The sequence below is a fragment of the Myiozetetes cayanensis genome, unplaced genomic scaffold (assembly GCF_022539395.1).
Source record: "Myiozetetes cayanensis isolate MyiCay16 unplaced genomic scaffold, myiCay2020 scf30, whole genome shotgun sequence".
NCBI lineage: Eukaryota > Metazoa > Chordata > Aves > Passeriformes > Tyrannidae > Myiozetetes > Myiozetetes cayanensis.
Window position 1 is genome coordinate 6160345 of NW_026087522.1, and position 72089 is coordinate 6232433.

The 72089-nt window shown below is 42.6% G+C and overlaps 1 long non-coding RNA gene across 1 annotated transcript; it reads right to left on the minus strand.

The window, feature by feature from the left end:
* Positions 1-19411: 19411 nt before the first annotated feature.
* LOC126645523 (uncharacterized) lies at positions 19412-37368 on the minus strand. Its single transcript, XR_007630133.1, has 3 exons — positions 37260-37368; positions 31329-31481; positions 19412-19667 (listed from the first exon to the last, which is right to left on the minus strand). It is a non-coding gene; the product is annotated as an uncharacterized LOC126645523 (long non-coding RNA).
* Between the last annotated feature and the right edge of the window lie 34721 nt (positions 37369-72089).

Sequence of the window (72089 nt, forward strand, 5' to 3'; positions counted from 1 at the left end):
AATCTTAAGCCATCTCCACTGTTCCTTTTTCCTATTAAAAGCTCTATATTCAGGTTTATTTTTCTCTATCAGTTTGAGAACATTTAACTGTCTGATACTGGGACAGTTCCAAAGCAGTTTCATAAATATGAATTAGTGCTTTGCTTAAAGGAAAACACAGTGTGACCTTGCCCCAGGTGGATGTGTCCTTTGAACTGGGACCCCAGTTGCCCAGGGGTAGGAGCAGGGGTGTAGATGCTCTGAGGAGCCTCCCTCGCTGGGGGAGCTGGAGCTGAGCATGGAGGAGCAGGAAAACACCATTTCCAGCTTCTTGTTTTTATCTTTCAGCATACACAGATTGACATGTGATGGAACAGAGGCATTTCACAGTTAGCTTTTCAAAGGCTGTTACTTCAGAATCATTAACCTGGCTGAGATCTTTGCGTTCTTCTCTCTGCTTTGTTGAATGTTTTCATAGCAGCAATTGGTGTTGGTTCACATATCCTTAAAGCTGCAAAGCTAGCATTTTAATTTATCCTAATTCAGAACTAAATTGTCTTGCACTGTTGGCTAATTAAATGTTCAAAGAAGTGATAAATTAAGTAGGTTGATCATTACAACACAAGCAGTTAGTCAGTCCAGTTGAATCTGAATCTTGAAATCCACATTCCCTGAGATGACAGAAATTTTGGGGATGTGCAAGAATGCACGTCCCCAAAAATGTGAGTCAAAGTTGAAGAGGAAAAAACTTCCTTTAATATTTCATGTTCACATCAGTTTGGGAATTTCAGGCAGTTTATTTTGTCCATAGGGAGTTCTTTTCTGGTGCCTTAAAGATGAAGTTCCAAGACAGCACCTTGAGATGCCGAGACTTGCAGCTAGCTTCCTACAGGATCTGATATCTCCCTGTGTCAGACACACAGGAACACACCTGTTTGTGAAAACAGGTATGAGTGGGACAAACAAATGCACAAAACCTCCAACCTTCTCAACAGTAGTTAATCCCTAAAGGGCAGTTATAAATGTGATGTTCCCTGGCAGGGAGCTTCCATTCATAAAGGTTTTCATACGGTCTTTTACTAAAAGTTCTCCCTGGGGTCAAATTTTCTAAGATCTAAAGACCAAAATGTTTGTTCTGAAAATTTCAGCCTCTCTGTGCACCTGCTCAAATTCTCAAGACAACTTTCAGAAAAAAAATAAAACCTGTACAAGGAATCATCACAGCAGCTTCCTGCTCATTCTTCCTGCTGATACATCCAAGTGCTCCTGTGTCCTCCCACATGGCCATCCTGAGCAAGGTGTGTCTGGGGAAGGGCCCTGCTGGCACATTATACAATATCACATGCCCTGCTGGCACATTATCCAGTATCCCCACACTGTTGTGGACTGTCTGGAATGTGAACCTGGGGATGGTGTGCCTGAGACAGGACATGCCATCTTGTATCTGAAATAGGAATGAAAACCAGTCAGGAGAGATACTGAGATTGTTTAATTCAAGCACACTGGGGACTTTTCCTGTCTGTGTAATCATATCACTCTCTGTTCAGTCTGGTAGTAGAGTGCTCTTCTCTCTTCCTCTGTGTTTAGGATAGTTAGATTTCAGATTTACAGTCTTCTGCAGTGGAAACAACAAATAAAAATTGCTAACAGTGTCTCTTAAAGGTAAATTTCCAGTACAGGCTTCCCACAGGTTGTTTTTCTCACCTACCCACCATGACTCTGGTCAAGCATTTAGACCATTCTCTCAGTGCTGCTGCACTAGATAGACTACTCTGTCTTCAGTCCACCTCTTCTAGAGGTGATAAAAAGTGTTAAAGGTCTTCTTCTTGTCTGCCATGATGACAATATCTTGTCATGGCTTTTCAGTTTATCTACTATTTCCTTGTTCGTGGGTTATAACTTGTTTCCTGAACTCCTACTTGCTTTGCTGAATCAGCTGGTATTTCATATTGCAAATGATGCTCTTCAAATTAAAGCTTCTACAATGTTCTAATTTTTTTTTCTCTTCTGTGCTCTAATTGGTCTAGCTGGATTATGTTAATTATTTCTGATCAAAACTGCTTAATTAGCATGTCAGGTCAATTAGCAAGGGTCTCTGGGGCTTGAGATAGTTTTTTTTGTTGTTTTTTTTTTTAGTTATAGCGTAGGCAATCCATTGTTACCCATTTTATGTTTCTAGAGCTATCCCTGAATTAATGAAAAGTTAACAGACTAGGATGTAAGTAAATGCTTCATAAACATCCGCCAATATCTTGCACTGGGGATCACTGGTACTGAAAATGCTGCTTTAATGCTTCAGCACGGAAATCAGCCTTGAAAGCAGAGTTCATGGCCTCACAGTGGCCCATGAGGGGACAAACACCAGGAGAACCATGTACTGCCCTGAGCCTGAGGGACAGGTTGGAGCAGGGAAAGCTGCAGCCATGAGTGTTGTCCCTTACTGTCCATAAAAAGGAGGGATAACAGTAATTTCCCATCTGTGAGATTCCTTTGAGTAACTCTTCATAAAATACTGAAAGGCTGCTAAATGTTGTTAAATTTATTTCTTGCAGATAACTTTTTGTGATACCCATTCATAATCACAGAAGCCTTTAGGTTACACTGGCATAGAGGATGTCAGAGAAAAGCTGTCCACAGATTTAAGATTTTTTTTTTAATATTCTAAATACTTTATTTCTGTGAGCGTAGGTTTTCATCAAACCATCTTTCTCCTTAATTGAGCTAATAACTTTACTCATGTCCTCCTCTTTGTTCAGTCTGGCAAGCAATTTCCCAGTCTCATCTCCCGTCTCGTATATCCACGTTTGATCTGATTATAAGCATTTAATCTTCTACAGTATTCAGTGCATGATATTCAAGCCCAACCTTATTTAAGGAAGTAATACCTTTTGGTGTATGCTGGGTGTCATGCATCTCCTTTGTAAGGCAACAATTTTATCTTCTGTTATTGCATGTTGTTTGTTCTCCATTTCCCTTCTCCTCCTCCCCTTTTCTAACTGGCATATGACTCTTCAGAAGAAGGTGTAAATGAGAATGGTTCCGGACTTCTGGGGTGGGTGACCTCGGAGCCACATGCACACACCAGTGGCAGATATTTAGCAATTTCCCTGTCATGGCTGGCCCTGCAGCACAGGCAGGATGTAGAACAGGGGTGTTGCTGGCAGAGCAATCACAGCAAACTGCAAAGGTGGAATTTCTGGGTCAGCACAGACACTTATACATACCAGTAATCTTTTGCTAGAGATAAACCTGACTGGGATTGCAGATCACAAAGACAGGCTATTCAGATTTTAAAAACATTTAAGTTTGGGGGGGGAGGGGAAATTATCAAGAAATGGCAAGTGGTTGCCAAGAAGTTGTCTCCAGTGTGGGGTCACAGTGCACCCTGTTAGCAGTGGGCTGCTCGACTGAGAGAACAGATCAGCTGGTGTTACCACAGCTGCTGCTTCAGTTCTGCAGATCTTTCCTCCAGATAAATTTCCAGGGATCTGTTCTAAGCTTTCCCCAGGTGCAATTTGGCATTACATCTTTTTGCAGCTGTAAACCGAGAGCTGGTGATGCCCAGCAGGGACACAGTCACACTGCACTGGCTGTTGCATTGCTCACCCAGGCTCAGGGCAGGACTTTGCTGCTGTCCCAGTGGCACACCTGCACCTCACCCATGCCCCACTTGGGGAATCAAGGAACCAGATTATCAGGAACAACCCCTTTTTTCAGCAGTTAACAGCCTGGAGTAAGTATTCCTTTTTCTGATGAATCAAGTCTTAAAACCTGCTAGAAAGCAGTTTTCAGAAGGAATGCTTTGCTGCTGTGGCTTTCACTAGTGCCCTTATCTGTGAAGCCACTGAATGGTCTTCTTTTTGTTTTTAACTACAATCCTATCCCTATCCTCTGTTGACACAGTGGGTGTCAAACACTAAATTATTTGTCATTAGTCCTAGGTGCTTCATGTATGTCACATAATTCACTTACCAAATTAACAGGGAAGAGAAGTTGAAAAGACATGACATTCTGAGCCTAAAGTCTTCTCTGTATAGCATGAAAATGGAACACAATTGAATTTACCATTTAGGTCTTCTTAGCTCAAACATTTTCTGCAGTTTGTTAAGAAAATATGTTTCCTTTGGGTATCATTTATGGCAATATTTAAATACAAGATTTTTCTGTTCTATGCAAACATATTTAAGGGACATCAATGATGAAACTTAAAACAGAGTACTGCTCATTATCTTCACTCTGCCTGAGTTTGAGAGTGTGGGGTGTTTTTGTTACTCTTCTGGCAAATAGTGGTTTTAGTCTTGTTTCTGAGGGATGGGATGTTGGGAGGGGTGTTTAACTTCAGAACTGATTAGAATTGTGAACTCTTAATTTTGGGACTTGGTTGCTAGTAGCTGAGGGACATTGTGGGACATTCTGCAATGGAACATTTTCAAGTGGCTTAGAGAAAACTGCTCCTAGTGATTAGTAACACCTTTGTTCTATCCCTCCTCTAGGTAACATGTTCTGAAAGTATTGTGGAGGCTTGGGCTGTGCGGTCAGATTCAGCTGAGTGCAGGGGGTTGTTTGCTCCTCAGGGACCTACAGAACTGGGAGGAAAATCCTTGCTGAAGGTGTAGGAGATGCACCTTTCCTTACTAACAAGGAATGGTATGGCTTTACAGCTTGCATTCCACTGTAGTGCTTATCCTTGTACTCACAAATTCCAGTCACTCTCTTGCAAGTGACCTCTTTGGGTGACCAGCTCCACAGCAGATCTTGGGAGAAGATCAGGTTTGTGTGAGTATTAATTTTTAATTTTTTTTTTTTTTTTTAATGCAAGGAACCAAACTAGATACTTTCCCAGAAAAGCTTCAGTTATTCTGAGGGCAATGCAGGAGAATGCAGTCATCAACCTGGGTGCATTTGACTCTCACACGTGGTGGTGCAAGTGTAGTGTCTGGGCTTTTTCCTGTGTATCACAGTGTCATGGTGTATGTTTGAGAGTGATTCCAACTCCTCATGGGTGCTGAGGAAAGAGAGGTAACTCCCCTTTATCTTTCAGCAAATTCTGTTGCTGTAGTTCCCCACCACAGATCAACACAGCCCAGCTGGCTCTGGCTTATCATCAATCAATCTACAAACCTGAGCCCAAACCTGTCCTGAAATGCTTTGGCAGTTTCTTTCTAATGGTCCTTGAACTCCAGTCAGACTGAAACCAGTCATGGCAAAAGCAGCAGACTTATCCCAGAAATAAGTGAATCTGAAACTGTTAAGAATGAAATGCTTACCAAGGAAACATCCTGCCACTGTGCTGGACCCCCTGGGATCCCCCACTGCTGGTGTGCACTGGAACCACTCTCTTTCCAAGTACAAACCAGCTCTCAGCCAGAGGTGACCCCAAACCCTCTTGTGTGAGGGTTGAGAGAGCTTCAGGTCTTGTTACTGTCCCATGTTCATTGCTGCAAGGTATCGGTGAAGAACGAGTGATGGCAACTGGTGAGGAAATGACCAAAGGATCATCTAAAGCCTAGTTCTGCCCTCAGTTAAAACCATGTAGAGCAAATTCCAGCCCTTCTACCAGCTGAGAAGAATCTTCTATTGTAAAAAACCTAACTAGAGCAGGATCCACACATAGCTGGAGATGGGGCTGAGCGGAAGCCTAGGCAATCCCTCAGGAAATGGAGGTCTTCCTAATTACAGAGCTGGGTGTAACCATCTGCTCGATGGAGCAGGGAGAGGAGAGTTCAGAAACACTAAAGTATTAAGCTTTGCAAAAGTAAGGATCTGCCAGGCCTGAGGAGTGCTCACCATGTCTGAGGCTTTGCACACAAACAAAGCTGTGTTCAAGCATAAGTAAAACATCTTTTCTTGCCCTTCTTAAAAGAAAACATAATGTGGTATGAAAGAACACAATTGGGGAATTTTGTCTTGGGTTTTATTTTGGATTCAATGTTTTTATTTCCTCTAAATGTGTTTGTATAAAGTTTCAGGCACAGATTCTATAACTTTTTATCGAGGTCTTCACAAGTACTCTCTCTTCAACAATGTATCTAAAGATATTTTGATGTGAAAAAGCTCATGAAGAGTGGTTAATGTGATAAAAGCAGAAGCTTGAAGCAATGACATCTAAAGAGAGTCTGTCTGAAGATCTTGAAATCAGATAGAATAAAGGGAAGGCTAAAATGACAAACATGTTTGATCTTATGTACTTAAACAGAAAATCATTTCTGAGCCCTGTCTTATCCTATAAAGGAGCTGATGAATGTCTTGGATTTAGATACATGTAGCTATATTTGCTATTGAGAAAATTACATACTTGTCCTTTTGCACCAGTACTGTAGTTTAGGAGTTTATTGATTTAAAAATCCAAATCACCCACTTCATTCCTCCTCCCCTCTCTGCCTAAAAATGTATTCAAGTGGAAAACAGAAACTGGCTTTCTTCTACAAGGAAGGAATTAATTTCCTTAAGGAAAAGCAATGAAACGCCTCCAAAAATAAAGTACTGAGATGATTTTTGGGTCAAGTAGGGAAGTGCAATGCATGCAGAAGGCATCTGTTGAGTCAAGTGCAGTCACTGCAATACAACTACACCATTTGCAGGGGAAAAGGCAGGTAATTAGGGTGAGAGAAGACAATTTCTGTGGCATTAAATCAGTAAATTAAGGGAAAATAGGGAGGAATTATATGGCATGAGCCCTAAACCTGTCATTTCTCTATTCAAGTCTGGAGCTCATAGATCAAGAAGACAAGCAGAGAGCTTGCTAACAAGGAGGTAATGATGATCATCCTTGAACTTACCCCTGGACATGAAAAGTACAGACAGGCTGAGACCTCGAGCCTTTCCTTCAGAAACACACTCCCTGTTCTTGCAGAATTGAAGGAAACTTGCTTAACATTTGCTCATATTTTGAAATACTCCTTCCCCCAAGGCCACAAGACATGTAAAGCCTTTAAAAATTATTTTTTAAAGAAGAAAACTTATTTTGCTTGTCTGCAGCCAGGAGGTTCCTACTTTAACCCTTCCAGCTACAAAAAGCTTTTAGTATATCGTGGCCCATTAAAGCATTTAAGTAGTTGCTTTGTTGTAATTACAGCATTACACACACAGCTCTGAGCTCCACATTGAAGCCTTGAAACTAAGCAATGGTGCATTAGAAATATTCATCTCTATTAAATGATGGCATGCTCTTTCGTCTTCCAAGGTGGTGCAAAAAGAAGTGCAGAGGGCTGGGACTGCCACCTGCACTGTGAGACCCACCTGGCACACACAGCAGCCCAGCTGGTGCTCACTGACACACTCCCCTTCCCACAGAGAAGCTATTTGTCCCCCCACCACTCCTTTGAAGGACCTGTGTTTTGGCTTTGCTTTGCTGGTGCTGCCTCTTTCCAGAACTGTGTGCACCTCCACGTGTTCTCATAAGCAAGTCACTAAATGCGATGTCTCTGCACTAAAAAAAAATAATTATCTAATTTCATGCAATAAAAACCGCTAAAGAGGAGTAAGGAGCATCAGCTCTAGATCAGTGGGGGCTGGGGCCACCTAAGTCACTGTGCACGGGCCCCAATCTGCAGAGAGCATCAGCTGGAGTATTATTTCAGAGACTCTCCAATACCTTACACACCCACATCTCTGATATTACACTGAAGTTACACTTGAATGTACAATATTTGCATTCCACTTGCTAATTCATGTTGCTTATTCCCTCTAATCTTGACATCACAGCACAAATCCTTTTCATGCTCTATTTCCCATGCAGTGCAGCTTCTTTCGTTTGTAAGCAACTTTATTTTTCCCATTAAAGTTAATTTTTATAGTAGGCTATGGACTGGCTCTAACTTCTCCCCTTGCCCACTTTCCAGGAGGAGCTATACAAAGAAAAGCCAAAGGAATTTTCATGGACTACTGAAAAGGTGCTAGTAAATTCTTCTTTTTCTAAGGCCTGTTTCAAAGCTGGTGAGAGCTGTTACATTCACACAGTTGTGGACAAAGCTACTTCTGGCCAGTAGACAATCAAAGTAGACATAAGGCATCACATTAGTATGGGAACAAACTAAGGAGCCAGTGTGTAAACATAGTAAGGAGTCAGCTGAGGAAGAGGAGGGAGACAATCTGCTTAAGGCAGACTTACTCCTTCATGGCTAAATCAATGTAAACATGAACCCTGAAGGTGACACGTGAGCAGAAGAAAGTCCATGAGGAAAACAGAACAAGTCTGTCAAAGAATATGAAGGTGGCACAGATTTTGCAAGGTACTTTTCAATATACAGGGGGTCCTCAAAAAGCCTTGTAATTTTCTGGATATACTGGCTATGTGACACTTTCTGCAGCTGCCATGCAGGACTATTTTTTCAAAACAAAGCCACAGGTGAATGTAAACCTAAATCAGTAAGAAGTCGTCAGCTGCCCCTGGTGAACGCTGACCGAAAACACCCACTCATTCAGGTTTTGTTTGTTTTCTGTGAAGTCTGCAATGTCACATCAGAACTGGTAGATTTGAGTTGTCCCAGTTTAAGGTCTGGTTTGGTACGCAGAGAAAGTCATGTGGAGTCAAGGTTCATTCACCGGTGGGGTGGGTTGACCTTGGCTGGACACCAGGTGCCCACCCAGCCACCCTATCAGTGCCTTTCCCAGCCAGCCAGGGGAGAGAGAACAAGATGGAAAATTACTTGTATGTTGACATAAGGCAGTTCACTAAAGCAAAAGTGAAAGTTTTTGCACGTACAAGTGAAGTAGAAAATAACAAGGTTTATTTTCTGCTTCCCATCATCAGTGACGTCCGACCACTTCCCGGGAAGCAGGGCTTCAGCAATGTGTAGTGGTTCCCAGCAAGCAGACACTGTAAACAACAAATGCCCCCTCCTTCCTTCTCTTTCCTCAGCTTTTACATCTGAGCTGATGTCAGATGGTCTGTTTGGGTCAGCTGGCCTGGCTGTGTCCCCTCCCAGGATCTTGCCCTCTCTCAGGGGAGGAATGTGACAATGCTGATGCTGTGCCAGCCCTGCCCAACAGAGGCCAAACCACCGGTGTGTTATCAACACCTTTCCAGCTCCCAGTGCAAAGCACAGCACTGTGAGGGCTTGCAATGGGGAAATGAACTCCATCTCAGCCAGACCCAATACAATCTCCACCCCTCATTCCACACCATTTGCATCACAGTCAGATCTCACATAATTTATATATCTTCTGCCTATCTCCCATTCTTTCACAGGTGGATATTATTTTCCCATTTTCATGGGTTTCTTCCACCTCTCCAGCTCTTGGGCTCCATTCTATTGGGATGGGTGCTCACAACAGGAGAAGCAACACAATCAGTCATTGGGCACCAACACCAGCCCATCACAGGTCATTGTCACACTCCCTTTGCTCCTCACAAAATTTCCTCTTCATTCTCCTGCTACTTCACCTCCTGCAGCATACAACTTACACCACAGATTATTTTCACCCCAAGGTTAAATCTCCTTGAGGCACACACAGGGTCTCCCCATCCTCCCACAACACCCTGGTTCCTGAGCAAAGACAATCCCATGGATGGGTTTGCCTTTTCCCATGGGAGAAGAAATCCACATCGACTTCCCCAGCCACTCCCCCATGTGTAGCACAGGGACCTTCTCTCCTTCCACAGGGTGTAGGGGTTTTGTTTGGGCAGGACCAGAGTGATTGGCAAATCCCCTGGTGTTGACCAGCCAAACGGCTTCAGCTAAATCTGTATGCCCATGCTTCCATGTCCCATTACCTAGTGCTCTTAACATTGTCTTCAACAGTTCATTCTACTTCTCAGTTTTTCCTGAGGCTTGTGGGTGATAAAGGGTGTGATAGATCCACTCAATGCCATGCTTCTTTGCCCAAGAGTTTATAGGGTTATTTCAAAATTGAGTCCCATTATCTCATTCAATTCTCTTTGGGGTGCCATTTCGCCACAGAATGTGCCTCTCAAGGCCTAAGAGGGTGTTTTGAGCAGTGTCCTGGTTTACAGGATGTATTTCCAGCCAGCCAGTCGCTGCCTCCACCACGGTGAGTCTGTAGCTCTTGCCCTGCTGTGTTGGTGGTAGTGCTCCAGTGGAGTCACTTTGCCAGGCCTCACCATATTGGGAATTCAGCCACTGCCTCCTATTCCAGGGAGATTTTAGTCACATGGCCCAGCTTGATTGTAGCACATTTCACATTCCTGAATAACCTGTGTGCTGGCCTCCATGGTCAGGTCCATCCCTCCATCACCAGCCCATCTGTATGTTGTATCTCTTCCTAGATGTCCTGATATTCCACAGGCCCATCAGGCTATAAATAGCTCACCTTTCCACTCCCAGTCCAAGTCTACCTGGGCTATTCCAATCTTGGCAGCCTTACCCACCTGCTCATTGTTCTGGTGTTCTTCCATTTCCACCCGTGCAGGGATGTCCTGCCCCAGTGCAGGGTCCAGATGGGTTTACCTGTGTGCTGCCTATTGCTCTTCTTCTGCTGAGGGAGCCACTCCCACAGGCCATTAGCCACCATCCAGGATCAGTGTAGAGATACAGTACAGGCCACTGTCACTGTTCAGCATCTTTAGGGATGGTTGGAGGACTTTCACTTCTGTAAACTGCCTTGACTTACCTTCTCCTTCAGCAGCTTCAGTGGCTCCTCATGTAGGACTGCACACAGCAGCTTTCCAGCTCCAATGGTTTCCTACCAGGAAACCATCAGTAAATAGAGCACAGCCTTTTTCATGTTCTGGTAGCTCATTATATGGTGGTGCTTTCTGGGCACGAGTCACCTTCTCAGACAGTGCTCTAAAATCTCTGCCTTCTGGCCAGTCCATAACCTTTTCCAGGTTTCCTGGAAATTGGGTTTTCCCATTCAGCTCATTGTGTAATCAATGCTACTCACTTCCTCCTGGTCATTTAATTCTCTAACAATGTTCAGTACTTGTTCTACCTCTCCCAGTTACTTTCCTTATCTCAAAATCCTCATGATCCCAGGTTTTGGCACCAAAAAGACTATAGTGGGTTGAGTCTGACTGGATGCCAGGTACTCACTACAGTCACTCTCTCACTCCCCTATGGACAGAGGAGAGAAAATATAATGAGGGGTTCATGAGCTGAGATAAGGACCAGGACACATCACTCACTGGTCACAGGCAAAACAGACTCAAAGTGGGGATATTAATTAAATTTATTACTAAAATAATCAGATCAGGAGAATGAGAAGTAAAATTTAGAAACACCTTCACCCACCCCTCCCTCCTTCCCAAGTTCTACCTCTTCCCCACCCAGCAGTACAGGGAGACAGGAGTGGGGGTTACAGTCAGTTCATCACAGGTTGTTCCACCTGCTCAGAGAGGGGAGACCTTTCCTTGCTTCCCATGGTGTCCCTCCCATGGAACACAGTCCTTCATCAACTTCTCCAGCATGAGTCCACCCCACAGCAACAGGGGCCTCCCACGGGGTCCCTGTTGTAGGAGAATTAGAGACCTTTTGGGTTAAGGCAGGAGTAAACCAGCTGATGGGAATCTGAGGAGTCTCAAGGACTAAGTGTTTTGAGAACATGACAAAGACTAGACATCTACAGGGATGAGAAAAACAGCACCTGCAGAAGGGAGTTTAAGCTGAACCTGCCAGGAGGCATGGGAATAGAAGTGTTGTAGTTAGATTTAGAAGGAGAAGAATTTAGAAAATAAGATATGTTAACTAGCCAATAATAATCATGTAAACAGTGTATGTTTTGTGTGTGTGACCAATAATAGGTTAAGTAGTCAAATATGTGGTAGTTATTGAATTGTATAAAAGTAAGTGTAATTTCCAATAAAGATGGAACTTCCGAACATCATATTGTTGTGTGTGAAGTTTCCACTGGGTCTCGCACATGTTACATCTGGTGCCCCGTGTGAGGAATTTCGTCTGGGAACGGAGTTCGGAATATACGGAGTCCAGTGATTTGACAGCACATATCCGTATCGGAAGATTGTTGCTGTGGCGAAAAGGCGAGGTGTCTGCTGACTGGCTGTGGTACTGCGGGCCGCAGTTTCAGGAGCCCACAGAGGCGAAGCCCAAAGAGGCGGTGAGTGCAAGCTTGCAAAATATTCAGCAGACAACATGAGATATGCGGTATCCGCAGTTGAGCGAACAACGCTCAAATGTATGCTATATTTAGCAAAAAAGATAGGAGTTGAGGTGAAAACGAAGGCAAAGATGCCGGAGCTGAGGGCCCGGCAGTGCCTGGAGCTGCGGCGGCAGCTGGGGGCTAATAGCTCGGCCCTCACCCGGGCACTGCGGGAGGAAAACACTAAGGACAGAGAGGAGCAGAACGAAGCGGCACCGCGGAACGGCAGAGCGAAGCATCAGCGGTGCATGACAAGCACTGGTGGGGGGGGACGGCTCGGCTCTGCGGGCCGGGGCCAGGACCAGGGTCGGCTGAGATCGGTCGGCTGAGACCGCGATTAAAAACCTTCCCCCCACCCTCCCCGCGCAAAGTGGGCTGGAGACAAGTCGAAGCAGGGAAGTGAGGCAATCAGTCGCTATGACGACCATTCACTCTAGAAATCCATAAAATCCGTGAACAACATTCTTTGAACTTTTAACAGTGTTAATGAAATTAAACAAGAGGCAAAATTATGTTTGCTTTGCAAGTTATAATTCCAACATAACAGTCACTCACAGATAGAAGACACGGAGTTAAACATTACTAACTCTAAGACTGAAAAACAAAAGCTTGTGTAAGAGTAGTATCTGAAACCTTTCAAACACATGAACTCCCTAAAACTTTTACTACTACTGTGAATGTTAAAACAACATCTCACTCACGATACCTATCCAGGTTTACTTTCTGAGAACGACAGAACCGGCTACAGTCGCCTTAAGCAGACGGAACCAGGAACCCGACTAACTCAGAAACTTTTAATCCTAAAGTAGTGGGTTCGAGCCCCACGATAGACTCGCCAGAGCAACAGGAGGACGAAATGAGATTCCCAGACTGAGTCTGTCGTTTTTTCCCCCTCTGCAAAATTGCCTGACTTCTCTCATTTGTTTCTGCTACGATAACCACTTAAAACTGACTGCACTATTAATAGGAACGATTTATAAGCTTTTTGTTAGCAGTGGAAACAACTGGAAGAACCAGCACAAAACGGAACGGCTATGCAAAACCATACCGAGAGCGGAGCGAAGCCAGTGCAAAGTGAACAGAGCGAAGGCGGGGCTGAGACTGCGGGCTCTGGACCAGAGCGGGACACACTACTCCTGTAACAGAATCGGGCCCCGCCACCCGCGGTGAAAAGTCCTAAAGTTAACCCAGAACTACAAGACTCGACAATTCTGGTGTTACCGGCACAACTTTCTCGACAGTGTGACAAAGTTGCCGAAACTGCAACTACTAAACTAAATTTAAAAAAAAAAAAAAAAAAGGATTTCCATGTCTGTGACTGATAGTGTTATTCATTTAGGTTAAACTTTATATTCCTTGTATTGATTCCTCTTCAAAACAAGTGCAGTTATTACTAAACATGACTACGGAGATAGCAAACTGAGAAGTACACAACCAGTAATATTTGGAATCTGAGATGTGTGGTTGAAATGCAAAAATATAATAAAAATTCTAGCTATGTGTAAGTGAGGAGTGATTGAGGTGGCCACCCTCTTGAATGACTGGAAAAAAAACGGTATGAGTGAGAAAAGCTGTGTAGATATCTATGTGTATGAACTTAAAATACTTTATGAGTATCAAGATTTTAAAAGGATATGTTATATAAATTTGATTATGGTAAGTTGATGCATACTAACCTTCGAAGATTAGAAACAAGAATCAAAGAGTTGCAAATTAATGCTGGTCAAGACTGACTAAATAGTCTGTTAGTAGATGAGAACTATCAAAATGACTTTTGTCTATAATCAAAACAAGGTTACTTGTGTTGCTTAATGATTTAGTAAAAATGGCTGTTATAATAGGTATAGTTATACTACTTTTTATAATTTTTGTACCATGTATTCTGCAATACTTAGAAGGAATAGTTGCAAGAATAATAAAAAATATATGGGTTATAAATAAAGAAAAAAGGGGAAATGTAGGAGAATTAGAGACCTTTTGGGTTAAGGCAGGAGTAAACCAGCTGATGGGAATCTGAGGAGTCTCAAGGACTAAGTGTTTTGAGAACATGACAAAGACTGGACATCTACAGGGATGAGAAAAACAGCACCTGCAGAAGGGAGTTTAAGCTGAACCTGCCAGGAGGCATGGGAATAGAAGCGTTGTAGTTAGATTTAGAAGGAGAAGAATTTAGAAAATAAGATATGTTAACTAGCCAATAATAATCGTGTGAACAGTGTATGTTTTGTGTGTGTGACCAATAATAGGTTAAGTAGTCAAATATGTGGTAGTTATTGAATTGTATAAAGGTAAGTGTAATTTCCAATAAAGATGGAACTTCCGAACATCATATTGGTGTGTGTGAAGTTTCCACTGGGTCTCGCACGTGACAACACCCTGTCTCCTTCAGGCATCCACCTGCTCCATGTGGGCTCCTCCCTGGGGTGCAGTGTGGTCTCTGCACCCCCCTGGCCCTCCCTGGGCTGCAGGGGCACAGCTGCCTCACCAGGGGCTGCACCAGGGGCTGCAGGGGAATTTCAGCACCTGGAGCACCTCCTGCCCCTCCTTCTCCACTGACCTTGGAGTCTGCAGAGCTGTTCACATGTTCTCACTCCACTCTTCTCTGGTTGCAATTTTCATCTGTACAACAACCTTTTTTTCATCTTCTTAAATATGTTATTGTAGAGGTGTTACTGTCATTCCTGCTGGGCTCAGCCTGGGCTAGCAGTGGGTCCATCCTGGAGCCAGCTGGAATTGGCTCTGCTGGATGTGGGGGAAGTTTCTGGCAGCTCCTCTCAGAAGCCACTGCTGTAGCCCCCCTTGCTCCCAAAGCCTGGCCACACTAACCCAATACAACTAGTTTTATATTTGTTGACTTTACACCAAGAAATTATTTCAGGATCCACTTTCTAGTTCTATAGCAGGGAACACAGGATTTCTTGCATATACAACCTGCAAAATGCTGCAAGGAGAAAACACAGTCTGTGCTGTGTGGTGTAATTTAGACCATCTGTGGTGACAAATCTTTCCAAGTTGTGTTTTTGCTGCTGCTCTCTGACATTTCTCTGTGCTGGGGTATGAGTTACATAACAATGACTCTCAACAGACATCAACAAAAGTGACCTCAGCTTCAGCAACACCGTAGCTCTTTAAATTATGGTGCTGTTACTGTTTGTTTTCTTATCTCGTTGCTGTTTCCAGTAAATTGTTATCTCAATAGCTGCCTTTTGTATCTCTCTCACAGGATGAGGTGGGGGAAGAGAACAACTGCATGGGGCTCAACTGCCAGCTGAGCTCAAACCACGACACACGCAGGAAACAGCATGGTTTTCCTTTTGGCAGTGGGGCAAAAAGTTTTATTTCTATTTCGTTTCCTTATGATCTACAGGAGCAGAGATGCATGTCAGTGCATGAAGTCAGCTCTGAAAGTATTTCCCCATTGGTGTCCATCTCTGGAGGGCAAAATAAAAGGCCCCAGTGCAAGGCTGGGACTCAGCTCACAAACGTCACTCTGGACAGTCCTCCAGCTGCCACTTCAGACCAGCATAGCTCTGTCACAAGTCCTCTGCTACATCCACGGGCCTGTTTTGGATGTCTCTGGGTTTTAGGCAATTGAAGTTCAACTTTCAGGCCTTCATATTGAGTTTCTGGCTATGCAACAAGTTGATCTGAGACTTTATAGCAAAGCTTTTGATTCTTCTGCAAGACCCAGATAATGATTCTTTCTATGTAAACAGCAGGAGGCTCGGAGAAGAGCAGTAGTTACTACACATTCATCTGGATCCTCACACTGCAGGGCCCCAGTCTCAGCTGATCCTCATGCACTAAGCCATTGATGGTTCTTTCATCTCTCTCTCCAAGCTGTCCTCATACTCTGGCCGACAGAACAGCCTGGAGACATTTCGGGGGTGGAGGCTGGATATTTTAAAATGGTATTTCTGATACAGGCTAAGAAACTTTAACCGTTCTGGGAGAAATTATTTGCTGCCGCTGTGCTGAGATCATTGCCACTCCATGGAAGGAAGGCTGAGTTCATTCTGAGCTTATACAGACATTTTTCTCAAAATTGCTGACCTTTCCCTTTGTTCAGCTCCTGTTCTCTTAGGTACCACCATCACTAAGTGATATATAGTACACAGCCATGGGTTTTTCCTTCTGGAAAAAAATTATGGGCTCAGTTGTTCTATCCCCTAGACTGAAACACTTCCTGCACAATGGTGAGCCACAGATGGGTTTGCCTTACTTGATTTCAAGGTTGTATCCTGACTCATGAAAGAACACTAAAAGAGCACATGTCATCAGTGCCCTTAAAAGACAACTCCACTAATTTTCCCTTTTTACCTTTCTGTCACTAATTCAGAACTATAAAATGCATAATTATACTGCACAGATTTCCATTCTTTCTTGTGTAGCACTTGAAATGTTTTGTTCTCCTACCAAAAATTTTTTTCAATATTTATAGTCTAGATGCTTTTTATGTGTCTTGGACTCTAAAGATTCTCCAATAATTCCTTTCAAGAGTCCTTATTTCTGAAATTACCTTTGTGTGGTTTCATTTCACACTGCTCTCCAGAGTACAGTCATTTGCATTCCTTCCTTTTTTTTTTTTTTTCATCAGTAGCAGTGCTTAGAGTTTAACAATCACAGATTATATTTTACTTGGGAGCACACAGTATGAGCTTCAACCAAGCCATTGGAATACTTTGTTCAAGCTGTGTTTTCTCTGCCAGATCTTTCCAATCTTCTTGAGCAGGGAGGAAGGTGAATGTGACATAAGTGCAGAGCTGGGACAACAGGGGCACTTTAGGGGCTCCAGTCTGCAGGATGTATATAATTTTGTGTTTTGTAAATCACTGAGCTGTAGCCAATGCAGGACAGGAGATCTCTGCCACAACTGATCTGTTGGGGAGCTCTCCATTTAAAACATCAGCTGTAAAACTCTGGTCTAGCCTAAGGTTTAATGATTCTACTGCAAATGGACAACCCAAAATTATCTGCCAGGTTTGGCTGACAGTTCTGAGCAATAAGCCAGGGAGCTGAATGCCTTTATTCATGGAAAGACAGGCCAGTGTCTGGAGGCTTTGTCTGTAATGGTTGAGCAGATAAAAGTGGAGGGTTATTCTGTACTGCTTCTTCCTGTCTGAAAAAAACAAGCACGGTTTTTTTTCAAGGGGAGGAATTCTCACCTTAATCCCATTGCCATGGGCAGATTCGAGGTCAGGAAAGCAGCCTCTTCCCTCAGAGAGGCCGAGGTTGCTGGGCTGCCCCTGCCAGGCTGGCCTGAGCTGCGGAGCCTGGCGGAGGATGGAGAGCCCGGTGGGGCAGTGCTGCACATGGGGGGCTTTGCTGATCATCAGCACAGGTGACCTGCAGGGTGCTGGGAACCAGAACTGTTCATGGGAATGTTTGTAGCTTGCCATTTAACACAAACCCTGCTAAAACCCAAAAGCAGTGTGTTATAGCCCAGAAACGCTGTGCACAGCAACTCTGGGTGTTTATTTATCAATACAATACCGTGTGGTTCCAGGGGGGATTGATCAAGTGGCATTAAAGATTTAGGAGTCCATTCTGTAGCTGTAATAATGCTTTTAGCACTTTCTCAAATCCTTTCTTATATTCCAACATGGCAGCTTGTGCTGATTTATCTTGTGGACCATAAACTATTTTATGCTTTCAGTATTTTGGAAGTGATGTCATGATAAAACAGATTTTAGCCACAAAATAATACACACATTTTCTGTTTGTAAATGTGTTAAATCTATTTTTGAGAAACTAACTGCTTGTGAAGCTATTAGCACAGTACTAGTAATGCCATAGAATATCACTCTAAAACTGATGACAGGTTCTTGTTAATGAGTAATCCAGTTTTAATGTCACTCTGTTGAAAATTTCATAATTGAAAAATCAGATTCAAGAAAAATTATTCATCTCAGAGACTTTAGGCAATTTTGGTTTGTTTTTTAATAATTTAATCAAAAGAGTTCTTAAAGCTTTCTGTGAAATGAAAACCAAGGAGTTTGGGATTGCTTTTTTTAAAAAAATTCTTCTTTAAAAATATAACATCTTTAAGCCATATCAAGGTTTATCTAAATGCTCAGCAGGTAAATATGCTACAATTAACAACTCCACTTCAACATTTAAAATACTAATAATGGAAGCAAGGTGATACTGTCCTGGGTTTGCATCCTAAGGGAGCATGACCTCAGACAGGGCACTATTCCTGTGGGGGGAATTCAGGCACTGTGGCTGCTGGGAAGCACTGTCAGCAATAGCCAGGCTTTAATAGGTACCTGAGCAATAACTCCCTCTGCAGTGCTCACAGGTGAAAGCACTTTTGTTTATCTATTCCTACCTGGAGTATGAAGGACTTGAATCTCTTCTGAAAGTAGCCATGAATTTCTAGCTCAATAATTGGGGAAAGAAGGACCCTTGAATTCTAACACACTGAAGTAACAAAGCTGGCAAATGGCTTGACCTATCCCCTTCTTATGAATATTTACACCTGCTCTTAAAAATACTTTCAGACCTGAGTATTTGAACATGTCCAATATATTCACCACATGCCAGTTAAAGAGAAGCTCAGATGAAGCATCAAACTCCTCATACACAACTCCAATCATTCCTACAGACAGTAGGAATTTCACCTCTCAGCATGTTTCTGTAGACATTCGCCCTTTTTCTGAGGTTTCTCCTTCCAGAAACCCACCTTTAGGGGGTTAACTGTTTGCAGCAGATGAGCAAAGCAATAGTTTGTTTGAGGTGCAGCCCAAAACACAAGAAATAGCATCAGCCTCAGTGTCTGTCTCCTCACCCTTTGCTGGCAGCTCTCAGGTTTGTTACCAGTGCCGGTGATCAGGCAGATCTTGTAGCTTTTGAACCAAGCCCTATCTAACATGGGCAGTCTCAGACCAGAGCAGGTAGGGGTTTTTTGGGGGCAGCCATGAGAAGTATTCCCCTTCACAGGATCTTCCATCAGGCTCCTTTTGGCCAAGGGTCCTTGTAGGCTGGGCTCCCCGCTGAGGCCATCATGGGGAAAAGCAGTCCTGGTCCAAGCCTCTTGTCACCTTCGTTAGGGGAGCAGGAGAGGAGGAAATTCAGGGAAAAGTTCGAGGAACTGCTATTCCAAGCTCAGGATACAAGCTCCCTTTTCAGGAGGTTGTTTCACTCAGAGTGAGTGCTGAGCCCTGTAGTGGGGTCACTGGTGCAAAGAACACATTGGTGTGATCAAACAGCATCACTTACAACACCAGGCAGGCACAAGTGCAGGATGTGCAACACCAGGACGAGGTAAATACCTGCACACACGTCAGGAGTCAGTGCCTTGGTGGGCACAACAGCCTCCAGCTGTGCTTACTTCTCCTTTTGATTCTGTTCCTTGCTTGTCCTCTGCAGCACAAACTGAAGGGAACAGCATGCACCTCATTATTTAGATTTATTGATCTATTGACAGCAGTTCAGAGCAAAGCAGAAGGGCTTATTAATCCTGCCCCCACCAAGTAAGGTCTGGAGAGAGCAGTGGGAGACCACAGCCCCACCAGTCACTGCCCCAGTGGTGAGGGGTTGTTCCTGGTGCAGCTCTGTGTTCTGAGAGGGGTTGCTGCAGTCCCTCAATGATTTTGCGTGTAGAGCCAGCATCTGATCAGGCTTTTAACCTGGAGGGGGAAGCAAAGCAGAATTCTGGTGAGCTAAATTACCTTCTGCTGCATACAATCATCGGGCATAACACAGCTCGGCAATAACATTCATGTTGCCATTAATGGAAAACACTTCCACTGCACTCCAGAGATTTTGTTGTTGTTGTTTCCTTTGGTATGGAAGTGATCCATTCAGATTGGAGCTGCCTGAACAAAGCCTAGGGGCTCAGACACCAGCAGCAAGAGCTCTCTAAGTATCTCTGTCTTACTGTGTAATCTCTCAGTGACTGGAAGGAAATGTGCCAATTGCTGCTGCTGTCGGGCTCTGTGTGTATAAAACACACGCTCAGCTGAGTGGCCCTATGGGGCAACATGATTTATTTGCTGATTTACCTCAAGTAAATCATGATAATACTTCAACAGAATTGTCTTGGCTTCAACAAAATGTGTCAAAGCCTTTTTTTAAATGGAACATTCAATCCGTGCCTCGCTCCCTCGTGTCATGAAGTAAAGAATTAAAAACATGACTGTGTACTATGCTGGTAGAAGTCTGAAAAAGCTGATTAAATACTTATTGGGGAAAGTGAGGCATCTTCCAGTGTGCTCAAAGATATCTCAGGTTTTCTAAACATTAAAGCTTGTCTTGGAAACTTTTGGTCACCTTGAAAACTAAATTGAAATATAAATAATAATACTAATAATGATGATGTCAGAAGACCAGAATCAACACTTCATCCCATCTCCATATACAGGCTGTTCTGTCAAGCTGACAGGTGCCTGTACAGCTCCGAGGTAAAGAAGTGCTGAAGTGCTGACAGTAGAATGGTGACACTTGACCCACACACAACCAAGTGCCAGGCAGTGGATCTGGCTGGAGGAGTGACTTGGGCTTCCAGAGGCTGGAGGCTGGGGGATGTGGAATTACATTACCTGAGCTATGAATTGTTTTATATCCTTGGTCCCTAAAATGTTCAAGAGAAAGCTTTACTCCTGGCTGAATGAAACTACCCCTTGAGCCATTTTATTAATGTTTCTTTATTGTTTAATGAGGGCTTGCAAAGCTTAAGGCTGCCTACTCTGTTAAAATTAGCAACCACGCTTGGTGATGGAAAAAGTCATCCTGTTGTCTCAGTGGAATCATTCACAACCCAAGAAGGGATGCTGCAGCCAGCCCTTAATTGAATTCTGTGGCATTTTCAATGATAATGCATGAGCCTCCTCTCCAATTCAGGAATTATTACACAGAAGGATAAACAGGATAAAAATGAAAATTAATGCTCTTGGAAAACAAATCAAGTATTTCTGCAAATCTGTTTACTGGCACTTCTGTTTGTAGGCTGGTAAGTTAGAAGTCTCTGTTATTGAACCCAGACCCATCAAAGATGATCATTCTCTAATTCCATGTCCTTTTTCACTCCTGGTAAAAAACCATGAAGTTGCATAGAGCATTTAAAGCATTACTTTAAGTAGTATGGTAAATAGGCTGAGCTTATTAACTTCAGTATAAACAGGAGCACAGAAGCTGGGATTATAAAGGGAAGGCTCCTGTTCACACACCTTTATCTAAGGTAATTAGACATTTGTAGGGGGGATGGGGCGTAAACCAAAAATACAGGGCAAGAAAATTGATTTATTCTCTGAAATTGTCTAACTTTTACAGTGATATCTAAAAGTAGATCCTATCAAGTAATAATTTGCTATGTCATTTACAACATTTAGAAATGGAATGGCAATTACCAGCCCTCTCTATGTGTCAAAGGTTGCTAGACAAGGTTAGCTCAGCATTTTCACAGCATCAGGTCTTTCAAATTCAGATCTTATTCTTTATCAGACATCAGAGGAGTCCATCATAAAATAAGTAGAAACAACATAGGCAGTCTAGTTTCTGGACACCTATTCTTTTGGCAATATTATGGAAGATTAAGGCTGGGAGACTGCTTATTTTTCAGTTCAGAAATCCTCCTAAGGTTGTTCAAAATTTGGAAAATTTACTTTTTTGTTGTTTTTTACTGGGAGGAAAAAAAAGTAAAGAACTTCAATATAGAAATTTTCTCATGTAGATCAACTGCACTACATATTTACCAATTAGTATGTTACAAGAAGTCACTATTAGCAACACTGATGAGATTCAATGAGATGTGACACACTATTCAGGACGCAGGCCTGTTTTCAGAATAACTTGTTCTCAAAAACTGACATTTTTTTGTTAAGTACTTGTTAAGTAGTTGAGGTCAGGAGCTGTGTATTTCTTAAAAAGAACTTACTCCATAGAGTTTTTGGCAGGAGCAGGGACAAGGAGTTCCAGGTGACCCGAGGAATTTTCTTTTTCCTTGGTCCCACTATCTCTTGCCACATCAATTGTCCTTCATGAAACTGAGCTAACAAGTCAATACTTTGAAAACCTTAGCTTGTAGTCTCTTGTAATAGTAAATTTTGTCTGAGTTTAGGAGATTTCCCAAGTTTTTTCTTTTTCTGCTAGCTAAAAACAAGGACAAGAAAATCATCAGAAAACAAGACTAAAGTTAGCACTGGAAGAACTACAAGAAGAAAGCAATTGAATGTCTGTAAATTAGAAAAACATTATCACCTCATTAAAAATCATAAAATGATTGAAGCATGGAGGGTCAGCTCTGCTAAGAGGTTAGGTATGTCTGTGAAATGCTAAGAAAAATAAGTTGGGGAGGCTTTTGCTTTTCCTGTGAAAGCTATTTTTGCTCACATCTGATGCCTCAGGAGTCTGTAGGAATGCAGGAGCAGCTGATTTCCTCCTGGGTGCCAAAGATCATGTCTGGGGGGTCTTTAGTTTCACCATTTCCAGTGCTTCAGGTGTGTCTCTCGTCATCATGTCTGAGACTACTGAAATGGGAAGGGCTGTTCTACCACGCTCCATACTCTGCTTTACATACAAGAATGAGGCACATTTGCATAAGTGAAGTTTCCCCTCACATAATGCAGAATTCAAACCATCTCAGTGTTCATTTCTCAGTGAACATTTTCTGTAATAAGCATATCTGAAAATCAGCCTGTGAACTACATTAAGAAACCCTAAAAGCTGGGGCTGGTGGAAGACAACTTGTTTTGAAGAAGGTCCTGAGACCACAGAAATTCAGCCCTGTCTGTAAAGCCTGGGGAATGTGTGGGACTCCTTCTGGCCTGGTGCAAGGGTGAAGGAATTGGTTTGAAGGCCAAGCAATCAGCCTCAATCTCTGAACACAGCCTGGCATTTGGAGAGTTCAGAGCACCCATGACTTACTGTGCACAGCTCAGAAGTCCAGGATGAAGCAGGGACTGTATCGGTGCTCCCCCCATGTGAGTATGGACAGGAAACTTCTGATTCAGGGCATGTTTGCTCCTATTTGATAGATTTTGGATTTTTTTTAAATTTTTTTCTCTCTCCGTTGTCTGCTTATTCTTAGACATGATGAAAATTGTCATATAAATAATACCATTATATTTCAGAATTCACAAGAGTTCATCTTTCTTTTTCCTCCCTAAAAGAACCACTACCAAGAGGTCACTCCACATGAAGGTGTTTGACTTTTTTCATAATCATAGGAAATGACTTTAGCCCATCAGGAGAGTATCAGCTTTGCATTAGCAAGTTGGCTTGAACACAAAATGACCTTTTTACAATCTATGTATCCATTTCTCCGGAATTAATCAGCCATTCAGCTGGTAGTTTATTTAAACATAAACACACAAAAGAGGTGAAGTAAGAGTGTTTTCAGAATCCAAATATTTGCTTTCTACCTCTTTAAATCACCTCCCCACCACAAGGGTGAAGGCTGCCAATTGGCAGCTGAAAGCAGCATTTTGTCTTCAATTAGTCATATCTGAATCTTTTTTTTGCCTGTGAGATAGTGCCACTGGGACATATGTGTAACAACAGAGGGCAAACCAGGTCACTGGAAAACCAGCTCCTGGAGCATGTCTGGCTTGTGAATGAGTTCATGAGCTCCTATTCTCCCTCTGAGATTACATTTCCTGCTGTAGACAGATCACGAGGGCTGAGCCAGCAACTGCCTTTGGGCAAGCAGGAGGGAACACAACTCTTAATCTGGGGGATGCTGCACACAGGGCAGGAGCAGGGAGAGCCCTTCCAATATTACTGACTAACCCTGACAAGCCAGAGTGCTTGAGAAGCACTGTGTGCTCTCAGGTGTCTCCAAGGACAGGGATGGTGTGAAATGTTTCATTTCCACCACAGTATGAGAAATGTATTTTATGGCTACTAATGTTAATCACTTGGGTTAGGGCTGAGCCAAGGGTGTCCAGTGACAGACCAGGGTCACATTAGGTAGTTTACAGATACCAAAGGAAAAGATTTCTTATTGAGACAGAGGCCAATTCATAGCCAAGTATTTATGCTACAGCTCCCTGTGAGCTCCAGGAGGAATGGAGGAACTGTCCAATATGAGAACTTACGAAAACGATACATGGACAAGAGTTAATCCTGTTTGGGGTTGGTGGGTTTGCACGTGGTTGAGCATGAGGGTTGTTTCCAATGGGGCCTGATGAGCCTTGATTTCACATTTGTCTTTATGAAGCCTGGAAAGCTTTCCTGGAAAAATTCCCAGTGAAAGGCACTGGAAGTGGCTGACTTCCCCAGCTTGTGTTTCAAGGTGATGAATTCTCATGGGGCTATGTTATAAAAATGGTCTGGCCAAGAGAGGAGAGCACATACCTTTCAAAGGCAAACTCAAAATTAGGAACCTTGAGTGTTAGAGTTGGGATCGATTTCCCGAGCTCTCAGATAACTTCTATGACTAAGTAAAAGCATTTCTAAAAATAGGGTCTTTATCTGAAAGGAGGAAAACAAGATAAAGTATACTCAAATGCCTACTTGAGGTCTGCTCTCTGTGTTACAGCACTTGCTTGCATTTGACACAGCATTAAAGAAATAGAAGGCTTTATTCTGTGCTGTAGCTTTTGTTTCAGAGCGTGGCCTGTGTTTAAGCCTAGAATGACTCAGAACTGTCGTAGATTGACTAACCTGTAACTACTACAACAGTTGGAAAGCTTCCTTGCCTGAACCAGCATCTGGAAGGTGACTGCTGCGCAGCATTGCTTAGCATATAGGCCTACCCAACTTTGTGACCCATTTGTTATCATTTCATCTGGTAACAGAGAAAGTAAAGGTGGTCACAACCTCAACTTCCTTTATGACCTCAGAAGTGAATCAGCACAAAATCCACAGGTATTTCTTCTGGGGTTGCTTTCAGGATTATCTGGAAAGCCTGCAGTGCTATTCATATTCTCTGGCAAAGGAAGAATGTTGTTGCCCTGAAATGGAAGGTTTTCCTGCTGGCTACAGGAGCATCCAGTCAGTGGCCACAGGCTTGGAGAGCAGTTCAGACACAACTGGCCACAGGCAGATAAGCCACGGACACACAAAAGCTGAAGGTTAGACACTGCAGCCTAATTAATATCTTCATTAACAGTACTAGCCCAATAAGAAAGGTTTATCATAGATGTGAACATTTATCTTCAGGCCCAAACTGCCAAATTGAAGGCTGCTTACTCAAAGCCAAATTTCCTCTTCTTAAAGTACTTATATGAGTTTGTGTTAGACTGATGTGTGCATAACTGACAATTCTAGAAAATATCCTGTACTCCCAAAACAGCACTACTGTACAAAGGGAAATTAGAATAGAACAGTATAATTCCATCTGGAAGGGACCTACAGTGATCTTCTAGTCCAAATGCTTGACCACTTGAGGCTGGCCAAAAAAAGGTAAAGCATACAGAAAACAAACCTCTTTTCCTGACCTCACCTGCACACCTGAGAGCCCCCACTGTGCAGCACCGAGCCCTGTCCCTCTGCACGAGGCTGCAGGGGAACCCTGGGCTGGGGGGGCCTCTGGGGGGACCCCCTCCAATAACTGGGCTCCCCCAAGGTGGCTCACCTCATGAGCATCACTAGAGCTACAGCACCTTCAGAATGAGAAATGGGATTCGTTTGAATTCCTCTACCCAGGCCTCCTCTCTGCCCTTAGTTGTGAGAACTTAAAAAGTCAGATATATTCAGCTTTTAGTTTTCAGTTCATGGGTGTGTCAAAATGCTGGATAGTTTCCCTGAGGAAAGCTTAAAAAAGCTCTAGAACAACTCAAATAGTCTTATTCATTGCAGAGTCCCCAAAGGATGCCAAATTTAAACTGAATTCCTGCTTGGAGAGGAAATGAAAATAGAGAGGAAGGAGTTTGGAGGATCAGAGCGTTTTTAATTAGTCTGTGGTGGAGACAGTGGAATGAAGTGCTGTAATACCCTGGTGCCTCTCTGCACGTTGTTCTCTCCAGGGTCAGCTCTCCGAATCTGCTGAGTGACACAAGGAAAGGGTAACCTTATTGTTTCCTTCTCCCATGTTCTAGTCTCAAATCAGCACAGCACTGTTAAATTCTACTTTTACCTCTCCCTCTTTTTGGCTTTGCAAGAGCTCTATCCTAACACAGAAGGGAAGAGAAATGACAATTGGGTCATGTACATCTCTCACTTCTGGACTCCTCCAGCAGCATTGCAGCTGCCAGGCCAGGTTGCTCTGGTTTGTTCAGTATTTAATTCAGCAATGACCTACTCTACCTTTTGTATGAAAGAAACCACCTGAGTCACAGCAGCTTTTCTGTATTCTGTCCCCAACAGTCAGCTGGTTGTGGCTCCTGCAGCACTGGCTGGACACAGCAGCTGCAGGTGCTCCTTTCCCCAAATTAAACACAGTACAAATTTTCAGCATTTGTTTTCCAAATACTGCTCTTGCATAGAGAATGGGCTGAAGAACATAAAGTTATGGCAAACTTCCTATCAGCATAATGCCAGGCATTTAGAAAACTGCCTTGACCTAGTTTCTGATTTGTAGAATCAAGTAGTGACTTGCAGTTTAATATATGAAAAAAAAATCCTTAATTAAAAAAATTGTGTAGCACACATACTCCTTCCTTACACTCTCATACTTGTATCATGCTGTGCATGCTGTTAATTCAAAAGGCTGATATGGTCACAGACAGCCCAGCTTCTAGGATTTACCATTCAAACACACTTGAACTGGCATGAAAAATGCAATAAAATAATTCTTTCAGACAAGTTTAGAGAGAGGTATTCCCAAAAGACAGAATTCTGGCTTCCAGCCACATAAAGCTTACACTTTGTCAATAACACAGTGAAGGAAGGCATGAATGAATTTTATTTCATTGGACAAGTGACTTGGAATACAGATAAGGCAGGGTGAGCATATAAACCTTTAAATAAATGTTTTAGCATTATCTGGAAGGGAGGAATGCAATTGATTCCAATCTTTTCTGACAGAAAATCAGTTCCTCTAGAGCTCTTGGGGCAACAAACACTAACTAAAAGTGTCTGTTACTAATAAAATCTTTAAGTACAACAAAACAAGATGTTGTCATTTGAAATTAATAAGCTACAATTAATGCAAATTATTACTCTGTAGTTTAATTGAAATACTAAACTGTGATATGAGGTCTTTGTTTTACTAGGACTTTAAGAACCATGTAACTTTGAAGAGGGATCTTTAAAGAGCTGGAGGAAAACCCAGCAGAGCTATAGCTGACAAAGCCCCCCGACAAAAGCCAGTGCAAACAGCAGCAGGAGGAATTCCAAACACTCTGTCGTGCTCTGCTGGGGTTTCTCTCTAATGAGCACAACTGTGGTACCTGGAACTGCTACCAACAGTTAACAGAAAACACTGATCTCTGATTATGCCCCACATGCTTTGTTCTGTTTTGTGGGGGTTACCTCATGCAAAGTTGTTTTGTGGAAAATCTTGACCTTTTCCTCCCTCTCTGCCTGTTTAACATGAACCTTGTTTTATTCTCTGCAGTGATACTACAAGCTGGGGCAGTAAAAACTGCTGTTATAATTCTGGTTTTGCTTTGCAAACACATGTTCTGTGTCGGAATGAAGGGGGGCATTTCGTGCTTTAGGAGAGCCACGTCTGGAATTTCTACAAGAGAAACCCACTGCAAGTGGCAATTTCTTTTACATTATAAATCTAACCCAAACCAGTATATGGAACTGCAGTTTTATTTGCAAAACCACAGCTTGATAAAATTTACAAATAACACTCAATATTGTTATCTTGGGGGCTGAGGATGACTGGTATGGCTCAAAGAAGGGACTGAACTCAGTCACAACGCGAATTTCAAGTGAAATGGTACCTCATTCCCACTGCCAATCCCACACCAGCTCAAAGGAGTCACTATATTTTTAGTATTAAATGTTCTTTCCCTAATGCTTTCCATAATGGAAGCAAAAATTATAGAATAGAAACAAAGGGCTGGTGTTTGTACAAAGTTCGTTCAGTGGCTGCATTAATGCTTTTAGCCTAAAATACGTAGTAGCAGTAGTACTAGTACAGTAGGAATCTGTATTAGTTGGTAGAAAACACTTTTTACATTGAATTTGCTTTCAGGTTACTACTGACTGAAATAGACCTTTTCAGATTAAGTCAGATAACATGGTTAATAGGAGGGAAAAAATCACACAACTCCAGGGAGTTGTTATTACCTAATAAAGAGCACTCAGGGTCTGTTTCTGTGCCTTCCCAGCCCATAAATCACAGAATTTCAGGATCCTAACTTCTGCCTTTCCATCTTAATTGTTATTTTTATTTTTATAAATAACTATTCAACCTTCAGACTTCAGTGTGACCAGACTTTGGCCCCATACAAACTAAAAACACAAGCGGTGAGCTCAAGATTTAGAAATAGAAAATTGTATCTCTATTTTCATAGTTCTACAGTGAGAGAGACAATAGAATCTATTTCACTATCTTGTTAGAGACATAAACCTCCAACACTCAGGGTAGCTATTTCTGAAGGGGCTGCCTTTCAGCTTTGCCAAAGAAAGCATTCAGTAACTGCACGGGGAAAAAAAAAATCAAGTGTTAAACAATGGCCAACATTTTCCTTGCAGCTGATGGATGACTCTGTGTGGTAATTGATACTTCTGCACTGTTGAACCCAAAATAATTGCATAAAATCTCCAGAGCTCACAACTTGTCTCAGGAGCCTCTAAGAAATACATCCTAGAACTCTTAGCACCAGCAAAGGGTGGAATAGAGGAACACAGCCCTTTGCACTCTCCTCTCTGAACTGTTTATTTCTGGCAACAGGCTCCACATGTATATGTATATACATTTTGAATAAATTTCTGGTTTTGAATGACACTAAAAAGTGCAAGTCTACATTCTGCAGTGAGGTGTCCTGATAGGTAAATCTATGAAAGAATCCCTCGTGTACTTAGGAAGCATTTTTAAACATGCATTTTAACATTCCACCAACATGAACTGAATCTCCTGCCTTGTGACAAAGTGCTTCATATTTAAAGTCCTGAAAATGTTTCCAGATAATTTCTTTTGTGTTTTTGGCCTTTATGGAAATCTTTTGAAAGTTCTTCTTGATTTCAAATAGATAGAGGTACCAAACTTTGCTAACAAATTTTCATCCAGCTCTAATGACTGCAGATCCCATCAGTGGGTAGTGGGGGTTTTTGTTTTATACAAAAGCTGTTCAACTAACTACTGATTCTATAGGCAGTGCTGACACTGTACAACTTTAAAATCTCTTACCTTCTAGGGAATTGCTTAAATAATGAGAAGTTACTGATTGACATACCATGGAAAACTTTCAATGGAGTAATTTGACAAGTATTTCCATTTTCAGCTGAAGGCTACTTTTCTTTTGTTAAATATGATTTTCAAATAAAGTTTTCCTTAGTGCTGAAGAGCAGGCTACTTGTGCCTCAGTACAGAGCTGGCTGTGACAAATGACTGGATGAAGCAGTAATCTCAAAGATGACTTGAACAAAAAGTAAAATAAAAAAGATACCAATTATTGTAATTATAGGAACCCAGAAAAATGGTGTGACTTTCTCCATATGTCAGAACATGCAAGTCTTTTGAAGTTATAAAAACTCTTTTAAAGCACTTTTAAGCACTTGGGGGCTCTTTTAAAGAACTCCCTTCTTATTAGAAGAACAGGCAGCTTGGATCTCCAGGTCAGGGGAGGTGTGTTTGACAATTTAAATCAGCTCCTGTGTACCCTGAGGATGTGTGTCCTGTCCTCAGAGCTGCCCCAGGGGCAGGGATGGCCTCACAGGGGGATGGCCCAGCAGTAGCACCAGTTGGCAAAGGCTGCCCACAGCCACACTGCACAGTCCTGGGCCTTTGTGCTCTCTAAGGCCCTTAAAGCCCCGAAACTTCCTTCTCCTTCTTTTGTTTCCAAACAGCGGTGACTGCCAGCATAGTGTGTTCACAGCATGAACAGGGAGCACACTCAGGACAGCACAGGATGACATTAAACAGTGAGCAACTCCCTGCTGTGGCAGCAAAGAACTCTCCTGGCTGGAAGAACCAGGGTAGTGTTGGATACATCCATAGTTTCTGGGTAGAGCTTATAACAAACTCCCCTTAGAACAGGTTGATGTTTTCCTCTAGGACTAGCTGGGGCTCGCTCCAGAAGGCACTTTGGAAGTGAACCCATGTGCTTCCAGTATGGAAAACTGTCCTACAGCAAAGCAGGGACATGAGGAAGACTTTGCCTCCTGCTCTTCCACTGGAGACATCTTCCTTAACTCGCTGTACCATCGCTGTCATTTCACATCACTGCAGTGCTTCCTCTGATTCCCTGTCCTCCTCCTGTTCTGAGGAGATCCTTTGCCAGCAAGGAAGCTTGTGATACTGAGTTTTCCAAATACAGCCAGTTGAAAATATTAAATGAATGCAAATCAAGCATTTGTGCATACACAGAGGGATGAATTTGGGTTTGATCAACTGAAGCTTTTTTCCAAATGTTAAGTCTCAAGACATTTCTGCTGACTTCCTAAAATAATTAAAGCTTGTGGTGAGGGATTTTCATCATTTGGGGTTTTTTTACTAGCTGTATCAAATAGTAAGGAAAAGAACCATCAAGATTTCAACATATCCAATTGTGCTTGCTTTCCTAACAACTAAACCAAACTGTTAAATTTCTTGTCAACAGGCAATCATTTTCATGGATGACCCTGACTCACTGCACCTGTAAGTCTTTAAATAGCTCCACTTTCAGCTGCAACAGCTTCCAGGAGTAATTAATCCTGAACATGCTGTTTCACAAAAATGACTAGGTGATTTTAGAGCTGTGTTTTCCCTATAGTGAAAATGCCAGGCTATTGCCACATCAAGCTAGTTGTCATTCCCAGCTGCCTTCAGGGAGCCAGTGCGATGCACAACTGCAAGGGAATCACTTTGTGTCCCTTGGAGCTGGGGAACAGCACTAAATCAGCAGGCTAAGTGCTGCTAGAAGGAAGGATTCTGAGAACACCATCTGTTCCCAGGCAGATCAGTGGGATGATTTCAGTGTGCAATCCACAGTGTCACCCTTGAGTGTGTAACGTACCAGGCTTGTGCCAGCTCCCACAGAGCACTGCCCTACACTGCTCCTGCTGCTCTCCCTCCCTGCTGAGCAGAGCAGGCTTGGGCTGAGCTCCCCCTCTGTAAGAGGACAGTGACACTCTGAATTCAGTGTAGTCCAACACAGGGAGCAAAGTCAGATCCATGAGTGGTTTCACCGTGGACACAAGCACACTGCACGTCTCCCTAACACAGCCTTGGGCAGATGAGTGGTGTTATACAAACTGTGATGTTCTCAGCACAGTGGAAAGCAGTTGCACCTTGGAGGCACAGCTCTTACCTTCCTTCCTGTCCCACAGGGCAGCCGTGGCTGGCACAGACAGTCAGTCTGACCCCACTGGCCTCTTCCTCCATGCGCTGCCTCTTGACAGGGATGAGGCTGAGGCTCTTCCATTGCTGTGCTCCAAGGCAAATGAACCAATTTCCTGTTATTCTGCACATTCAAGAAAGAAAAAGGCAAATGAATACAATATAAGCTAGAAAAGCAAAGAAAAGAAAGTTTGCTGAGTGATCTTAAGCAAGCTGGTGGTGTGCTGTGCTGCCCACCCTCGTCTCTGCAGCACCAACAGCAGGTACATCCTCCCATGTGGCTCATCTTGAAGGACGCTGCCGGAAGATTTCATCCTAGAGAAATACCATGCAGAGGGACATGAGTCAAGATTTTTAGCATTTGAAATGAGCAAGGGAAGGTGATTTCTATTCCTGACTCTGGCACTGACCCACTGTCTGACTAGTCAGTTCATTTTTCTGTGGTCCCAAACTATCAGTCCAGAAGTTCTGCCCATTGGCTGTCAGGGCAGCATCAGCTCTTGGTAGAGAGCAGTTACTGCAATCACATTAGGGAATGTTTTTAATCGTATGAGGTAAGAGACACATAGCATTGCATTATGGGGTAAATACAGCTTTAATTGAAATATTTCGTTGTAATTTGCCTTGCTTGACTTTTCTTTCACATACAATAAGAAATCGAAACAAATCAGTAGAATCAAAGTGATGATTACAACATAACTTCAAATCCTGATTACATTTTCCTTTGTGGATGGTGTGTGTGAGGAAAGAAACACATAAATCACACACTAACTGGTTAACACATTTGAGGCACTCAATACTAAATCAGTGAGGCCTCATTTACTTCTAGTCTTAATTCCAGCATCCCCCCAAGGACCAAATAAATGTAAAACCTGGCTTTGCTGCAGTAATTTATTCTACCTGTTGAAAAGTCTTACAACAGGGTGTGTGATTCCAATACTGAAAGAGAAAAGTAATTATATACCTTAAGAATGAAAACTTCCTATGTTTCAGAAGCATTTCACTTTGACTTGTATTTGTTCTCTCATTAACTCTTACAACTGAAGGTGGAGCTTAAATTGATATTAAATATTACTTTACGTTTACCAAGGGCAATAAGTCAAAACCATTTTAAAAATAAAATAATATTGACAAAGGCCTATCAGCAGAGTCAACCAGAGGTTGTGACACCCCAAGTGAAATCCAAGCATTAATAAAAGCCATTGCTAAGAGAAATTCATCTAAAGAAAGGAAGCTACAGAAAAGAAATCTGTTTCCACAACACAGGATTTTTTTGTATTTTTTCTGGTCAGCTGAACTGACTATTTGAAGAGGTTTCCTGTTTTAACCCCTCATCATATTGATAACATTAACAAATATAAGGAGATCTTGTTTTCAAAGCCATGCTTACTGGTCAGGGATATTTTAGGATATTTTATTTTATATTAGTAACAATTTCACAGTAAATGTTAGGACATTAGCATACAGCTACTGTAATTTACAGGAGAAACCAGCCCAGCTTTTGACAGGGCTTTGGGTCATTTCTGGCACCTGCAACACTGCTCTAACAAAGGAGAGGATACTGTGCCATTAAAATTAAAGCCTCAAAACACAGAACCCACATGTGTTACCACAGGATCAAAATGTCAGCAAGCTGAGGGTGTTTTGTATGAGCTCATCAGTTTTGTTTACTGTTTATTGTCTGTTAAATAACTTAGGAAGCTTCTACTTAGTTAATTTTTTTGAACAAGATATTCCATGCCTTGATGTAATTTTTTTTCTTTGTGCAAAACAACCTGTGTTCAAAGCTAGAATTTAAGCTCTGGTAGCATTAAATATGAGTGTGTGGATTTGGGGATTTTGATTGCCTGAGTTTTTAATAGTAAAGCTTCCTTTATTTTTGAATAGGCAACTTTGTAGAAACCAATAGTGAGCAGGAGCAATAGTCTGAGCAGGCAGCATTGCTTGTTTTTCAAAGGGACTTTTTCATAACCTGAATGTGGTTATTATAGCTACTTACCTCATAAAATCAGATCTGGTAGCCCTCAAGACTTCAGTTCTTGGTGACAGACAGCAGAGAGCATACAAAATCTACCTAACTGCATTTCTGCTCATTTTTTTTACAGGTAGCATTACAGTTTGTGTATTAGACACAGACATCAGTCCCAGTCACACTGCTTACCCTGCCTGCCCTGTGCCTCAACTCAGGGGAATGGAGTTTTCCTCCTTCCCTGTGCACATCACAGAAAGCCACCCAAATACTTAAAATAACACATATTCCTTGTTACATCCAGTTAAAGATCAGGAGAAGGTTCTTCCCCCAGAGGGTGGTTGGCACTGAACAGGCTCCCCAGGGCAGTGGGCACAGCCCCAAGGCTGCCAGAGCTCCAGGAGGGTTTGGGCAACGCTCTCAGGGCCAGGGTAGGATTGTTGGAGTGTCTGTGCAGGGCCAGGGGTTGGACTGAGTGATCCTTGTGGGTCCCTTGCAGCTCAGAATGTTCTGTGATTCCATGTTCTTCATGATCAATGAGCTGAGTGCCTTACCCCATAACCAACAATTATCCCTGGTTATAACTCACCAACAGTTTACCTAGAATGAAATTAAGTTTTCATTAAACTGCAAGGTGAAGGCAACTAGACAACTTCAGAGTGGTTCCTCTTTTAACTGAGCAGATCTAATTTCAGATTTCTTTGAAGTTCAATCCTTCATGTCCTCTCCATAGGAGTAAACCCTCATCCCTCATAAGGCCACTGTTCTCCTTCGTATCTCCTGTGCTAAGTGGCATCTCTGTCCCCATTGCCTGCTGCTGACCTAGTGAGCAGAGTTTAAAATCGAATATGATTTACTGGTTCCCTTTTGGGCAGCACCATCACACACACAAATACACTCTGAGCCAGTTCTGAGACCTGATCCAGCTGAGACTGAGTGTTACCAAAAGCTGGTTTGGCTGCAGCCACGCAGAGGAGCACCAGAGCCCCAGGAGCAGGTGGGGAGAGCAGGGCAGGACAACAGCAGCCTGGATTTAGATCAGCTTAACCCGTAACAGGATTAAATCCCAGCATCAAAAGACACAAACTGGTAGGATTTAAAAGAAGATGACACTTACTGTGTGCAATTCTGAGAATGACTTTACCATGCCCCCTTTTCTCTTCTGTGTGAAGGGGCCTCTCAGATCTCTGTCACTTCTTTGTCAGGGCTTGGGAATTTCTGCCTTATGGAAAAGCGTGTCAGTGCCAACCAGGTAAATCAGTGAGCCCTGCTTAATTCTAGTGGGCGCCATTCCAGCATTTACTGTTCACATGCAGTCAAACCAAAGCCTGGGGGGGTGGGCTAGAGCCTGACCCTTTCCTCTCCATCCTTTACTTAATATACTGCTACCTTTTTATCTAATAACCTTGGCTCTCCACATCCTCCAGCTCTGCCCAGAAAACCTCACTGACAGACATGCTGAGGAAACATCTCCCCAGTTCCCATTTCTTTGGCACAGTACTCTGAGCTGTTTGGATCAATCAAGACAGAAATGTTAAAAAACTCTAGAGAACTTTCTCCAAAGAAGTCAAGTGAAGAAATGTAGCTGAAATGTAAACACACCCACATGAGGGAGCAGCTGGGAGAGGCTGAGGATCACAGTTCAGAACTTCGTGTCTCAATCTAAATTCAGTTCTGATCTGGATCTGGCCAGAGCACTTTATCTGATACATCTGTGTTCGACTAGCAAGTGTTAGAATATGTGGGATTCAACACAGGCTCACATAATTTCAGCTCAAACTCATGTCTTGCTGAAACACCACTGACTGCCTACACTGAGAAACAAGACCCACAGAGTATGGTAGATGTAATGAGAATTAAGTGTGGGCAGCTATAACCAAAGACCAGTGAAGTTCCAAACACTGACCACAGCCATTTGAGAGAAAATGCTCCAACCATGAAGCAATGTACACATGCAGTTAGAAGCAGCTGTTCATTGAAAAATTACTTCAGATGTCCCATTTTCATTAGATACTCATCTTTCCTCTTTGCGTATATAAAACTTGAACAAATGACTGTAGAATAAAATGGGTTCTCTGTAAAAATAGCACTTTTTGAGGGCTGAATTTGCAACTGCCTTTTCTCAGCTTGCCACTATAACTTTTTTATCCTCCCAAACCTCATCTTGCCCTACTCTTCTGTGAACAGAGCTGATGGAAGGAACGGCAACACCCCTCCTCTGGTGATGCCTCCTCACAGCTGCTGGAAATTCATGACCAGCATCCCTCTCCCCCTCACAGGCACACGCAGCCCTCTCGTTTGTGAAGTTAATTTAGTGAGGTTAAATGATACAGTATATCTGACTACATTTTTTCACTTCCAGCTGGAGCCCAGTCAGGGCTCCCAGGTAAGGACAGGAATACTCTCCCTGCCTTGCTTCATATCTGCTACAAAAATGATTGCATTATCCTCCCCCCAGCCCCAATTACCAGGCTGTGGAAAGAACTCCAATTAAGTGGTTAGCCATAATAGCATGGCAGCCCTTCAGGAAACTGCCTATCTAAATAGAGATGTACGGAAGGCAGTTTTCTCTCTAATAGTGATGCATTTTCAATTTATGCAATACAAAGTGCATTGGTCTGCAGTGTCCCTGGCTACTGATGATTAATAGCCCATACACTGCAAGGGGCTACAAAGAAAAGTGCCAAGGGAAGCAGATGCAGCGGGTTTTATATTATCATGACTGCAACAAACTCATTCAGTGGTGTCAGCTCTGACTGCAGGATTCTGATTATGAAATATGATGCGTGTTGAATTTAATGGCTTTCTCTGCCCTTCTGGTGAGTTCACTGCTTTCCAATGTCATTTTGTGTTCTCATCTGAGTGGTAATAAAAGGAATATCATTGACTGTGCTAGCTCTGTAACCACTGTGTGTTTTACAATAAATTGTGTTTCAGGACCTTTCTACCCAGGAGAGTGTGCAGGGCCAGAAAGTAATATTCCCCAGTTCTCCAATATGAAGGCTTTCTGTGAGAGGAGAGGAAATTATGCAGGACTGCCCTTCTCTTGAGGCATTCCTTATGTGAGCAGGACATCTCTTTTTCAAGTGGTTATATAGTAAAAAGATCAGTTTGGATTGCAAATAAAAAAAAAAAACCAGCTACTGCTACAGAGCAGAAATTACAATACCTTGATGACAAGAGGATAAAAGTTGTTTAAAATAAAATGTAAATAAGGAACCTGGGCATACATGGTGTCACCCGTGTAAGAATATAAAGTCAGGGGAGACATCTAAAGGGAGATTTCTTCATCCAGGAAATCATTATTCTGTCCAACTTGTCAGTGAGCTGTTGCCTGCACCACTGAGTTAAGATCTTACTTGCTGGAGAGATACAGGTGTAGCTATGAAATCCTCTAATGTCTGCAAAGTCATTATATTGGTTTCTCAAAAAAAATAAGCTTTGCAAAAATGCATTATGTCAGCCTCAGTGTTGAAGGGTGCACAGCAGACTTCTTCATGCTGCCAACCAACACTGACCAAGCTGGGCTGGCTCAATCCCAGCAGGGACAACACAGATCTGTGCAGAGAGAAGAGACAGAGTCTCAAAGCTGAGATATTTTGCATTACCTGAAGGATTTCCAGTGGTTCCATCCTCTTTGCCCTATCCATCTCCTGCCTGTGTGAGCAACACTGCGGGCTCTGTCACTCCCACAGCTGCATCAGCCAGGCCAAAGCAACATAAGAGATAAATAGAAAGACACAGTCTGTGAGGTTCTCAGATAAATCCACCTATCTGATTTTTCACCTTGGAATCCACTAGAGCCAGCCTGAAATACTGCACCAACAGCTGATCAGTGGTTGAGTGAGCAAGTCCTGTCATGCAGACAGGGTGAGACACAACCCCATTGTTCCTCTTTCAACCACCAAGAGGCACAAATCAAAGTTTACTCACTTTTGCACTTCACAGTTTCATGACTGGCCAAATCCAGAGAGCAGCAGTGAAAGAGCAGGAGGTGCTTCTCGTGAGGAGCAAAACCAAATCCACTGAGGCAGGAAGTGCCTGACACACAAATAGTATTTTTCTCTTTGTAAATGTAAAGCCCAAAGTCCACCTGTGCTGTTTTCTTAACTACAGCCCCCTCTGATGGAGTACTGCTGTCTCCAGAAACATAAGGAATGTTTTTCCAGGCAAGAGGACAGAAAGTTATGTGTGGACATTTCAATTTACTACAATCTGAATCCAGGGCTGGGGCTATATTTTGAATGTGATGAAACCAAACTGCAGAGGCTTTTCCTAAGAATTTACAGTTAAGGTGGAAACTCACCTTTACAGAAGTGAAGAAGTACGTTTGTCTGTTTTTTGGAAAAAGAAGATCACCACCAAACCAAGACACAGTCAATTAACACCACAGAGAGGTGTGTATGGCCACATGCAGCCATCACTGCCCCAGCTGAACTCTGCCTTTAGCTTAGTGAGTTTGCATTCAGCAGTTCAATTGTATCCCACACCACTTCATTTATTAGGTTTTCATAAAGAACCTGGGAATGAAACTTCCACTTTTAGGATAAACCAGAACATTTTTAACCTTGTTTTTGTCTCTAGTTGAAATGTCACTCGTATTCTCAATCATATTTTATACATGAACACTTAAAAAGCTTTGCCTAGAGGATAAATGAGAATTGTCTTTTGTCCTTTCAGACTATACTTCATATATTTTCACATAAAAATGTATTGAAACAAGATTTAAAACTGTTACACATTTTATTGATATCTACCTCCAGAGGGAGAAAAAAAGCACGTTAACATTTAACATGGTGGTTTTGTCTTTCTCCCTGTTTGCTGAAAAACTTGCAACAGTTGAAGGGTAGAAATGTCAGGCAGAAATCTGTGATCTGCCTCAAAATTAAATTATGTATTGCCATAACACAACAGAGCCTTTGTCCTTTCTGGAATTCTCAGTTTCAGCAGAGAATCATCAAAGGAGGTAAGAATTCCCAGATGAAGAGGAAATAGAGAACAAAGGCCCCAGGAGCATTACAATCAGCTTGACAAGGCAGTGGGGGCGTTGTTCCTACAACCATCTTTTGATTTACTCTGGAATGCAGGTCCAAGCAGGTGCCTGTGCCGGGGCACAGCTCAGTGCAGGGACACAGGAACAGGCTATGGGGCTGCAAACACAGAGAAGCCTCAGCTGCTGCCATGGAACAAAGCCTCAGCTGCTAGGAACAAAGCAAACCTCCTGCAAGGTGCATCCTCCCTCCTGCTGTGCCTGGTGCTGGTGTCTGCTGTTTACGAGCAGAGACATTGCAGGTATCTTGGACCCGGCACAGAGACAGCTGGCACTGAAAAAGCAGCCCTGAGAGGAGCTGCATCCTTGAGCCTCCCCTGCCCAACAGCCCATGAAGTGCTGTGCTCAAATTTAGATGTCTACATGGACAGTGAGACCGACTCAGCACTGAGGGCCATAGCATGCCAGACGCATCCAAGATGTTCTTCCCAGGCCAGCAGCAACGCTGCACAGTGAAAATTACCTCAGAAGGTCAAGGCAGGAGAGTTTCAAGCAGGTAAAGAAAGGTTTAGTATGACTGAGATAAAAGTTCTTTGGCAGCTGAGTTATGCTGTACAGATGGGGGAAGGGAAGGAGGATGACTTGCTCCCTGTGGTGCCCACTATCAGGCGCATTTCTTATTTTGAATGCATTTTTTATGTTTGAAGTTGCAAATTTAGTCCTCAAGTTCAACAAAGCCTTTAAGCAGCTGCCTTTGTGTGTTGACTTCAGTGGGGCCTCAGAGCAGCGTATGTGTTTGAAAAAGAGCAAGCCAACATGTTTACATTCATCTTTCTGACCACTCACCACAACATCACCACAGGGCACACCCCACATTCACACCAGTCCCTAAAATCCTGTCTGTGGCAGCCCTGGAGTCCCTGCATAGTGCATGCCTCAGTCTGGAATCCTTCTGCTTCAGATGACTGCAGTTAGCCAGGTGTGTTATCAAGTTGGGGAGCTCCTGTGCTCTCCCTCCAGAAGCACGAGGCACGGCTGGATTTCACCTGGAATACCTGATGGCCAACAAGTGCTCCTTAGTAACACCCAAAGCCTCCACAGCCTTGCTGTATCATTTATGAGAGACTGTGATGGTGATACACATGAAATGCCACAACACCAGGGATGGTTTGTCAATTTGGGCTGGACAGAGTTTTGTACCAGTTGTGCCTGTACTAGGTCACATGCCAAGAACTGTGATATTTTCCCTTAAAGGCCATAACTGAAGTGCCCTGGTGGGAAACACGGAAATCCATCAACTTTCCTGCAATTCTTTAAAGCAGATGAATAACAAAACCAATAAAGTTTCTTCCTTTTTCCTTTGTTAACATTAGATTTTCTCCTAAAATGTTGCTGTAATACTGTTTAGGAAGACACAGCTACGAAGCCTGACAGGCTTGAAGAGCAGTTCTAGAATCTGCTCCTTACTGACAGCATTCTGACATATCCAAATCTATCATTAGACTCTTTATAAAGCTATGCAGGGTAGATTTAGTTTGATGGTGGGGGAAAGGAGCCCTATATTCAAGGGAGTCCCCAAGATCTTTCCCAGTCCCCTGGGGGAGCAGGGAACAGAGCAGGCGTTTTCTTCTCTTTCCACCCCTCCCAACCATGGCTGTTTTAAACCAAGTGGGCACCTCCACGCTCTAAAACCGAGCTAGCAGGGCAGCCTCTCAGCCACGGGAGAAAAGATGTACAGGGCAGGGAGGATTAATATTCTTGAAGGTTTTCCTTAGTCTGCAGGAAGCCAGCACAAAGGCACTAATAACCTCTTCAAGCAGAGAACATTTTCTCATGGGGATAATAGCTCAAGGAGAGAGTTTTTATACTATAAAGTAACATTATCTTGTATGAAAACTAACTGGTTTTGGCTCTCTGGTGCAGAACTAAGCCACCTTAGTTTTACCTGTGCACTTGCACCTGTGTAAGGAAAATTTTGAAATGTCAACAAAATGTGTTTAAGGAGTCTATCTTCTGCCTCCTCGTTTGCATTTGTTTCATAACATAGAAATAGAAATTAAAGGCCTTCAGTACAGTTCAGGCAGCTTGCCAATACCTATTTTATAGCAATAAAATATGTACAAATTAAGGAATCTCATGTGGAAAATTCATTCAGCAGCCTCAAAAGCCAAGCGAATGGTAATTACTTCAAACACAATGTGGTGGCAATCAGGCAAGATTGGATCATGCTTTTAAATGTATGTCTAAATTTTTAAGAACCAAGATAATTATGAATTACGAAAATAACTCAGACAATGAAATAGCAAATACAGAGTTTGTGGAATAAGAGAGATCTTTAAGGAAGAGAGAGGACTTCATTCCAACACCTGCATAGAAATAATTGAAGGGCAAATATGGGGCTGATATTTTAATTCCTTACTTCTAGCCATCATTTTATACTTTAGGGTGGCTCATGGATGCCTTGAGGTATGCAGCAAGTGGAAGCATATAAAATAAAATTCAAGTAAAAGGATTTATCCTGCTTACTAAAAGCAGTGGAAGCTCTTTCTAGCTCACATTCACATATATTGCAGCATAAAAACAAATTTGCCTTCCTAGCTCCTGTACAAGTTTTCTTCAATCTGGAAAACAATTTCAGTGTTCATCCACTTATGCAATGCCAGCTGAATAAACACAGTGGGTTCATTTCCCACAGGTAAAGCTTAACAGAACTTTTGGAATAATTAAGCACAAGAACAGTGTACCTAAGGGTATGGTTGAAATTCCATCTGTGAAATCTTTAGGACTGTACATTTTGCTACAAACATGCCAAACCACAACCAGCTGTGAGAGGCTACAAACCCTCTTGGATAATGCTGAGTGTCACACTGGCAGACAACAATAATTTTGTAGGTGAGCATGAAATCAAACATAGTAAGTATTAGGGTAGAAGGAGCTGAAGAGGGAAGTTCTCAAAGGCAGCTCCACATCTGCCTCCCGTGGAAGAAAAATTAGGCCCTAGACTTTGAAAAATCTCTCCACACGCATCCAGCACTCTGGAGCCAACTGCATATTCATTACATGCCCAAGGATTCCAGCTTTGTTTTGCTGTGGATTTTGTTGGAACATTTACAGGTTTCCCTTACTCAGATTTGCTTTGCCCAAAGACATGCTCAAGGACTGAAGAGAGAATCTGCCACACTAGAAGCCTCTGACATTATGAATGGCACAAAAAAGTGAGTAAAGGAAGAAATGTTTTCTTCATTCAAGAAGAGCTCTGGGACACCAGTGACATTTTCAACAGAAGAAATCAAATTTTGGAAGTCTTTGCCACAAGATGCTGAGAATATAGAATAAAAACTTAAAGAGGAATTGGACACAGATCACAGATCACTGTAAAACCTAACAGTGCTCATAAAGCTTCTGGCACAGGAGAGCTGTGCTCCTCTCCTGGCTGGGAGCTGTGGGGGCCTTTCTGGGGAGAGCTCTCTCAGTTCCAGCTCAGCATTTTCTGCAGTGTCAGCCCTGCAGATCATGGCATTGCTGAGGTAACTCCACTCAAGCCAGGGTACTCCAGGGAGGGATTCATCCCATGAAATAATTTTTGTCTGCAAGAATTCTAAGCCAGCTGATTAATTTATTCAGCTGTTGTGCACTGTAACTCAGTTCTAGTAGATGCAACCTATAATGCAGAGGGTGATCAGTATAGCTCAGCCAGGAGAGCAGTAGGTTCTGTAGAAACCACTGGGAAAGAGAAAAAAGAAAACCTCCTTACTTTTTTTTTTTTTTTTTTTAAAAAGGAGTATCAAGAGAGACTATCCTCCCTCTCTCTAAGTTAAATGAAGTAGGAGAAGGTTTTGAACCATAACCACCAGAGTGGGAATTCCATACATTCTATTAGTTCCTATTTTTATCAGAAATTGAAGGGAACTCCATAAAAAAGTCAAATAAAGCATGTGCCTTTATTTTCCTGAGATGATTTGGCTTCACCAAAGATCAGCAAGACAGAAAAAACAACTTTGGACTGCTCAAAGCTATTGAGAAGATGCCTTCTTAAAAATTAACAAAATGAAAACAACCTTCAGCATTGCAGGTGCTGAGTGCATCTCCCAGCACTCGCAGTGCACACACACAGCCCCAGTCCAGGGGCTCAAGAGAGGAACCTTGCCACTACCACCCTCAGGGTTTCTTTTTTAAACCACAGTTCTTAAGACACATTCAAACAATGCTGATGTTTTAATTCTAACTCTGCATGGATTTCTGAACTGATACTGAAATCTGACCCACGCACGGCCCTCCCCATCACGCTCTTGCCCCAGGGCCTGGCTCCTGAGCAGGGTGACAGAGGTACAGTGTGTGCTGTGGCTGGCCCCTGGGTGAGGACCCAGCCCAGGGGACATTAATCCCAGTCCAGCACAGCAGGAGCTCAGTGGCACTGCTGCCTCTGCATAATCAGCTTTGGCCTCTCCAGCACTGTGTGTTTGCTTGCAATGTCACATCCACAGTGGGATTTGCACTGGGGGTGCACTCACCCACACGGGGACAGCACCACTTCCTAGTACCTCTGTACAGCACTCTGAAACATCCAAAAATGCTTCAAAAACCAGAGCAAAAAAATTACCTGTTAAGGGTAGAACTGCCTGACCAGACTGGTTGTAACAATCCCACCCAATTCCTTCACAGCAGCACTGCTGCTTATTTTGTCTTGCTACAAGTCAAACAGGAAAACCCAATTGCTCAATGTAACTTGAGACTGAATCGTTGTTTTCAGGAAAGTTATTATAATTATTTCCCAGGCAACCTTTGTTAACATCAGCAACAAGCAAGGCCTGGCATCAATTAGAAAAAGATTAATCCTCAATTTGATCCTTCATTGATCCCCAAACATCCCAATCTTTTGTTGCTGCAAACCAACTGACAGTGCTTGGCTGTGTCACCAAACACAGTGCTAACCGTGCCCAGGGGTGGGCACAGCCTGGGGCTGTCTGGGGTGACTGAAGGGATGAGCTGCATCACCCAGCTCCTGGGAAACAGGGAAGGGAAAGCTCCCAGCCCCTTCCTGCCCCCTCCCCTGCTTCACATGCATTGCTGGTGTGTAATTAAGCTCTGTGAATGGGCCCTCTTTGAGCAGCCTCTCCCCAGTGCTGCTGTCAGACCCAGAGGTCTCTGTGCCAGAGCAGAGCCTGAGTGACTGTGGGCACTCCCCGGGCTGGCAGTGACTGCCAGCAGAACAATCTCCCAGTGAAAACCCCGACCTGCTTACTGCCCCTTGCTCTGATGAGATGAGGCAATTTAATCTTGCAGGCAGTTCAGCAGGTGCACTGCCGAGATGCCCAATTTGTGGAGTTTGTATTTTTTTAAAGCTCACCTAAGTTTTTAATCTAGAATCTTATACTTTCAAGTGCTCATTTTCCTCCCTAGGCTATCTCATGCACTAGACACATCTTTTCTCCTTTTTTCTGGAAGTTGTAAGCTTTTAAAATTATTTGAATACATGGAGAAGGAATTACTTGTTGATATTATTCAACTATATTTCTCTTCCTTTAAACCTGCTAGTAAAATATCAGTTAAGATCAGGCGTGGGAACTATGACCGACCTCCCTTCATTCCTGCCTTTATTCTTTACTGACTTTTCAGCCTCTAGCAAAGACACCTATTGGGAAACAAGAAAGAAATTACAGCTCTGGCAGTTCATAAATTTAAAAAAAAACCAAAAAAAAATTAGAAAGTATAGTAGTGAAAGAAGAAATTTGACAGAAGGTAAGTAGTGAGAAAAAAGAGGATAAACTGATTGTATTCCTTATTCACGTTCAGCTAAAGTAAAAAAACCCTTGGAATATTTCACAGATTATTTTAAAAGAGCAGAAGATTGTGCTGTCTCAAAAATGAAAATGGGAGAATATGGTTTCATGATGTTTTGCTGCTTCAAACTTGCCACATACACTTCTTATTTCTCCCCTACCACATTTTTTCTATACCTTCATACCTGGGCTATATACATGCTCTATCAGCATCCTGTACCTCCTCCTATGGAAAAAGAATCCTATTGAAAAAGATTCATCCTTGAAATCCAAATGCTTTGTAACAAGAAATTTAAACCAACATTGTTTTGGAAAAATTTCCACATCTATTTTATCTCTCCAGTGTTCAATCACACCATGAATTCTTTTGCAGAATTGGCAACTGCAAATTTCCTCCTTGTTTCAAGATTTTCATTCCATACACAGTCACTGCTGAACCTCAGTTCTGACACTGCCATGTAAGTGCTCTGTACTTACTGTACAGTAACAAAACCCCAAACATAACATTCGAGAGGTGATGTGAAAATGACCACTGATACCTCTTCCAACATATTGGAAATGGCAGATGATGCCTTGACTGTGGAGTGAAAATCCCAAGGAGCTTCTAAGGGTAATTCCTGTTTCCCTGATAAAAGATGAGGATCCAATACAAGTCCTGATTTTCTAGGGGGCTGTGCATATGTGTGTGGTTTAATTTAAAGAGCTTGGCATTTCACAAAATAGATACCAAAATTGGTTCTGCCTCCTTCAGGCTAAACATGGGGAAATGCTGACTGACAAAATCACCTGAGGGTAATAAATCTGCCAAGTGTTTTGTTAAACAGCCATTCAGTCTGAAATGCACCTTGGCATTCTGGAATAACAATGGGCTACTGTAATATATGATGCATTAATTAGAGAGTTGACAAGAAAATTACCCTTCAAGCCAAGATTACTAAAAACTTTACTAGGCATTTTTCCCCCTCTGCTGTTAAATACAGTATTCAGTGAAACCCTCCCAGAGGTTCTGCTCACTTCCCCCTGCAGAGTTAACCAGTATGGCAATAAAGGTCCAGGCAGAGCTGTACTAATAGTTCACTGAGAACATTGGCTGCTTCCCCAAATTTTATTGTAGCTGCTAAATGCTAAATGATGAATATCATCATCAAAAGTGGCCTTGGCTTTTCTCAGTGTTTTTCTGATAAAAAAAATTAGAATGTTGCTTTAATGTGTGACTGCATTTACATCCTACAATAGATATGCTTGTGGAGCCCTGACAAAAAACCCACCTCAGCTTTCAAACACTCACCTACTGGTGAGAGAGAAGGCACTCCAGCCTGGGAGGTGGTGCAAAGATGTACATCAATATAAAGACCCAACAGAAACGAAAATGCTCTGTTATGCATAGAACAGAATTTGCTTGTTCTCCAGGCAAACTCCTCTCTGATCCCCCTGACAGTTCCTGAAGCTGCTGCAGCTCAGGACTGAGTGTGAACACCCTCAGAAGCGGTGCAGTGGTGCTTCAGCATAGGCCACCCACCCTGGGAGCTGCTTTCAAACCTGCAGAGTGAAACAGGGCAATTCTGGCCCAGCAGCATCCTGACTGCAGGATGTAGAAACAGATTCCAAGGTCCTGAGGGTGATGTAAATGCAGTGGGCTTTTCTCCGTTATAATTCCTTCTAGGATGTACTTTTATTCAGAAATGTCGGGATGTGAAAAATTCTGTGTATGAAACAAATTCTGCATCAAAGATGATTAATTCTTAAATATGTTACATTAACTTTCTAAATACAATTACCAGTCATGCATTTGCTTTTTTGAGTTAGAATCTCTCTCAACATCCAGCCCAACTCTCTGGTGAGTGTTCAGCATTCATGCACTGCTGCTGATATGGAAAAGTACTTCTAGTATTGCCAAGACAGAAGTGTTTACTACCAAAGAAATGTTTCAAAACTGTACTGAAATATACTCTGTGGAGTTGACAACGATGTGTTAGAACTAAAGAAAATATTACACCTGCTGTAAATTGAATTAAAATTCAAAGATGCCTTATAAGCATAAAACTGAACATTCAATTTCCTACAATTTGAGGTAAGACAATGACTTATAATCAAACACATCTGGAAAATGACACCACTGAGATTTGTTACCCTGAGGAACAGCCTGTAAGGATACATGTTTTTAGCATAATGCCACACTTCCATTTAACTGAGTACAGAGACATTCTTGGGTTTTGCAGCTGAATTTTAAAAAGTTACATCTTTTGTACTCTGCTTTACTGTAGGTTCTGTAAACTCACTGCTACAATAAATAAGCAGGAATCATGGATTAAAAGACCACTGCAGTTTCAACTGTTATAAACCCCACTTTAGTAAATCACATTACCTTGTAATTTATTCTTATGTAGTATGCATTTCCCTTTAAAACTGCTTTCTTTTCCTCTGGCATATGTCTCAATGCCTTTCTGACTAACCTCTCGGTTTGAAAGCCTACATAGTTCAAGCAAAATATTTCCATTTACCTCAACAAGCTGTATATTATTCTCCTCATCAGAAGTTGGGAGGAGCTGGGTACCATAACAGTGCTTTTTTTCAAGGAAAGCTTCAGATGAAGCAACAGTGGGGACTGGATGCTTGAAGAAAGCAAATGAAATAATACATTGTGCTATCATGGTGACCACAAGAGGAGACTCACCCGAACAGCAGGATCAGTGAGTTACCACTGTCTGTTTTCAGTCCCAGCTGGCAAATAGCTTAAGACTCTCTTGATACCTGCACATTTACAGAAGGACAAGTTACAAAATTTCCCAAATGAAAGTGCTCTGAGCAGAGAACTGCCAAAGGTTTGGCTCATAGGAAGGAATTAAGAAGAGACAGAATGCAAAGGATGCATTATGGCAACACAAACAGCATGGAGAGAAAGGAGGCTTTGTCCAGGGTAAATCAGTGCCTGGTAACCACTGAAATATGAAACTCAAAGCCTCTCATTTCCAGTGTTTGAAACCCTCTTCTTATCCCTCCTACCACATATCCACAGGCTGCACTGATGGAGCCTCAGCTCATCAGCTCTTAAGCAGAGCTTGTCATTGAAGAACTCTAACTCAAGGGGCTTGTGGTGGTTTCAATCTGTTTCCATCACTAGCACATTTCTTTCTCCATTACACACTTTAGAGAAGGAATCATATTTCCTTTAATTTCTGTACATCATCTCAATGTTCCATAATGCATCAAGAGAACCAACAGAGAACAGACCAAAGAATGGGCTTAAAGTCTTCTTCACAGTTTTCACTTACTAATTTTTGTTTTATTGACTGAGTGTCTTTCCCAAATAACAGAGGCAGCCACACTACCCAGGTACACTTGTCACATTTCATCGGAAAATTCAGTGCATTGTTTTTGCCATTGCTCCACTCTGATTATGAGACTCATCTAACAAAATCAAGAACGCTTGTTCCACAGCTTCATCAGATCTGCAGCTTTGAGAATTCAGCTGTGACCACAGATTTCAAGCAGCAGCCACTGCCCAACACTCTGAAGCTGCTCAAATGTTGTTACACCCACAGCCCAAACCGTACAGCTCAGCCATATCTACCTACAGCTGCCCAACATGCTCTAGTGCTGTCCAGAGTATCTTATCAAAGATCTCTTCAAGTAATCATTCAATCTTATTTTCAAACAACCTTAAGAGATTAAGATTCTAAGTCTTTCTTTTCAAATCTTCCCTGTAACTCTTTCCCAAATACTTTCCAATTTGCCAATATCCTTTTTTGTGTCCACACATCAAACTACTCATTCATAAGAGTACTTAGAAGCTAATCAGCACAGTTCTTTCTATTAAGCAGTTTTCCATTTTACAGCTTTGCTGTCACCATACCTTGCTGTTGGGCTGCACACACTCTGTTTGTCTGTGCTTCATTCCAACTGGGCTTGCTTTGGTGGGAAGGAAAACAATGTAAATGCTTGCTTTCACACACTTTAATTTGTGCTTGCAGTAGATCCTACACAATTCCATTACACCTGCTTCCAAAAAGAGATGTTCTAAAGATTTTAGTACGGGAGGCCAGAAAGACACGGGAAGATACCAACATTAAAAAAAACCAAAAACCACTGCCTAACTTGAGAAAAGAAATTAATGCCCTGTGGCCCATTACAACCCAGGCCACTCATGGCCTAGCTGTGCACTAGCAAAAGTCTCCATGAGCTCCGTGCTAAGGAGAAGAGGATGCTGGATACGTTGAAGAGTAATATTGGTTGTGATGACTTTGACAATATCAGGTTACAAAATGGAAAATCTCTTTCCAACAGGCAGAACAATTCCAATTGGCCATTACAGCATACAACTTCCAGGGATTACTGGCAGCTTTAGGAGGGGCCAACTGTGCAGCTATAAAACATCTGGCCATATTTTGCAGAGCAATCACACATTTTCTGGGCCCCACTTCAGAGTTCTGCAAGCTCAGTTCTGGTTACTGGTGAGTACTCCTGAGTCTCCAGAGCCCACGATACTGTCCCAAATCAAAAATACCACAGCCATCAAATCACCAGAGCTATTTGTACCAGGAATCACATACTCCCCATTTTTCTTTCCCACAGAGCACATTTTCCAGATCTCTCTCATGGGAATGCCCTCTGCATTGCCACTGACAGGAGCAGCCAGGCTCGCTGTGATTGAGCACAGCACAGGCCGGGCTCGCTGGCTGCATTACCATGAAATGCTCTAATTGCATTAAATACTTAACTCCACTCACTAGGATGGTAAAAAGGCTGGGGGGGAAAAAAAAAAAATCTTGCAGAAAGCACAAGAGGAGGTTTAAAGCAAGCAGTAACTTTAGAGCCATAGTAATTGGTGACAGCAAGAGACTCCAGATACCCATGTGGTCAGCACTAAAACTTTTATTCTCCCCTGTCTTAAACATAGCAATTTTCATATTCTTCAACTGAAGACAGTAAAACAACATTAAAAGAAAAAAATCAACAACTTTACTGCAATTGCATGAGTGCAACAGTGAAAAACAATGAAAGCAGTTTGGCATTTTTATAAGACAGTTCAAATAAAAATTAATGGTACATGTAATAATAATTCCAAGAGTATTTTGTTTCCATTTATATGCAACTAAGAGACAATTTTTGGTGCATTTGGTTTTATATGTGTATATGCTGTGTATATGCAGCAAAGTAAAAATTCTGCACGTGAGAAAATAAATAAGTGGCTATATGAGTGGTTGACAGTAAGATTTGTAGAGCTAATTAGTCATTGAATAGGAAAGGCACTCAGAACTAACAGCTCATCAAATAGTTCTTCATACAAGAGATATCTGTCACCCTGCCTGTGCTGAATAAATATCTTTACTGTTTTCCAGAGATCAATGCCAACAGGAGCAAAGCAAAACAAAACGAGTAAAAAACACCAAGCCCCAAAGAACCCCACACCTAGGCTGACCTCACCAACAGCAATTCCATGGGATCACAGAAGCACAGGTTGATCACAACCAACCACAATCAAGGTTGGAAGAGACCTTCAAGATAATTGAGCCCAGCCATCAACCCAGGGCCCCCATAACCACGTCCCCAAGTGACACATCCAGACACCTCTTGAACATTTCCAGAGGCAGTGATCCACCATTTTCCTGGGAAACTTTTCCCAGTGTTTGACCCTCTTTAGTGAATTTTTTTTCTAATCTGAACCTCCCCTGGATGACTTGAGATCGTTTCCTATCATCCTTTCACTTGAGACACAGCAGAAGAGGCTGACTCCCCTCTGGCTCCACCCTCCTGCCAAGTCATTGCGGAGAGAGGAAGGTCCTGCCAAAAATCCACTTCTCCAACTAAACAATCCCAGTTCCCTCAGTCACTCCTCATAGGACTCTTCCCCAGCTCCAATGCCCTTCCCTGGACATGAGAGCACCTGCAGCACCTCAATGTCCTTTTCAAAGAGAAGGGCCAAAACTGAACCCGAGATTCCAGGTGCCTCACCAGTGCCAGTGCAGGGTGATGATCACTGCCCTGGTCCTGCTGACGCACTCTGACTGATACAGGCCAGGATACCACTGGCCTTTTTGGCCACCTGAGCACACACTGGCTCATATCCTGCCAGTTGTCAACCCACACACCTAAATCACTTTCTGCTGAGCAACTGTCAAGCCTCTCCTCCCCCAACCTGGAGCACTGCATGGATTTGCTGAGACCCAAAGTGCAGGACCCTACAATTGGCCTTACTGAACTTCATGACTTGTCCTCAGCGCATTGCTCCAGCCTGCCCAGATCCCTCTGCAGAGCCTTCCTACCCACCCAACTTAGTGCCATCTGCAGACTTACTGAGGGCACCCTCAATCCCCTCATCCAAACCTTTAATCTAATATTAAACATGACTGGCCCCAACACCAAGCCCTGGGGAACCCCACTCATGTCTGCCCATCATTCACCACCACTTTCTGGGCCTGACCAGCCAGCCAGTTTTTCAGCCAGTGAGGGTTTCACCCAGTGAGGTATAAGAAGTTGCTGAAAATACCTAGTAGAAACCACTTCTGCTGCAGCCAAAACCAGCTTTCTGTGATCCAAGAGGGATGAGGGTCATAGTCACAGCTATGGATAGACCTTAAATTCTGTAATATACAGAAATGGTCTTCTTGGGTTTAGTCTGAGGCCAGAGACCATAATTTTGGCCAGTCAGACTGTCCAGCCTGGATTATACAACACTGTTATTACAGCCCTGAACAAAACAGCAGGCAAGGAATGGAAGAGTTCACAGGGCCCCTCTGCTCTCAGTCTGTTCTGCTGGGCTCAAACCATGGCATAGTCTGTTGGATTTCCTGTCACTCAGGATGTCTCTGCAGGAGACCCCGGATGCATTTCAGCAGAAGACATGCATTAAACTCCAAAAGCAGCCACCTCTCAACTTGTTGATCCCTGTGCATGCAGCTGGTTCTGCAGGGGAAAGCAGAATTCCGTGCAATTCCATGTCCCCCACAGGCAGCCAGCATTCCTGACAGCCTGGGACAGAGAGAGCACCTCAGGGACATGTGCAGAGTCTTCCAGGCACTCATATATGTGCAAGACCTGTTCCAAGTCTCAGGATCCTGTTAAGTGTAGCCCCTTAACAGAAGATGTGAGCCTAGGATGAACTAAGCCATATTTTTCAGTGATGCTCCTACTGCTACTATTAGAGAAGAGAGAGGAGGTGAGTCCTTAAAGAGGTTGGAAAAACTTCTACCCTGCTTCTACATTAAAAATCTGTGCTCCCACATCCTAAGCAGCTGCCACTGACATAAAACTGCAGATCCACAATGCAAAACACCTTGAAATTGGTAAAGGGTTGGATGAACTGCCTGTCCGTTGGATGAACGGCCAAGGGTTGTCCTCACTCCACTATCCTAATTCAGATCCCAGTGCTTGTTTCTTGTATGCAAAGTCAGGCCTAATTCATATACCTATTTCAGATCCCAGTGGAAAAGACAATATTTATTTATTTATTTGTCTATTTGCAAATTTTCTCATGCCACAACATGGGAATTGAGCCCAGCACTTGATTGTTATTGAAGAGCCAGAAGGCTGCACCTCAATCCCCCCCAGGCAAGCTGTCAGGCCAGCTGCAAACTGGGCCATTTCAGATATCCACAAAACATGTCCTGTGACACAGTGCAAGAACTGTGTGTACTCCTCTTGGGCATTGAGTCCTTCCTTGTACGGTTCTCTGTATTGTGTTGAAAATTATGATTAATTAGGAAGACAGAACACATCCCTAAAGCACACTCAGTAGAAAAGGCAACACCTCGTGTAGATATTTGAGGTCAAATAATTTTCCGTGAGAGTTCACTACAGAAGTGTTGCTTCATCAAACATAAACAGGTTCAAGCAAGTGCTTTTGTATCAGGGGACCCACCAGGGCCACGTACTGCAGATTAAGGAAACAATTAAGAAACAATAACAGGTGAAATAGTAAAAATCAACAGTGTGATAGGAAGGCTTACAGTAAACACAGTGTCTCTCTTGGGTTTTTAAAACCCATATATATCACCTTACTCAATCCCCTTGTCTAAAAAAGTAGACTCAGATGGATAGTTTTATTCCTTAGGAGGACTTGTATGAAATACATCATTGTGAGAGACAAACCAGGTTACAAGACATTGTTCTGGGCAGAACATCTAGTTACACTTAGCAAAAGAAAAGAAAGTGCTTGTCTATCCATATCTTGTACTTCTGCAGAGGAGTAAGTAACATAATAAGGTAATAAAGATTAAATAAAAGAGGGAAAATAAAGCAGAAATTAGTATGCACTGAGGGAAGCTTCCTCAAACCAAAAGGAAGGACCCAAATCTGTCCTACTTCTGGCAGTAAGTGCTTAGTGGAACAGAGGAGGAAAAGGATAAATTATAGAAGCAGCTGTGGGAGGGAATCACTGCCACAAATACCGTGAGAAAATGACACTCCCTCAGAAAGACCATGAGAACTCCAGCAGCTCCTGACAGCTCATACCGGCAGCACTGTCCCTGCTACAGAGAAATGTAATAATGTTAAAGAGTAAAATTCATGGCTTATACAGTTTTACTGTTGACATTCAAGTAAAACATCAGATCCTCTGCAAGCAATATTTCTAATAGATTTGAAATTGTGATATAGCTATTATTCAATCAACTCAGTTTTGCAAATTAAATTGATATCTGAAACCATTCCAAGAGACATAATGAGACTGTAGTAGCTACATATTTCAAAGAGGAGAAAAAGTAAACCATCTGTTTGCTTATGGATAGTAATAGACAACATATCCTTGCCATCTCCTTTGATTTTGACACTGTACTCCTTTGAAGAACTACTCAGAAGAAAAACGCTCAGGCTGTAGCATTGTAGTCCCCAAATCATAGTCCTCTTTTACAGCAAATCATTACAATTCTCTTCATCTTTCTATGCAAGCACAGTCTTGGATATAAAGGCCATTTGGGGCAAACATAAATTGATGAAACATTGGCCTTGCCTTCTGAGCATTTCAAAATTATGACACACATTTCAGTATTTGAATTCTTCTAGACCTGAGGCATGATAGTCAGTGAAAGCAGAACTGAGTAAACTCACATCTGAACATGCATCTGTGATTTAACTTTTAGCACTTTGTCAAATCTTTCTGAGCTTCTTTAATAACAAAGCAGTACAAGAGGTGTGTTTCCACTGAGATATTGAGTTTGACTCTTGAAAACATAGTACAAAAAAGGCTAATCATAATTTTCCATTTTACTCTTTTAGTGCTGACACTGCCCCCACCAAGTTCAATAACTTTTCCCAGGTTGACTAAGGTGACCAGCATGACAAAAGTCCATATTCACAACTAATATAATTCATGACAAATTGTTTCTACTGTGCTCATCCTCTCATACTGAATTCTTCGTGTGTGTGAAAAGGTGGCCATGGCCAGCACTGACTGTAATTGAGGTTCAGAGAGTTGCTATTTCCATTATCAAGCCCAATTTCCAAGGTTTAATGTCAGCAGTTCAAATTGCACAAGTTATCAGCAGAATCACATTTTGTGCTTATCTGTTTATAAAAGCACAGTTTAAATCCACTCAGCTGTTGCTGAATCAGAGATCTACAAACCCCAACCTGCATCTTCCTCCTTCAGCTCTTTAGGACTTACATGCTCTGAACACCAAATATTCCTCTGGTAAGTACCTGAAATTAAACTGTGGGGGGAGATACCTCCCTTTATGTTTTCTTTTTCAGTTGTTTGTTGGGGTTTTTTCCCACCAAAACCATTCATATAGAATATGGAGGAAAAATAAAGGAAAAACTAATGTGCTTTTTGCACCACAAAGCAACAATGAATTCCTAAGAACTGGAATTTTCGAAGCTATGTAGGTACATCAGGTACATAAGCCCCACAAAAGTGCAGCAACTTGGCTGAGTAATTTCTGAAACCATTTCTGGAAGAACAAATTCTGAGGTAGGGAAAGCCAACACAGGCCTTTCCACTCAGGATGTAACATCAGTTGGGAGCTGATGGCTCTCTTTTCAGGTGTCTGAGTTTTGGCCTCTGCAAAAAGGTGAAGTACATAATTCTGCTGCACAAAAGAGAAAATAAATTTGTTTCTCAGGCATAATAATGAGACCTTGAGCCCAGAAAATACTTCTGTCTCTGCTAGTCCCAACACTCAGTGACTCCATCTCAGCTCAGAGGTGGCACAGAAGGCAGTTCCTCTCTGCCCTAGAAGACAGCAGGTTTGGGAGAAGCCCAATAAAACATCCAGGGACTGCTTTGTCCAGTTTTGTGTCCATTGCTTTATAGAAGCAGTGATGGGACTGTACCCAGATCTTCCTCCATGGAGAGGCACCAGGGGTAAAAGTGAGCTCGTGTGAATGAGCTGTGGGTGGGAAAGGCTCATCCACGGGGAGCTGGAGGCACAGCTGAGAGAGGCAAGCACAGCAATTGCTCTGCATGTTTTGTCAGGAAGCCACATCAAAAGACCACACTGTCCCCAACAGAGAGATGGTTCTTGGGTTCGGGGTCCTGCATGACAGTGGAAGAAAGAAATAAAGTAATCAAAATACTGCATCCTGTATCTTTCTATAGCTTATTACAGGGGCAGAATTTACTATTTTGGAGTAAGTTCCTTCATCTAACACTATTCTGGTTTTAAGATTATTTTAGTTTGGCCTAATTCCTCCACACTAAAATACTAAGCAAAATAAATCCAAACTGCTGCATCCCAGCACTGAAATCCACAAGGGATTGAGGAAAACCTTCTGCAGTACAAAAAAAGAGTGAAAAACAATTAGTGAAATATTTCAAGAAGAAGAAGTCCAGCCTTGGCAATAAGAATCTTTATATGATAACAAACAATTCTATTGTATAAGCAGCATGTGTGTCCATCTAACTATAACATGACTTTAATCTCCAGCATTTTTTCCATACTAGTGTGACTTCAGATCATCTTCTCTCAAGCCAGTATAATTATAACAGTAAAAAGAAGAAAGAAGTACTCAAATATAGAAATTTGGTTCTCCTTCCTGCATTGACACACCTTCTCTTGGTTGAGTTATGATTGCAAAGGTGAACAATGACAAAGCACATCAGAACTGAGACAATAAGCACACATAACTTGCTCAACTATCTTCACTGTGTTATGCAATGTTCAATATTGATTTTGATTCAACTAAACTGCTAATGGAGTTATCTGTTCCAGCCACCTGCCAAATATACCTGCTCAGTAATGTGTCCAAATTCATTAACAGTTTTGTTTTAATAATATTTCTTTTTAAAGTTTAATTTTATCCACACATTAGCTTCATATTACTTATGCAAATAAAAGCTTTATGGCTATATTAGCAATAATTCATTATCATTCCCTACTGAGTTAGTGAAGGAATTTGTAACTTTGGAGTACATCCAGAGCTTTTAATTGAAGATACTAAGGGAAGCTTACATTTAGTTACAATCATTTGCACATACTAATCAAATATGATTAGCATAAGTCTCTTACACTCTTTCCAGGTTCAAAGATAAATTGTCTAGAATAGGACTTTTCCTCGAATTCTGTCTGAAGGATACTGTATGAAGATGGAATTCAATGAGCATCCTGGGAGAATGAGGCTCTGACTGTTGGAGATGGGATCCAAGATAAGAAGGTGACTTATTTTTTGAAAGTTACCACTCCACCATTATGGCAGAGGTAACACTTGGCTATTCCTCCTCTGTCTACCCCTCATCATCTCTAAGCAGAGGGAGACAGGAAAGCAGCTGCTCCACCCAGGGTGATTTCTCTCCCAGGGACTCACTACAGGTAATGTGGTAGCAGAGAAGGAAGGAAATATCAAGACTGTGTGTCAGGTTGCTAAAATTTTTTAGTTGCTGCAACTGAGGGAGAATATTTTGGTGCAACTTTTTTCTGTTTCTTTAAATCTTCTCAACTGGCCATGGAATTGATCATAACTGTTCAGTATTGCCACAGAAGTCCTACAGGGCTGGGTCTTCTAAGTTACAGTGTTTCTATCTCCACTCCAAAGGTGGAGGAATAGACCCTAAACTGCCTCAAAAAATTTATTAAGAAAATTGCATTGTGTACCTTCCTTTCTTTATGCTCTAAATGAGCTCTTGTTGAATCAGTTACTGGCTCGTATTTACTTTAGTATGTTCCAAGTCCCATAAGGACTGTGGGTATCTCCTCATCTCCCACAGAAGATGTTTTAATTAACCAATTATATTAGTAAAAAGCAATCTAATTTCTAGGCCAAAGAATAGCATGGCACAGATATTAAAATCAAATTAGCAAGACATACCAGTGTTTTCCTTCGGCATGTAAAAGCGACCTCCTGCACGGATAATCAGCACTGTGTCTGGGTGTGATCTGCAGCAGTGAAAAGTACACACAGTGCTGAGTAACTAACACAGTGACAGGTATATGAACTTCCCTCTACTGTCTCCAGCTTTTGCCCTTTTAATTTAGTTTATTGGCAATCACGGTGTGTCTTTAAGCTTTAAAAAACAAACAGCAGTGTTTGCAAACAATGAGCAAAGCACATACACCAAAAAGGAAGGGGGAGGTAGGGATAGATCTTACAGCTTGACTCCACGCTGACTTACAAAGTTTACACCGAAGCAGAGAACTAGAATGTTCGATCCAGGGTGGTGGTGCTTCTGATTGTCAGCTAATGAAAGCTAAAGGAATCCTTAAAACTGTGTTTAGAATCCACAGTCTGAGATAAAAACCGACTGAAAACATGTTTATTTGGTATTAAAACCAGACATTTACAATACAAATAGCTGCTTTGAAAAATGTGTTTCTACCTTCCCCCTCAAGAAAACAGCAGCCTGCTCTTCCATGGCTGGTACCAGCAGCCCTGCTCCCAAACCCCAGCTGTGCAGCACAGGGAGTCACTGGGAAAAGTGGAGTGGATTTGTTTGGATAAGACTTCTATCCTTCAAAGCCAGGGCAGCAGAGCTACTGCCTTGGCAAAGCTCACAGATCAGCTCTGCTTAACCCCTGAACTTTGAGTCCTTATCACAACCTTCCACAGGCTCCACAGTGTAACAGAACAGAACTGAACAGAACAGGGTCAAAGGGCAGGGACAGGATAAAGAGGCAGAAATGGGCTCAGGCACCAGCTGTAGGGGCTCACTGACCCTACAGGATGCAGAGCCTGTCTCTGCTGCACCGTGTGCTGCAGCAGCTCCAGCCCCAAAGTCAGGTTGGACTTGGGCTGGGAGTAATTGCTCCCCTCCCAGCCTGTGAGAGACACCCCAGCTCAGGACATGCTCTGATCTGCTCTAATACATAAAGGGAGTCACTTGCATAAAATGGGAGCTCTGAAAGGTGCAGGACATCCACAGAGCTGGACCCAAATTTAATCTGTTCCAAATTACTCCAAGGGAGGGACTAGAGGACTGTAGAGATCATTTCGGCCTCCCTGGCACTGGTGCATCCCGTGTTTCTGGCTGTGTTCCGTGCTGCTGAAGGAGATTCAGAGAGGATTGACAATCCAGAAGAAAGGCAAACGAAATATGAAAGCATGTCAGCACTGCTCTTATTTCGCTGCTGCCAACTCTGCTAGTTCCTCCCCCAAACAGAATTCTACATATTTTATTTTGTCTGGAGGAGCATAATGTCCTTCTATGGTTTTTGTTCCAGAATTCCTTCTCCTTACCCCAGTGTCCACTTGCTACTCTGAAACAAACAGTAGGATCATGCACTGGATTAAACTACATAATCCATCATTTAAACAAAAGGGTCGAACAAGAACTCAGCTCTCCATGTGGTTTTTGACTCAAATGCACACAGGAGTTTCCACATATTTTTGGAACCACTGATATTCACACCCATCACCTAGGGCACCTGCTGAACACTTGACATCAGTGTTTTCTTAATTGGCTGTGTCCAAAGAGGGACTAACATCAGCTTCTTATGAAGACCATGGCAGTTTGTATCTATTGGAAAGCACTTGGGCACATGATTTCCTTTTCCATTTCCTACAGTAAATAAAATATTATGAAATTACAGTTCAGTAATTTTGCAGAATTTCATGCAAGGGCCCTGCTTGTCACCTTCCCTTCAGCCCTGGGACATTATTTCCACACTCGATCACCTAGAATCCTCCCCCATTTACAAGGTGACTCTTCAAGATGCTGCCAGATGCACAGGGGAGGCAGTGCTTCCTGGCTGTGTTGGCATCCTGTTTCTGAGGTAACACATGCTCTGGTAGCATTACAGAGGGTATTTCCACCAGAATAACTTCCCTGCAAACACCTGCAAGCCTCTGCCAGAGAGGTGAGCTCCGGTGGGAGCTCTGCCACAACCAACAACAGACGGACCATGGGCAGCACTGGGAGCTCTGGGGATGAGCCATCAGCCACCACTGGGATGGGGACTCCAGGGCTGATCCCAGCACCACATCTGGGCTTCGCTTGGCAGCACATCTGCAGCAAAAGGGAATGTCCCTGGCACCTTGGGCCAGCTAGCCTGGGTGACTGTCACAGTGAAGGCTCTGACACAGTGGTACTGTGGAATCACCTGGGCACCTGCAGCTCAGGTTTGTCATCAGCAATCACACTCCTGGCCTGCAGTGTGACCAGGGCCCTACCAGTGGGGAAGAGGTCAGGAAAAATCAGTTGGCTGATGTTGGGCTTCTGCACCTCAGTGAGAGGAATAGAGAGACAAACTGAGAGAACACCGTGCAGGATCCAGCTGTGGCTGCTCTGCAGTCTAAGTTGTGGCACCATGATTTTGGGATGAACTTCCCTCTCCTGGGTACAAAGTGTATGAGTAAAGAATGCTAAATTACATGCAATTCACATTAAAAACAATCAGTGGCATGTAATAAGGAATCTAATAGTTCATAAAAGAGATGCAAATTCATTTTTACGGGTGCACTATAATAAGCCAATTATTTCAGAGCTCTTCGATTATGCAGTTTCAAAAAGCTGAATTTCTTTAAATTTTTTTTAAGAAGCTTTAGGTTTTTTATATAGCTTACAAGGAAAAGAAAACATATCTGCCTTGCAAGCAACATTAAAATAAAAAGCAACCAAAACCCAAAACCCAGCCCCCAAACATGATGCCAGGTTGCAAGCAGGAGCAACACAAATATAGAAGAATATTCCAGCTGGCAAACCACAAGTGTAGAAGACACTCAGACATGGAGCTCTGTGTTCCCCCCTATCCTAGGCCCTGAGGGCTCAGCCTGCATCACACACTGGGGTGAGTATGAGATGAGCACTGGGGAATTCCCAGAGCCTGCAGAGAGGAATGGCAATGCCACCCATGGCAGTGTCTTACCACCATCAAAACAGCCCTGGGAACGTTGGTACTCAAAGACTGAAAGGATATCATTTCCTTTGAAAAAAGAATTAACACTGAGATGTTCTTCCTGAACCGTCCTGCACTGTTGTTCTTTCAAGAAAGCAGAGACAGGAGAGAGTCAGTGACCCAGCCAGGTTCCATGACCTGTATGGTAGCACAAAATGCACCCAGCACTAATTTACAAGACAAGGAAATTGTGGATGACTGATTCCTGGAAGTGTCCAAAGGCCAGGTTGGATGGGCCAAACTGGTCTAGTGGAAGGTGTCCCTGGCCACAGCAGGTGATGATCATAATGAGATGATCTTTAAGGTGCCTTCCAACTCAAAACAATCTGTGATTCTATGATTCAGCTCAGCCCCAAGTGTAACTTAATATTTTTTCAAATTCAAGTCCCATTTGGGGAAATTTTGCCAAATTAAAGCAAACCCACTGCCTTCTAATGGGTGACACAGTTTCACTGAAGTCTTTGCTTCTTCAGTTCCTCATGGTTGCTTACAGGGAATTTATTGCTGATGGTTACTTACGGGGAAACAACAGCAAAACCAGTTCTGAACTAGAGATCACATGAAGGAATAAACCTCCCTTTGCAGTTTTATGCCTTTTAAGACTTTTGCTGCCCTGATTGCAGTGTTCAAGTGTTTTCCTGCAGGGCACCTCACTACTGACCTTGGCAGTTGGTGTGATGTGGCCTGGTTTTGGTCTGTGATTTTCAACTGCGACAAAAGAGTTCAAATGCTGTATGGGTAGTTCCTATCTCTAATACAACCATTTTTCATTCACAGAGCCACAAAATGCTCTGCAGGGGCGTATCACAAAGAAATTGAAAAAATCACAGTCGTTCAGATCTTGGCCACACAACAATAACAAAGTCAGACTGAACTCAGCTGTGCACAGTTATGAAGTGCTGGATTCCATCCCAATCTCTCTCATTACCACTTACCCCTTTCCCACATGTGCACACTTATGTGCACGTTCACATAAATGACCTGAGGAAAGGGCTTCCCTTTCTGGATAATGAATAATTGTACTTTTCAGCCTTTGCTTGCAAAGTGTTTGGACCAATGTGCAGGCAAAAGTAAAAGCACTCTGTTGTCTTGGCCAAATCTTCCTGGAGAGAACACCCCAACAGATCAAGTTTCTGAGTAGTAGCAAAAGAGGCAATAAACTATTACATAGTTTTCTACTTTAAGTTGTCTGGAGATAGTACATAATTGACATCCAGATACGGAATCAATTGTTTAGCTTTGAAAATGCTTTTTGACCAAGACCTACAACAATGTACATCAGAGTTTGAACACTTTCCTATCAAAATCCATATTTGTTGTTTGCAATGGGAAAATCATGCTCATTTTAAAAAAGACCATATCCAAAACAGAGAAATATAAAAAAAATTAGTGAAGTGTCTAAAATCCAGATCTGTCTGAGATTCCAAGGTGGCTTTGGAGAAGGACATCACTGAGCAGAGCTGACTTGAGCACCCAGTGTCTGAATCTGCAGACAGCTGACCTTTTGGGACAGAACAATTTTAATAGTATTCTGGTTTTATAATGCTCTAAACTATATCATCAATACATACATCAGTCTTGGGAAAGAAGCTTAATAATAAATTAGTTAATTTTTTTCCTTTAGCCAACAGCCAGTGCAAGCCATGGCTTTATTTACAAAAGGTTAAACATTCCTTTAATTGGATTGCTGGCATTTAAGTGTACAGCAGAATATCCTTCAGCAGTGTCCCTTTTATTTGTGACTGGAGAAGTGCCTAGAGAAATGCCAAGGGAAGATTTAATTTTAATAAAAAAGAGAAGCTTAAGATGCCTTTGGAGGCTTATGTTACATCTCAAAACTACCATGAACTAATGAATTTAATCTAAAAGGTCCCCAACCACAGGACTGAAGGGAAATTGCAACCCTGGTGTAGCTTGAACAAGCTGACTTTCTGTGTGTGTTAGCAGTAACGCTGCTTACATTCTGTTATGAATACAAACACACACATCCAAAGTTTTTTATCACTTAAAAGGTGTTTTTAAATGAGAAATATGGCTGCCCTACAGCATCCTAAAGACACTGCTAAGAACCATTCACGTCAGAAACTTGCAAATAAATAGAGCAAAAGGAAAATCCTCTTCCCCTCCTCCCCCAAGTCAGTGCTTTGAAAAACATTACACATCAAAACTGTAGTGCCTGGAAGAAAAACAGCCCCTTGTTTGTTCATACTGGTGCCAAGCTAAAGACACCATTCTGCATGGTGCTGGTGGCTGAGTGCACTCAGCACCCCCAGCTCAGTTATTATCTCACAGCTGTGAGAGTCTCCTGGGACAGTGGCTAATGTACATGTTGCCTCCCCAGCAGGGAAGCAGGGTGGGAATTTATGATGAAAGAAAATAGGGTCTATAAATTACACAGAGGACCTTTAACTAGAGGGATAGGTTTCATTACTGGAGCATGATAATGATCAAAATTAAAAACAGCTTCTAGAAAGTGGATTGCATTTAACTTTCCATTTGTGGGGAAAGAAAATGAGAAACAATTTCAGGCACAGCCTCAAATATCTGGGCAATGTAAAGCACAATGCCAAGTTTGCACTGACACAGTAAGGGACCAACACGTAACTTATCATCCACCAGGCACCTTCACTTCAGCATTGCATTTTGCTTTCCCAAATTTGATAATTGGAGCACTGACTTATGCTAGAGTGGATTTGGGAGACGGAATTTACCTATTTCACCACCACCTCAGACAACACGAGTTGCCATTGCTTGTGCAATGGGGTTGAGCTCCAGGATCCAGCAGGTGAGGAGCCCTGAGGGAGAAGAGTAAGAACTGGAGGATCTGAGCAATGAAGCTGTAACAATCCAATCTCGTGAAAAGGTGAGTGTTGGTGTCTTAGTGGGGATACAGAAGAAATGGAAAATTAATCACAAATAATTCAAAAACCAGAAGGCAGAGTGAAAGAATCCGCACTGCAATAAAGCAATAGTTCATAATTTTCAAGCCACTAGCACAATTTTTAGAAATTTGCAGTTGGCAACCCTGACCTTTCCAATTCTATCATCATACTTGAAGAAGGGAAGTCTCATCAGTCCCAAAAATTGAGATTCAGATTTCTTTCTACCACAGACCTTCAAATATAGCTGCTGGCACTTAGACCTTCTTGGGGAGGAAGAATCCCAGTTCAAACAGAACACTCGGCATTGGGGTGCCTGTTCCATCACAATGTTCCTTGAAAAGATATCTGTGAAGAGGAAAATATATTTTGATTTTTAAAAATTTGGAATGGTGTTTTCTTTAAAATGTCAATTGCTTTCAGTCATGGATACAATATTTAAAACTACTCAAGAAAAAAAAAATGTCTCATTTAAGGTTAGGCAAAGCACTCAGTCAGCCTCAGACCCAAAATTTTCCTTTAATCGTTTTGTTTGTCATTCAAAAGCAGCCCATCTGGTTTGATCTGGAAAGAAAATAGATCTTTAAGAAAGACACTTATTCATGTAGGGTTTATCCTCCTGTCCTGCTGCAATTCCATGTCCAGCTCGTAAGAGTGGCACCTTTCTGCTTGGGGACAAAATCAGTGAGGAAAAAAAACCAACTCGAGCAACAACAGCTTTGGTTTCTTCTATTCTGTGGCCACATATTTGTCTGTGGGGTCACGATTATTTTACTCTGGTCACCACGCTATGTACTGGATTTCTGCATTTAATGAGGTTGCAGGCTGCTGCTTTTCACTATTATCCTTAATCAAATTGTATTGATTACTGGGACACAGCATCAGTGGAGAGAACATTACAAACAAATGGAAAAGCTGCCCAGAAGCTACTGGTAAGTTTTTTGTGTACTAAAAAAAAACTGCCCAATGTTAAAAAATAATGTCATTGCCTCTCCCATTCAATCATGTGTGCTCCCTGCAGGACAGTCTGATGATTCTGCACTGTACTGTCCCCTGTAATCCTGACAGACCCTGGCTGAAAACCTGCTGGATGTGAAGATTGAACGTGCAGGGATGCAGATGCTGAGCCAGGAGCTGGAGGCAGGAGGATCACACATTCTCAGCTTGATGAGGGCAAGGCAAAACCGTGTTCCCTCATGCAGCTCCCTCCCACTCAGGCAGCACAAACCTGCAGAAGGCTGAAGGAAAGGTTGATGGAACACAAGTTATTTGTCTTGTACTTTTCTATAACAAAGTCAATTATCTAAGAGTTAATGGCATAGAAATCACCTGGCCAGGGACTATCATAGGGTGTAGAAAATTAACAACTTAGAAAAAGTGATCAGTTATTCCCCTTCTGAGTGGTTAAACTAAAATGCATTTAGTATTCTAAATTATTTAAGATCCATGAGTTAAATCACCTAAACTATAAATCTTTTCACAGCAGCATATGTGTTATCAAGGTAAGCCTAAAACAGAAAATAAGGGAATTGGGGAATTTAAGATACACAATATAGTTGTGCCTGAGGGACTGAGCTAAGGAAAAAAACCTCTCTGCTAATTCTTAAATGTTCATTATTATTTAAAGTGGCTGTTTGAATGGAAGCAGGATGGCAGCAGTGACCCACACTGAGATTTGCATTTCTGTGGACAATGTTGTGAAAGGAAATGAGTCTGTTTGCAAGTCAGCAGCCCATTAAACACTGCAATCTGTTAATAGAGAGGCTCTACCTCATATTATCACAGCAATCTTCAAACTCTTCCCATTCTTTTGTAGGTATAAATTGCAATTTCCTGAGACAATCCAAAGTAACCAAAGAGTTGTTGCTAGTCTATCTTTACCACCTTCAACTCTCCTCTTTATTCCCAAGGATTACTTTTGCCATGGGATGTTCTGAGCCTTGTAAAAACATCCTTACAAGAAAGCATAGTAGAACTCTTGATTTCTTGATCATAATAGTCCCTACTGGATTGCATAAGATTAATCACTAACTGTTTTCTATGAAGAACAAACACATAACAAAAGGTTGTTTACATGGGGGGGTGGGGGGCAAAAGCCTTTCTTAATTTCATACAGTTTATGACTGCTTTATGCCACGAAGAAAATGGATCTCTCCCCGTGCACCTTAGCAGAGCTCCACAATTAATAGCCAAGAAAAGGAAAACAACTCTAAATTTCTCCTTCCTGCAATTACAGGATCTATAAAGGATAATCCTGTCTCTGCAGTTCAGAATGACCAGTCATTATAGGAGATAGATTTAAATAAGTAGACCTACCACAAACATAAGTGCATGTAAAACGTTCCAAAACCCATGTCCACCTCTATGCCCTATCTTAAGCTTCTGGTCATTGTTCTAAAGAAAAGAAAGCTTTTATTTTGCATTGCTTATAGACTGTAGATACTAGCATTCCCTCCTGGGACCCTGTGGGATGGTAATGATGGCACCCAAACAGGGATGTAGATGAGTGGGAACTGGCTGACACTGCTGCTGTTCCCATCCCCAGCTTTGATCAACTACAGAGTGAGAAGCATTTGTAGAGGAAAGAGCAGCATCGAGCTCCTGCCCCCCCAACCCTGGCACTGAGCAAACCCTCAGTACAGCCCTGCAAGGCCCCAGCCTCTAACCAGCAGCAATCCCACTGCCATCCTTTGGGTTGGTATTTCCCAGTTCCATGTCCCTACTGCAAACCATGTGCCGCTCTCGCTCCCTGCTGTCCTCTCCCCCCTCCCCTCTGCAGAGAAATGGGGAGGAAAACAGGAGGCAAAAAAAGGCAAATATTGGGGGTTGAGATCAGGGCAATTTACTGGAAACAGCAACGAGATAAGAAAACAAACAGTAACAGCAACAATATCCATAACAAAAGTATACAAAAGAGAGTGAGTCACACGCGAAAATGCTCACTATGAGCCCAACCCAACTGTAGTCACCACACCCAAACCATAAGAGAGCCTTTCCTTCTGGGAGGAGACTCCCTTCCCCCAGGTGATGATTCGAGGTGGTGTAGAATAACTTCTGTGTCCTGGCCATGCCCCTTCAGCTACTGCAAAAATCACCCCTATCCTGGCTGGAACGAGGACACTGGGGATGCAGATGGGCTAAGACATGTGAGGATGCAGCAGATTGTTTGTGCTTTGGAGACCACTGCAGCCTTCAAAGGTCTCATCCTGTACTCTTACCATTAGGGACTGCATGCAGAGAGCTCTTTGCTTACAGCTGGCCATTACCTGGTACCACAGGTGCTGGTCCTTCCCCACTGCTCGCACTGGCAGTGCTATAGCTGAGTGTCACGAAACACTCTGTAGCTATCCAAATTCTGAGAGACAGCAAGGCAGAGCTCAATCAGGCATGGACAGGGAATGTTTTCCAGCTGGTACCACTCGTGCTCAGCACTGGGTGATTGTGTTACAGTTCTCTGCCCTTTGTTGCTCTTTGTTCAGAGATGGTGGGATGGAATTCACCACATCTTTAAATTGTCACTGACACAGCTGCAGTGCTCATGTGCTTATCTTCTGGTTTGCAGCTTCTTTTTTCCTGCTTTGTTTCTCCTACAATATACAGCTTTCTCATGAATTTGCTTTTTTTAATGTGTGTATTAATTCCTAAATTACAATGTGTCATATCCTTTCAACTGCTCATGAATGTCTTTGTAACTGTGGTATTTTATGGCAATTTAACTCTGGAGATTACAAATAAAATTATCAGCTAAAGCCAGAATGATTAGTAAGCCAAGATAAATGCTGTAAATTAATCATAATTTCATACATTGTAACAAGGTTTTAAATTTTCATGTTAACATAGCAGATGCAAATTTTTGAGGTGAAAAGAGTTGTAGCAATTTTAACTATACAAACTATCAATCCTTAAACACAAACAAAACGCAGGTGGGAAATTCTTAGCTAACCTTTCAGTCAGAGACACCTTCACAGAACAACAGGCATTGTTGAGCAGATACTTGTCAAATGGCCACACCACAGTCACTCTGACAATTCCTGTTCTTTGATTTTGCAGTTGCAGTGTCAAGAGGGGTACTCGTGACACAGCACGTGCTGCAGCCACGGCTTCCCTCGGTGAGGTTTGAGAGAACGGAACTCACTCATCTGCAGACCTTTTTGGTCTGTACCTTCTGAGTCCTGCAGCTCTTGACCCAAGGGACACTTAATCCTCATTTAGGAAAAGGGCTTTAGATATGAAGAGAACATAATGGAGGGAAATATTTTAATATTAAGAGTAACAGATGGGCACCTTGACACCCTCCAACACGGAACACACACACAAATATATTCCTTCCATGTCCACATACAGACACACACACCCCCTTCACATTTTAAATTATGTTGCATTGACTCAACTAGACAGAAAATGTGCAGGGTTACTCCCAGACAAAGATTAATCTTTCTTTAATATATTCAATTCTTCACATTCTGCACATTATCTGGTGAGTATATATGCCTTGCCTTCAAGAATGTGATGTACTGTGCCATACATCATCGTCTAATTTATTGAGTGCATCTCTGCAGCATGCACTGTACATCCCTGCCCAGGGTCAGCATCACGTGCCAATCTGCAGCCTTGTTTTTCCCAGACCTGGGTCTCCTCCAAGTGCCACAACTGCTGTGGTCTGTGGAGCCAACCCTGTACACACCACTCACCTGCACAGTCCAATACAGCTTTTTTCAGTCAGCATAAGACTGAACCAAAAACAATCCATGACACTCATTAAAGGCAATATGCTGGGAAAATCATAAAGTGGAAAGAACACTGGAACAAGCAAAGCACCTGGATCTACACACTCAGACACTGGCACCCAACCAGACTCTATTTTACTCTTTCTATATTACAGAAAGAAAACACTCTTGGGGCATCTGAGTTTTTCATTTGCCACTCTTCCCTACTTGTATGACAGCTGCCTTTCAAAGATGAGGAAGCTGAGAGATAGAAAGATGACCCTGACTCAGCCAAATGACCCTTTTCTTCAGAGAGATTTCCATGGAAATGGAGCAGAACATGCTTCTTATTCCCACCCAGATCCTCTCAAACATTCATTCGGCCCAGCACTCTTCAGTGTCGAAGTCACAGGCCAAGAGATGCCAACAGCCAGTGTGGTTAGAAATGGCAGGAGGGAATAATGAACAAATATAAACACACGTCCTCCACGTGCAGTTCAGTTTGTTATTGAAGACCTGGGGCTTCTGCAGAGAAGCAGCCTGGGGTAACATCCTACAGTCTTTGCTCTAAGCACAGAAAAATCAGCCTCATGTCATGGAATGGACATAACACATCCTGGTGTGATTAAAAGCACTAACCCCACATCTGCCTTTCTTTGGTGCATGCACAGGCATTGCTGTCTACAGCTGCATTTAAAAGGAAGCATGCTGCATAAATATTGATAGTTGCTGTGATTAATATTGCTATTTATATTAGCAACGAATTGGGTTCACATAAAAATAATTAGCACAGCATGCATGGGTATTATTTGCTACTAATTATATCACAGTTCATTTCACCAACAACAACGTGTCACTAAGTCAATAACAACCAATGATTAATACAGAGAATGTATTACTTTAAAATAACCCTTGTGTAACTCCCTGTATTATAATGAAATACTATTAGGAAGTCCCTGGATAATTGCTTCAGGTGCATTCCTGACCAGAGTTACTAATGCTAACATAAATTGCAAATGCAATTATAGGATAATAAATAATAAGGATGAAAAAAAGGTGTTAGTGGTTTTATTTGTTCATTTTCTGACTTTTTTTTTTTTTTTTTTTTTCCCTTCACACATCCAGGCTCAGGGATGACCAGGCAGACCAAAGCAGCAGCTCTACCATTCTGCAACTCCTCACCCACAGCAGTCTGACCACTCACTCTGGAAGCAAGTTGGTGTCATTCAAACCCTCCCATCAGGGAGCACCCAGAGCCCCTCCACCTTCCCCCGAGAGCTCTGGATATGCTCTTAGAAAACATCTCACAGAACAGACTTGGGCAATTGCAGCCCAATCAACACCACCCAGGCAGCAGCAAGAATACAACAAACATGTAATAAACCAGCCAGCAAAATCCTCCCCAGAGCCTGCCTCCTGCATCTGCCCAGCCTCGCTCATCTCCCAGCTCCCCTGAGCAAGTCATTTAACCACTCTCATTGCCATCTGGAAAGCTGGGACGCTGCCTCTGCTCCAGTGCTCACAGGCTATCAGGAGACTTTGTTTACTGGAGTTTGTGAAGAAAACTGAGATTTTGGGGATGAAATGAGTTGTCATCGGCTCTATTCTGCAAGATGCTGGCTCTGGCCTGGATCCAGCAAAGCACTTAAGCACTTGGTTATCCCTTAAAAAAGTAGAGCAACTTTTCCACTGACGGTATCACAGAAAATATATTAAAAAGAGCTTAAAAAATAGCGTAGACAAAATAGAGCAGTGTAATACAAGTGCTGATTCCAAACACAAGAAGGATGGTTTCATGTTGTTCTCCAGAGCAGTCTTCTCACTTTTGGCTTCTGATGGCACCTGCAACATTTAAACAGATGAAAGTGGCCACATGTCAAAGCTGGAATAAACAACTTTGAAGGATAAAGATTCATAGATCACTTTAAGACGGCAAGTAAAAACTTCTCTTTGCTCATCACTTATGAGTTAAGATGAAACTGGATGTACGTTAATATTTTTTGCCAATACCTGTGGAACCCGCAGCCAGCTAACGAGAGGTGAATGATCGCAGGCTGTGGCTCCCAGGCAGGCAGCAGGCGGAACAGCTCTGCGGTGTGCTACTGCCCCCGTGTGCAGCAAACCCTCCTAACAGCCATCCCAGCGCTGGAAATGCTGGCCTGCTTTTCATCCCGGCAGAACTGACAGTGTCAGAGAGGAAACGTCCTGGTGCCCTGCAACCGAAAAATCAAGGAAAGATTTCAAGCAGGGATGTCTCTTGTGAATGACAGGACACTGTCCTTCCCGATCCTTCTGTAAGAACTTCATACATCTGGGACAGACATTTGTAACGATCTTGTTGCAGCACAGAAAATAATGGATCTTGAGACACCTAGGATGAGATTTCTTTTTTTTTTTAACAGCTCAACTCTTATTTCGGTGCCAAAATTTGAAAGTTTTCACTGCATTAACTGTGGTGGTTTTGAAAAATTTATTTGAGAGCGTTATTTTATGAAGAGCAGATCTCTCTGGGGAAAGAAAACCAAAAAGAGCTTTTAAACATGATGCTGAGCACGGTGCATGGCCTGGAAGAGCTCTAGAAATGCCTCAGTGGTCAGTACAAACACCTGACAGGAGACAACACAGACAACTCATTAAAAAAGCAGCAGAAACTCTCAGCTCTGACCAGCTGCTGTGTAACAAAGTTTTCTCTCCAAGCAGAAAGCAAAACCAGTTTCCTCCTCCTGTCAGACTTTTCAGCTGCTGCTCACCCAGTGATCTCCATCTGCAGACACAGCTAAAAGTCAAAATCCTTGCAAAGACATGGAATCAAAAAATACTCAAGGAAGGAAAAATTTAGGTTTATCATTTCACTTTTATTTCAACAAAACTAATACTTCTGGCTCTAAATGTTGATAACAGTGTCAATAATAACAAAGCTCACTTTGTCATTTTTACAATGTTAAAACAGGGCATATTGAAATTAATCAAGAAATGGAATTGCTGCAGAAAAATACACTATTTTCTCTTGCCTACAAATCCATTTTTATAATCTGTGGGTTTTAATTAAAAACAACATTGGCAAATGGCAAAAATTCTCAACAACTGTACTCGGTACCTTGAGAAATGAGCTGCTCAGCAAGCACTTCCTTTACTTTATGAGAAGAAAGCTGAACTGGCTGAAATTATCTTCTCTTACTTCCTAAACAGCCCGTTCTCGTATCCAATGGGAATGGAAGCAGGTCTGTGCTCCCACCCCTGCCCAGCTCCACTGCCAGCACTGGGCTCAGGGTGCTTGTCCCCAGCACTGGCCCTGCAAGCCAAGGGGCCAGGGAGCTTCCATGAGGGCATCTCTTGGCTCTCACTCCTGGAGACTGGCACGTGCCATTTGCCAAACATACCAAACATGGTCTGTGCCAATCTCCCAGGTGCCATCCCATTTTCAACATGTTTTTAAGGAGTTGGGAAGCAGCACAGGAGAGTACAGCAGCTGTCTGTCCTCTGCTCCCAGATCCAAGGATTTGAGACCATGTACTGCCACGCCTGGAACAGGAGTTCTGCTGTCAGGGTTACCAAGCAGGCTGACTGCACACACGAGATCAGCCAAGGACCTGTGTCCTTGATTTTTCTCAGGACCCAGGATGACTCATCTCTTATTCTCAAATCATAGGAACTTGCCTTCTTTTCCCAGCAGAATTTGGGAACTGAGAAATCCCCTGGCTGCATTTGAGATCCTTTCCAAAAGGGAGTTGGACAACTTGCACTATCTTTCAATCAAGTTCACAGAGCCCTGGGCATCCATGGGCTTGTTCTAAGGGAGCTGCCAAAATAACTAAGAAAACGACAGCTGATTTACCCACAGGCTTGCACCGACACAGGAAAGCTTTTAGGAGTCACACTGGAAGAGAACAAAAAGCATTATTCTACTGAAATGGTCTCATATCCTCGGCTCAGGTCATGGGGAAGGTCTTTGACAGTCACTGTCACCAAGTGCTCCAGTGTCAGCTCCAGGAGCTGGGCCTCTGACACACTGCAAGAACTGTTTTGTGTGCAGTTAATTCTGCACCAATTCACATTGCAGCTTTCCTGCAGGAGAGCACAGAGTGAAGTCCCAGAGAGGTGACAGAGGGAATGGCTCTCTGACACCTCCAGACTGACCAGGCCCACAACACACCATAGGGAACAGGGCCCAGCCTCACACCTCCTACTCCTTATGCCAAAGGCATAGACATGGAAAACAGCTACATTTTAAAGCTCCAAAACAGTACCTCATCTCCTGGCCAGTCCTAACCTTGGCTATGTAGCAGCTCAGATGCCAATGGGTTTTTCTGTGCCTTTTCCAACTAGCAGAAGTATTCCTCTATATTTCTATTTTACTCATAGACTCTGTCTTTCAAGACAAATTAAGCCTTTGAATGCAAGATTAAATTCCCAATAAAAAGTATACACTGAGAGAGAGACAAAGTGATAACAGAGACTTCTATACCTGCCAGGTAGCAGCTGCGCAGCAAAGTCCAATGGACCATCCCTGCAGAAAATTCCAAGCCACGCAGCCTGTTGCCTCCATCTTTCACAGGAAAGGCATATGAGGTATGGTTCTCACAGAACTTTATTAACACATTCGGGTTTGTGAAACTATGCAGGCTAAGCTGTTTCAGGTTTGGCTGGGATTTTTGTGTGTGTGTGTGTTTGGGGGTTTTTTTGGGTTTTTTTGTTTGTTTGGTTGGTTGTGGGTTTTTTTGGTTTTGTTTTTGTTTTTGTTTTTTTGCTTTTGCTTTTTAAATAAGATATTTTCCACTAACAAAACTGATTTTTAAGTATGGAACAGTCATTTGCCAGGTTTTCAAAGCCATCTGTTTTCAAAGCCTACCTTCCTTGTTGTTTACCACAGGCTGTCTATCTGTTTTAACAACCTCCACTGGGATTTCACATACCTCATTATGCAAAATCACTACTTATGCATTCACTACAGCACTTGTCTAACTAATCTGCACTCACAACACCTCCCATAGAAGATGCAGCATCCCTCTTCAGAGGCTGCAGATCAAAAACAATAGTAGCTGGTGTCATAGCAAGACAAAACACAGCCTCCCGTGAATTACTGTTGTGATACAGGCCTAATCCACCACTGCTCAAAGCTGCTAAAGTATAGAAAAAAAAACATAT